The sequence below is a fragment of the Acomys russatus genome, chromosome 21 (genome assembly GCF_903995435.1).
Source record: "Acomys russatus chromosome 21, mAcoRus1.1, whole genome shotgun sequence".
In the NCBI taxonomy this organism is placed as follows: domain Eukaryota; kingdom Metazoa; phylum Chordata; class Mammalia; order Rodentia; family Muridae; genus Acomys; species Acomys russatus.
The window spans coordinates 39,939,963-40,012,051 of NC_067157.1; the positions used below are offsets into that span (position 1 = coordinate 39,939,963).

Genomic DNA, 72,089 nt, shown 5'->3' on the forward strand with positions numbered 1-72,089 from the left:
GTACGCTTTGAGACTTACAGCCTGCCTGCTTCCGGCCTGGGCCCTTTCTGCTTTCTGGCCTACTCAGATATGGGCAAGCAGGAGGCTCACCCCATGATGGAGCATATCCCTTAAAACCACGAGCCAAAGGAAATCTGCCCACTTTCTAGTTGCTTCTGCCAAGGATTTGGTCTCAGAGATGGTAAAAGTAACCAATGCACCTGGCCTACAGCTCAGACTTTCTGCACATCTTGTCACTGCTGAAGTCAGATCGTGTCTCTCCACTGCCAGCAGAGTCCAGGCGTCAATCTGGATTGACATTTAATGTTTTCAGAGAATGTACTTTTGAAAAAAGTGTGTGTGTGTGTGTTGCTGTTGTTGTTGTTGTGTGAATGGGGGGGTGTGCGTTCCTGTGGTATGGTGCATGTGTTTAGAGGTCAGTAGATAGTTCTGCTGAGATGGTTCATGCCTTCCACCTTAATGTGAGCTCTCTCTTAATGTGAGCAACCAGGATCCAACTTGGGTTGCCATGCTTTTGAGAAAAGGGCTATTCTTTACCCACTGTGCCATCTCATTAGTCTCAGAGGGTGTGGTATGTTAGCCAGAAATTTCATTTCTGGGACAAACAACTTAAGGTAAACAACTTAAAGAAGGAAGTGCTTATTTTCCCATGATTTCAGGCAATCCAGTCTGTAGTTCCTTGGTCCTGTTGCTTTGAGTCTAGGGTGGCATCAAGTTCATGGTGGTGGGAGCATGTGACAGAGGAGACCATTCACTTAGTGGCAGTCATAAAGTACAGACAGAGACAGGAAGGGAGCAGGGTATGGCAGACGTTTAGCCATGCCCTTCCCCCCCTGCCATGGCCCACTTACAACAAACTAGGCCTTACCTCCACTGTTGGACTGCCTGCCTCCCAATAGTCCATGCAAAGTTCAAATCCATCAATGGATCAAGCCTTTGATTCAATCATAGCCCTTATGATCTAGCCCTCTCTGCATGCATCCGTGGAGACTCACCTGCAAGTGTGCTTCCTAGTTTTTGAGCTGTCTCTAGAGTAAATCAAACTGACAGCCAACATTAACCATCACACAGGGCTTGCATCGAGGCCATATGGTGTTCCCAATGAGGCGATGTCAACAGATGAAAGTAGGCATGCCTAGGAGCAGATCTGAGAAAGAAATTCTCCTCAAAATCCATCCCTCTCTCCAGCTGATAAGCATTTTGATCCACTATGGCAGTAGCAACAGCCAAATGTGTGATGGCAAGCAGAGATGTCTTGTAACACTTCTTTCCAACCCACAACACAGGTTTGCTTGTCATATGCACATATGTTCTTCTCTCTCTGTTGACTACAAGCCCAAAATAAAGTTCGCTTTCCTGTCGGATGGTAGCATGATACCGAGCTACCATCTCCTGCGGACACTCCATATGCGCTCAAAGCCTGTCCTATAGCCAGATGTATGCACAATTATGAGGGCAGTCACAGCCAGAACACTGAAAATCAGGCTAGAAGGAGCATAGGCGGTCCTTTAACGAGACAAACTCAGGACCTATCAGCAAGCACCAGGGATGGCAGTGTCATAGCATCTTCAGAAACAGAGCCCTCCAAAGACACAATCTGAGATCCTGGGAATCAAAGAGAAATATTATCTTTTGCCTTGTTAGTATTTAAAAAATGAAAAGTGGTATATTCATTAGTATTTTGTATAGTATTATAATAGTAATGCACCATATTTTTAAGCTTAAAAAATGACTAAGACAGACAAGGTTCCTTCTTCTTTTCTGTATGCTGGGTTTATATATATATATATATATATATATATATATATATATATATATATATATATATATATATATATTTTTTTTTTTTTTTTCCCTCTACCCTTCTGTCCTCTTTGTATGAAAATCCTGTCAGAGCCCTTCCATATAGATTTGTTTCTTAATGTTATATGATTTAGAGGAACATCTTATAATAAAAGATGCATATAGTTAAATGAAATATATTAATCTTCCCATTTTACAGATTAGAGACTTGAGACGCATGCACTCGGCCAAGTGCCCCAGAGCAACAGGTTGCGGTATGGTTGGTACTAAAGACCAGATCCCCCACAAGCATGTGCTGAGAGAGTCTGAAATGGCAGCTGCTCATTGGGTATCGTCACCCAGGATTAGAAATGTCAGAAGCAGGGTTGGTCAGAGGAAAAAGCTAAGCTGCAGCACAGCCCTGATAGAACCTCCATCAACCCGGCAAAGAGGAGTGAGACGAACAGTGCTCACCAGAGCCCCCTTAAAAGACGCTGGAGTGGCACAGAACACTGGCTGCCTGGGGAAGCTCTCTGTGGCTGACTCACACCTGGAGTAGGTGGACAGCTGGCAGCTGCCAGCTGCCTGTGTTTCTAGCAGGCAGACACCACTTCTCTCCTAGCGGAGGAGACTCAAGCTGAGTAATACAGTGCCTGTTTTTAAAAGAATAAAGTAGAACAGATTATTCAATGCAAGCAGTCTGGTTCCAGAGCTCACACTTTGTGTATATGTGGTTTTTAACATACTTCAAAGTGTATGTTAATTATACAAAGCAACAGGTTTCGTTATGACACTGTGGAACATGTATATAATGCATTTTGATTCCATTCACCCCATCACCCTCTCTTGTCCCCTTTCCCCTCCTGTTGATCCCCTCTATCTTCTCAACCTCGACGGGCGTGGTAGCACACACCTTTAATCCAAGTACTCAGGGAGGCAGAGGCAGGCAGATCTCTGTGAGTTCGAGGCCAGCCTGGTCTGCAAAGTGAGTCCAGGACAGCCAAGGTTACACACAGAGAAGCTCTGTCTTAAAAAAAATAATAATAATAAGTGGCTACATCTTTAAGGAAAACATCTCTCCCTTCACCAATAGCCACTAACTGTTTCTAAACCTCCAGCTGGGGTACAGGCTTTTGAGTCCCTCTGCCCTCCCCGCCCCCACGATGGGCTCAATATTGGTAACCACAGCTGCTGGGAGCTTAAGAGGACAACAGCCATGCAAGGCCCAGACTCATACTCACACATGTCCTTTCTTCTCAAAAGAAGCATTAGGATCGACTCCGGTGAGCCTTCGATGCCAGGCTGGAATTTAGACAGAGGACCGAGCTCTCTTCCCCTTGGCCACACTTTTCCATGTAGCACAGGCCAGCGTTTCTCACTAGAGTTGATATTTGCAGGAGTCTAAATGACCTACAGAACTGAATTTTCACGTTGACATGACACTTTGCTCATAGGCCAGGGTTTGACAGCATCATAGTCTCATCATTTCGCTCTGGTCAACAAGTGTGTAACAACAAACCAAAGCCTGACTCTAAGCAAAGCCCTAATGATATCAGAGTGATGGCAGCATTAAGACAAAAAGACAACAAAAACAAAGCAAACAAACAAAAGACACAGGAGGAGAGATGAGCTTCTACCCAGCCCATGACAGCATAAGCGAGTCCAAGGCAGAAAACCTGCACCTCTATTCTGAGATGTATGGTACTCGGGATCCTGGGTCAGTGGCACTTATGTGGTCATAACTACTCAGTAAAATCATTTTATTAGACTAAACTCTTTTTAAAATTTCATTTTCGAGACAATTTTAGACAGACCCATCAGGAAATTGTGGGTTTGTGATTCAAGATGAATATTGCTTAAAAGAGCCTCTCATAAGAATGATAACACAGTCCCTAGAGGAGATGCCACTCATGTGCGTGTCAGCTGTATTCAGAGTAAAGAGGCTCCCAAAGATAACAGATGAAAGACCAGACTGCCAGCATAGCAATAATTAATTTTCAGGGGGGGGTTCGCTTATAAATAACTATTTAGGTTTCTACCCTACTTCAGGCCATTTAGTTCCCAAATAAAAGACACAGAGCCCTTTTAGATTTATAATAAGCCTTAAAGCACCAGAGCTGGGCAGATATCAGCCCTCTAAGCTATTTTACGGTTTCCCGGCCTTGGATTCCAATATTGCTTGCCATAATTGTTCCTGCCTGGGCTGCTTCTACTTCGTCAGGCCAGTCCTCATGGAGCATGTTCACGGTCCATCCTGACCCTTGGCGACTTCCTTCTTCTCCTCTGCATCTCCTGCTTTCACTCTCTCTGCTCCCAGCCTCATGGTCCCTCTGAGATCCCCAAGCCTGGGAACCAAAGCTCTGCCTACCTCTCTTCTGCCCAGCTATAGACTGTCTCAACTTTAACCACTCAGAGAATATTGGTGAGCGAAGTTTGCACAACATCATTTGGTGTCCCTGAGAATGTGCTTGTCTGGGCTGTAACTAGATCTTGGGGGCCAGTTATTAGCATTTGAACACATAGCACCAACCCATCCCCCAACACCAGCACATATCTCTATCCTTAGAGTAAAGCTTTGGAGTTTTGTTTTTATCAAAATGACATTAAACCGATGCTTTTTTTTTTTTTTTTTTTTTAATGATACACTTCATAGTTTTAATGTGTGGATTGGTTTGGATATGATAGTTGTTAAACAGTCTGCAGTCATAAGGTACTTATGTTGAGGTGACATCTTTATTCATTTTTAAATAATTTTACAGTACATACAAATTATCCTCACTGGGAGCAGTGTGTTTTCTTTCCTTTGAGAAGGCCTCATTTATTTGCTAAGTTCTAGCTATTTTATACGAGGACTCTGGACGTGATAACACATGTTCAAATAAGGGCCAGCACTCACACCTGCAATGTTGTCAGTTGTGGGCTCTGATTTGCACAGGGGCATTTGTTTTGTAAATGTTTCTTTGTGAGTTCAGATGTAGAGTTGTGTGGCAACGTCCTGTTTCTTAATTCATCTTTGTTCATCGTCCACTTGTAGGACACAAGGTTTGAGGTAATTCCCTGCAGTAGCCTGCTTTCAACACACAACGCTCGTGGTGCAAGGCCACTAGCCTAGTTTGGCCTTGAACTGACCTGTAGATAAGGATGACCTAAGGATGACCTTAAACTACTAATCCTCCTGCCTCTAGCTCCCAAGTATAACACTCTTTCTTTCAAACTCTATTTTATTTGGGGTGTATAAGCCTCAACATCCCTTCCAACTTCCCAACTGTACATAGGAGACAGAAGGCTAGTGGGATGAGGGGGCCCCTTTACTTCTCCTGGCTGATGAGGGTCAATTGGGTTCTTTTGGGCTATACCCCTCTCCACCAACAGCAGACATAAGCCAGCAGTCTCCTCCAAGCCACTGAATCCCAAGGTGTTTCCCTCTGTCTGTCTACTCCAAACCGAGACACTGTCTGCCTCTGGTCTCCTCAAACTGCTACACGCCACATGCCAACACAGCACGCCATGTGCTCTTATTTATATCCTCCTAGCCCTAGACCACGCCTCTCTCCGTCCTGCATGAGGAAGGCAGTTACTTTTGCTCAGAGGTGGTGGCACACTCTTTCAATCCCAGCATTCAGGAGACAGAGGCAAATGGATCTCTATGAGTCTGAGGCCAGCCTGGTGTACAGAGTGAGTTCCAGGACAGTCAAGGCTATGCAGAAAAGCCCTGTGTCAAAAAAACAAAAACAAACAAACAAACAAAAAAACCCAACAACAATAACAACAGACTTTTGTGTTGACCCTGAGGGCTGAGCCCTGTGTAAAAGAAAAGGCCTGGCTTATTCATTACAGTACATCTATGTTTTTCTGCTCAAGTTGTAAAGTGTATATTGACTGTGCATAGTAATGGGTTTCGTTATGACTTTCCATATATGTGTAAAACATACTTGGACCATATCCCTCCTCACAACCCTGCCCTCCTTTGTTTTGCTTTGATCAGTTTTCAAGAGGATGACAGCGTTGCAAAAAGAAGTTTCCAGAAATGAGCACTGAGCAACTGTCTCATCAAGCATTTCACCATATGGTTAGGCACAATTTCCTAGCTGCAGAACAGTCCATTTCTACTAAGAGCCACCGAGCAGGTAAGCCATGATGTCTCCAGGTCAGAATTAAAACAAAAACGAGGGGACTGGGGAGTTGGCTCAGAGGTTAAGAGCACTGGGTGTTCTTCAAAAGGTCCTGAGTTCAATTCCCAGCAACCACATGGTGGCTCACAACCATCTATAATGAGATCTGGTGCTTCCTTCTGGAGTGCAGGCACACATGCAGGCAAAATATTGTATACACAATAAATAAATCTTTAAAAACAAAACAAACAAACAAAAAACCCACATTTTATTTTACAGAGAACTTTTTTTTTTTCTTAATCCTTCCCTCTCCCCTGAGAAAAGAGCAGGTCTCCCTGGGACAGCAACTGAACTCAACACCACAAAATGGCAGTAAGAAGGAATAGGGTCCCAAGAACAGACAAGAGAGTCAGAGATACCCCTCATTCCCATCACCAAGAGTCCCCCCAAAGTACCAAGTTAACAAACATATGTGCAAAGGGCTTAGCACAGAGCTATGTAGGCTCTGCGTTTGTCACTTCAGTCTTTGAGAGCCCCCTATAAGTCCTGCTTAGTTAATTCTACTCTCTTGGTGTGCAGACCCCTCGGGCTCCTACAATTTCTCCTCCTCCTCCTCCTCCTCGTCCTTCTCCTCCTCCTCTTCTCCCCTCCTCCTCCTCCTCCCCTCCTCCTCCTCCTCTCTTCCTCCACATTTCCTGAGCTCTGAAGGGACCTGATGGAAACCTCCAACCTGGCCTCTTTTTCCACCAAATGTTTGGCTGTGGGTCCATAGAGAACTTTTGTTCTGTTTGTCTACTGGAGCAGACAAAACACATTTAACTTCAGGTATCTGACAATATGCAAGTATGCCAAGAGAATGTTTTCATTTATTGAAGTTCCTGTTAACAGAAAAATAAAATTTGCAGAACTGTAAACAAGGGTAAAATTTAACCAACACCAAAATAATACAATATCCTCCTTTAAATTTCTAACTTTTATGCTTGGGAAAATTAATGAGCATCCAATGCCTGTTTGTTTGTTTGTTTTTTTCTGATGAATGTTTTTAATGTTTTTGATACCTTTTGTCAGAAATTAAGCATCTGTGGCTGTGTGTGTGTGTATCTGGGTCCCTTATTCTCTTCCATTTCTATACATGTTTCCTTTTGTGCCAATGCTAGGCTCTTTTTATGGCTTGCATGTAATATAACTTGGATCAGGAAATGCCAACTTCCAACATCACTCTTTCAGCTAAGGGCCATTTTTGGCTATTTAGAGTCTTATGTGCTTTTACATGAATTTTAGCATGGGTTCCTTTTTAGTTCTGTGAAGAACATCATTATAATTTTGATGATAATTGCACTGAGTCAGTACAACCATTTTAAAAATAATATATCCATTTTCATGATATTAATGTTAATTCTGCTGATGTATGAAGCCTGGAAAATCCTTCCACTTTTCAGTGTCTCCTACTTTTTTCCTAAGTGCCTCACAGTTTTCATTATATCAATCCTTTCTGCCTTTGGTTAGGTTTTTCTTTGTGTATGTGGGTTTTTTTTTTATAATTTAATTTTGTTTTTTGTGCATTGGTTGAAGACATTAGATCCCTTGGAACTGGAATTTAGACAGTTATGAGATGCCATGTGGGTTCTAGGAAATTGAACCCAGCCCCTTTGGAAGAGCACATAGTGTTTTAACCACTGAGCCATTTCTCCAGGCCTGTGTGTGTGTGTGTGTGTGTATGTGTGTGTTTAAGCAGTTGTGAATGGGATATTTCCCCCTGATTTCTTCTTTGGCAAGTTTGGTAAATTGGAAGACTCTTGAATTTTGCATATTGATTTTAGGCCTCAATGCTCTGCAGAAGGGGTTTATCAGACCTAAAAGTCTTTAAGTTTTTTTAGATATAGGATCAGATCATATGAATATTAGGTATAATTTTATTTCTTCCTAGTCGGATTTTTAAACTTCCTTTTCTTTTCTTATTGTAATAACTAAGACCAAATGCTATCTTAAGTAAAAGTGAAGAGAGCAGGCACTTTGTCTTCAGATTTTACAGAAAATGCTGTTCATTTAATATAATGTTGGATGTAGGTTGATCCTATGCAGTCTTTCTTATGTTGAAATAAATACATTCCTCCCATTCATAGTTTCTTTAGATCTTTTGTAATGATGAGATATTAAGATTTGTCAATGTTCATTTCTGAGCCTACTGGGATGACCATATTATTTCTATCTTTATGTCTATGTATATGTCACATTATATTTTTTATTGGTATATGTTGAACCAATCTTGCATACCTAGGATGAAATCAACATAGGCATGTTCTTTTGTGTGTGTGTGTGTGTGTGTGTGTGTGTGTGTGTGTGTGTGTGTGTGCGCGCGCGCACGTGTGTTATATGAATGCACGCACTGGTGTTCATGCCCATGGGTGCATGTGCAGAGGCCAGAGGACGATGTTGACTGTCATTTTTTGCCTTTTCTTGAAATAGAGTCTCTCATAGCAACTAACGCCTGCTATTTGGTCTGGGTTGGCTGGCTAGAGAGATCTGCCTGTCTCTGCTTCTCAACTAATTGTGTCATTAAAGTCAATTTACAAGTTCTATATTGAGATGTTTGTTTGTTTGTTTGTTTGTCTGAGAAATGGTTTCTTTCTACAGCCCTGGCTGTCCTGGAACTGTTCCTGTAAGCCAGACTGGCCTCAAACTCACAGAGATCCACCTGCTTCTTGAGTGCTAGGATCAAAGTCTTGTTCCACCTTCTCCCAGCTAGGTCACACAAACAAACAAACAAACAAACAAACATCAAGTTATTTGTTCTTTTCAGGAAGCACATCCTCTTGGCAAAGGCTCCTGGGAACTGAGAGTCTAAGGATCAAAGTCAATTTATGAAGCCAATGAAAGAACAAACCAAGGTGCTGCAGCTGCGTTGATATCTGATGAAGTAGCCTTCAAACCAAGACTAACCAGAAGGTGCTAAAAGGCCACTAAATATTAGTCAAGGGAAAAATCCATCCAAAAAATAGGATAATCTAAGTATATGTATCAAATTCTTGAGTTCTTCATTTCATAAAATACTTTAAAGCAGAAAGGCCAGGTTGGTCCTGATACAGTGATACAGAGTGAATTATACAATGATAGAGAGTGAATTATACAATGATACAGAGTGAATTATACAATGATACAGAGTGAATTATACAATGATACAGAGTGAATTATACAATGATACAGAGTGAATTATACAATGATACAGAGTGAATTATACAATGATACAGAGTGAATTATACAATGATACAGAGTGAATTATACAATGATAGAGAGTGAATTATACAATGATACAGAGTGAATTATACAATGATACAGAGTGAATTATACAATGATACAGAGTGAATTATACAATGATACAGAGTGAATTCAATACCTCATTCCCATCTTTTGCTACGTGGTTCTGAACTAAAAATCAGCAAGGAAACTTCAGAGCTAAAGCACAGCATCATCCAATTAGATTTAACAAGCAGCTTCTAAATGTTATAACATAGAACTTTCTCTAAAACTAACTTCTTTATTGTCCACAAAGTAAGCCTTAACTTCTTGAGTCTTATAAGACTATACTGAAGCAAAACTAGAGATTAAGCACAAGAGAAACCAGAGAACACACACAAAAAGCCAGAGACTGAACAACCTGCTTTTGAGTGAACAATGATGTCAGCAAAGAAATGTTTAAGGTCTCTGGAGTCAAATAACAGTGATAATAGAGCCTATCAGGAGCTCTGAGATACAGCGAAGAGGGATGTTTTAACAGTCAGTGCTTACATTGAAAAACCAGAGCTCACGGGCTGAAGAGGTAGCTTAGCAGTTAAAAACATTTGCTGCTCTCATAAAGGATTGGGGCTCTGTTTCCAGCACCCACATGGGAGCTCACAACCATCTGTAACTACAGTTCCTGGGATCCAACAGTCTTTTCTGGTTTCCTGTGTGCACATGATGCACTTTTTTTTAAGACACGGTTTCTCTGTGTATCCTTGTCTGTCCTGGATTCACTTTGTAGATCAGGCTGGCTTCAAACTCAGAGAGATCCAACTGCCTCTGCCTCCCCAGTGCTGGAATTAAAGGCGTGCACTACCACGCCCGACAAAATAAATAAGTCTTAAAAGAAATAGAGAGCTAGCCATGGTGGTAGCTTTAATTTTAGCACTTGAGAAGCAGAGGCAGGCAGATCTCTGTGGATTCAAGGCCAACCTAGTCTACATAAGAAGTTCAGTTTCTGTGTGTGTGTGGGGGGGGGGCCACAAATAACAAATTATGTCTTAGAAAACCAAAAGCAAGCCAAACCTCAAACTAGTGGGTGTCTATAACTAATAAAGATCAGGGCCTGTGAATGTCTCAGATGGAAAATGTGCTTGCTGTCAAGTCTGACTTCTAGATTTAAATCCCTGAAACCTACGCACATGCCTTAGCCACATGGACACACACATATACACAGACAAAGTAAATAAATATGAGACTTAAAGATTAATAAAAGTCAGGGTAAGCTGAGCATGTGAGTTCTCTGTGAGGTTAAGGCCAGCCTGGTCTACAAATCAATTCTAGGACAGCAAGACTACACAGAAAAACCCTGTCTTGAAAAACCAAATAAAATAAAATAGAATTTTTTAAATGTCAGGGTAAAAGTTAATGAAATGGAGCCTATGTAAACAGAGCATAGAATTGCTCAAGCAAAAAGTTGATTGTCTGGAAAAAGAAACTGAGAATGACAAACCCCTTGCAAGACTAACTGAGACTGAGCGGCGGGGGGGTGGGGGGGATGGGGTGGGGTGGGGGTGGAGAGCGCACTTGAACGAAAAAAATTAGAGATGAAAAGCAGATACTACAAGAGACTCCAGTGAAATCCATAGACTTTAAACATAACCCCCCCAAAACCTGGAGAACCTACTAGAGAAATGATTAAATGCCTAAACACATAATCTACCAAAATTAAACCAATGTCTAATTGTTATTTTGTTATTTTGTTTGAGACAGGGTTTCTACGTGTAGCTTTGGCTGTTCTGGACTCACTTTGGAGACCAGGACGGTATTGAACTCATATCAACCTGCTTGCCTCTGCCCCCTGCATGCTGTGATTAAAGGCAGGTGCCACCACACCAGGCCCTGACGTCTAATTAAACAGATCCATAACAAATAGTGAGGTGAAAACTGTTCTTTGATAAAAGGTCTAGCCACAAATAATACGAAGGAAGGAAAGAAGGAAGGAAGGAAAGAATGAAAGAAAGAAAAGAAGAGTCTTAGGACCAGATAGATTCCTGTTCTAATTCTAGCAAACGTCTAAGTGGGAGCAACACCTGTCCTTTTAGAACTGTTCTACAAACTAGAACCGGAAGGAACGTGACCAAGTTCACTCTATGAAATAATTGTTATACAGATGTGGGCAGGATAAAGAAAATCTCGATGGAACTGTGGACTAAAATAGTAACCTTCTCTGGAGGGTACAGACAGATTTAGTTTAGTTTAGTTTAGTTGTTTATTTGGTTGCAATAAATCCTCTGGCCTCATGCCCAGTTTTCACTGTCCTGTTAGCCTTTCCCTCACCAAGTCCCAGACGACTAAGCTGTTAGGGAGCCTGGTAGAAGAAATCTTCGGACCAGCCTCCCACTGCAGAGTGTTGGGGAGGGGCAGTGCACACGGAGAGCTGGGGCCAGCAGAAGATGTGACACCTAAGCTGACAATGTGAAAATCTAGGGTTATTTTCCTCCTCATATGCTCTGTTGGCAAGTGTTAATATAAGAGATGTGGCTTAGATCCAGATAGGAGCTAATTTTTCAGTATTTGTTTTTCGAGACAGGGTTTCTCTGTGTAGCCTTAGCTGTCCTGGACTCCCTTTGTAGCCCAGACTGCCCTCGAACTCACAGAGATCTGCTTGCCTCTGCCTCCCTGAGTGCTGAAATTACAGGTGTGCACCACCGTGCCCAGCGAATTTTTCACTGTTTTTTTTTTTTTTTTAGCTTTGATGAAAAGAATAATTGCAGGAGATATGATATTTTTTTAAATCTATGTTCTGTAAATGAAAATTAAAAAAAAAAAATCACACCAAGTATAGTGATGCAACTGGGAGGCTGAGGTCGGAACATCATGAGTCTGAGGCCAGCCTCAGTGAGACGATCTAAAAACCAAAAATAAAACAAAAATCTTTCCTTTGAAGAGCTGTATGAAGGTTCTTTAGAAACCTTCTGAGCCCCTCCCTCTAAAAGGCTACATCAGAGCCCAAGGGCATTCCACTGCAGTCACGCATTCACCCAGCTCTCAACATTAGTTTTGGAGTCTCCAATGCGCAGGGCACCAAAAGCACTGTGCTTTGGGTGAAGGCAGAACGTACGATAAACACAAGCTCCATTGAAACTCACCACCTAGGGAGTAAGCAAATCAAGTGATGCTGGAAAAAAAGTAGTTCCACAGTTCTTTGGGTCTTCATTCGCGAAGGCAGTCATGAAGGAGTCACTGGACCACATGGCTGCTGAGTGTCCAGATAGAAGATTTAAAGGTGAAAATGAGCAATTCACAGAGCAGCTGTGCAAAGAACCACATTGCTTAGGCACCACAATATCCTCTGGCCAAAGAAGTCTTTCATGTAAAAATTAAGGTGCCTAATTCTAGAAAATGTGTCCAAATATTATCAGGAGACAAGGACACAGGCAGCTACTAGGATCTAGGGAACTATTCTATCTAGTAGCCGAAGACTTTGTGCAGTAAAAGAAAGCAGCACAGTGGGCACCCATGATGGTGACTGCTGATTTTTTGAATGCTGCTAACTACAGTGGCGGCATATGGCTACGGTAAGACCACCAGACTTTGAACAAGATATATTGAGGATTCTCTGAATACAGGCTGCTTCCATTAGCCTTATTTCTCTTTCCAACAGTTATTCAGGTCTTTGTTTTTCATATAGCGTCATGTACCCTGCAGTGAATCAAATAGGGAGTAATCAAATATAGGCTGCTTAAAGAATTATTGTTGGACCCATTGACTCTACTTCTGAGTGTAGTTTCAAAAAGAAGTTAAATCAGGAAATGAAAGACATGCTTATTCATCTATATTCTTAACTTCATCATTGTCATCATCATCATCATCACATCATCATCACCATCATCATCACTTTCCAATGCTTAGATCCACGGCCTCCAACTCCAGGCAAGTGCTCTTCCACTGGTCTTAGCAATGTAATTCATAACAGAAAAAGGCCAAAAGCAACCCAAAGTATGAAACCATAAGGAAATTCAAGTGTAGGTATACATGGTCTGTGGTTCAGACTTAAAAGGAATGGGATTTGGGTGTATTCTACAAGACAGATGAACTCTAAAGGCATTATGCTAAGTGAAGTGAGCCAGCCACAAAATGACATGTGCATAACGATAAACTACAATAGTAGTCGCTGAAGGCTGGGGAAGAGGAGAATAGGGTGTTGCAGGACATTTGGCCACACTGTGAACACCACCACCCCTACCCGCAGAGTGTGTTGTTTACTGGAGAAACCTGTTTATAGCTGTGGTGTTACTCAGCCCTACAACACACCTTTAATCCAAGACAGGATTAAATAAAGTCAACCATAGGTCAAGAGGTGGAGCAAACAACCAGTTGACAGGGAGTGAACATAGAAACAACCATAGAGAGTAAAAAGAATTAGGAAGATGAATAGAGAGACACACAGGAAGTAGAGGGAGGGACGTTCAGTTTGAGGGTTTTTGAAACAGCATGGAGGGGAACTTGCTTTTCCTCTTGGGACGTTGACTGAGTATGAAGGCCAGCTGGGTGCTTTCTCTGCCTCTCTGAGCTAGCAGGCTTTCACCCCCAGGATCTGGCTCTTGAGCCTTTATTGGTAAAATCAAACATTTGAGGTTTTGTTATAAAAAACAACAACAACAACAACAACAGTAGGGTGCTAGTGTTTAATAAGTACAGAGTTTCAGTCTGGAAGACGAAAAACAACAGTGTGAAAGTACTTGATGCCACTCAACTGTGTATCATAAAATGGTTGCAGTATAAAGTTTATGTTGTACACATTTTAATCACAGGTGCTTTTTTTTTTTTTTTAAACAGATTGTCTTCAAGGAGTTCTAAAACCAACAGGGAGGAGAAATGGAAGTTCATGATGACTACATGGTGCAGAGATATAGAATTCCTTCTTAGTTAAAAAGTGTGGAGGTGCTGTGTGCAGTTTAAGTGCCTGGACTTTCCATCCTGGAGCATAAATGGTCTACAAGCCCATTAGACACACCAGCAGAGCCTCAGACTCATCTGATCAACAGCCTTCTTGACAACTAGACAAATGGAAAGTGTCAAAACTAAAATTCTTAGGCTGAGGGTGTAGCCCAGTTGGTATGACGCTTTCGTTGCATGAGTTGCTATGGGGTCTTCACCAGCAAAGACTGCTCAGACATAAGTGTAAGCCAATAGAAAGTCTTTGTTAGCCAGCTGGGGACCACACTGGGTGTTTGGGATCCTTAGTGTAGCACGGAGTCTTTCTTAGGATGTGCTTTTAAGCACAAAAACCATGATCTGGGTTGACATACTTAAGTTGACAAGAATAGAAGCAGACCTACAGAAGCCAAAAAGCAAGTATATCCATTTAGGGACTTGGATTAGGCTTTCGTTTTGGTTTTAACAGTTTAGTACTGTCTATATGCTGAGTTTCAGAGCCTGAATGCCACTTCCATCTTGGAGTCAGTCATGCTAAAGTCTCCTTGAAAGGTAGTGTACTAAGATCTCGGGCCCTGTTACCTGCAGGAAGCTCTGGGTTTGAGTCTCCACACAGGACCAGGCATGATGCTATGTGCCTGTAATCCCAACACTCCAGGAAGTTGCTCCAGAAAGATGAGAAGTTCAAGGTCATTCTTGCTTCACAGTAAGTTTAAGGCCAGCTTGTGACGGGTGAGTCTGTTTCTCTAAAAGGGGGAAATGGGTGACTGCCTGTTGGGGATGAACATGGAATGGCTTTGTATAGGTATGTGAAAGTGGGTGGACGTGCACATACATGCACCTGCACGCACACAATGGGTGTTTTCCTCCATTACTTTTTACCTTATTGTTTTAGTGTCTTGCTGAACACAAAGCTCATCAACTGGCTAAGCTGGCTGGCTGGTAAACTCCAGGGTTCTACCTGTCTCTACCTCCTCCCACACACATGCCGCCTACTCCTCCATCCTATGATGGGTTTACAGAAGCAAGCTATGGTGCCGAGCTTCTTACGTATGCTATGGATGCAAACACAGGTCCTCGCTCTTTTGTGGCAGATGTTGTGTTGACTAAGAAATCTCCAGAGAGTCTGCCCCTGCCACAAACACACCGAAATGGGCTTTTTACACTCCAGCATCCGCCTAGCATTCTCACGTTCTTACAACTTTTAAGGTGCTCTTCCCAAATCTGCATAGGGGCCCCTTTTCTACCAGTTGCTCTGAGCAAAAATTTTGACTCATTTTTTAAACTTCCCTTTCTGGTGCCCTACATCCTTTTACGGTGAGGCCTCATCTTATGAACATGGCCAGCACCTGATGGCTTCTCACTTGTTCCACTACCCTGGTTTCCTATGAATCAGGATTTTCCAGAAAAGCAGAGCCAATATAAGATACAGAGAGCTGTCCTATACATAGGCCTTGTGTTTTGTGAGGAATTGGTTCGTGCATTTATGGAAGCTGAAAGCTCTTGTAGACCCAGAAGACGGGATCATGCAGTTCCACGCTGATTCTGAAAGCTGGAGGAACAGAAGAGCCAGTAGGGGCACGTTCCAGTCTTCACCTAAGTCCAAAGATAAGAGAATTCCAAAGACTCATTTCAGGGAACAGGCAGACAAAGGAATTAACCCTTAACCCTTACTGTTTGACTCGGGCCTTCAGGAGTTGGAATAAGGTTCAGCTGCATCAAAGGAAGGCAATTTGCTTTACTGAAGCTACTCATTCAAATGGAATCCTATCTGCAAATCTCCCGCATGGTCACACCTAGAATAGCATTCCCTGGCATATCCATCCGCTTCTCAACAGAACCCTGGAGGGTGGGAAAAGCCACGTCATGTCACCCTTCTGCTAGGAATTCTTCTTTGTACTACGTCTCAGTGGAAGCCAAACTGAGACCACAAAGGCCTACTCGCCGTCTTCTCCATCCTCACTCCACTCCCTCTTATCTACCCTTTGCATCCCACCTGCATTGATGGTTCTCCAGGAAGGCAAGCTTCAGGGTCTTTACATCTGTACCCTCCAGGTCCCAGGTGCCCTCGTGGGAAGTACCACGGATACTGCCTTCTCCCTCAGAACACACAGCATTCGTTATTCTTGTTTTAGTTCTTTTTCTAATAATCAGTGCTAGAGGCTGGGCGGGGGTGGGGGGGGGCGTCTACCATGCTTAAGGTCCTGCTTTTACAAGCCAGCACAAGTTTAAATATTATTTTTAGGAGCCGCGGGGGTGGAGGTTGGGGGGGGCGCACGCCTTTAATCCCAGCACTCAGGAGGCAGCCTAGTCTACAGCGTGCGATCTAGGTTAGCCAAGGCTACACAGAGAAACCCTGTCTTGAAAAAACCAAAAATCAAAAGTAGTTTTAGATTCACACACACACAAATTGCAGAACTGATGCAGTTTGCCCTTCTGTCACGATCTCACATTAACCCGACAGATTCATGCTACTTGATGCTGTGAACCGAACTCAGGTCCTCTGTGAGAGCATCAAGAGCTGGGCCATCTCCCAGCCCTTTTAACTGTTTCTCACAGGCAAAACTCCTATGGGTGCCCCACTGACAGCAGGTGAGAAGGGGTTGGTGGCAGGCGGGTGCTCACTATCTTCTTGATCTACAGCCTCTGGTTCAGCCCTCGCGCAGGTCCCCCCTGGAGCAGCCACACCCACGCTCAGAAACGGTTTCAAGAGTCCTAGACTCAGAAACGCTCTGGACTGCAAAAGTCACCCGCGTGGAGGGGTTTCCCCGCGGAAAGTCCGGCGGATCCCGCCCCGCCCACCTCTCATCTCGGAGCACGCAGGAAGAGGGAGGAAGTTCCCGGGTGGTCCACGCTGTAGCTCGCAGCATCTGGGGGCGCACGTGAGGGGAAGGAGGCTGGTGTCTAGATTTCCAGCATCCTGCTGCGTGGTGACTCCTGTCCGGGCGGGAAGCTGAGCGCCCCGCGGAGGACGTCCCCCCGGGCGGGGCCTGGTCCCCAGCTGTGCTGCCTCAGAGCGGCGGGGGCGGTGCCCAGATGCGGCCCGGGTGGCGCAGGGCTCGGACCCCGGCTGAAAGGCGCAGCCTGGGTTACCGAGAAGCGCGGGGAGCAGAGCGGAGGGGTCACGCGCACTCAGTTACCTCCGGACTTCCCGGATCAGCGACCCGCTGGATCACGGTTCGTTTTGTCCCGCGAGTCCGCTTGGCTCTCTTAACTTTTTCGGCCTCGGGGACGCGGGCGCGGGGCTGGCTAGGGTCGGGGACCGGGCTGGCCCGGGGCTGAGAGATACTGTGCAGCAGCAGGTGGGTTTGGGGTGTGGTTCTCTCTGAGCCTCTAGGGACCGTCAGGACTCGGGGGTCTCTCACCTAGCGCAGAAACCTTTTTAAATGTTTGAGAATATACTGCTTCATCAAAAGTGCTTCACAGATGCCTAATGTAGTCTGACTTAAGAAAACTACCGGAGGCTACTTCGGTTTAAGTCGAGAGGTTGAGTTTTGTTTTGTTTTATTTTATTTTATGGAGGCTTTTTTTTTTTTTTTTTTTCCCAGTTTGGCCTACACTTTTTCAAACACATTAGAATGGGCACTTCTCCACTCGAACTTGACAGTATGACTCAGGAGCCAGGAAATACAGCAACATTGATACCGCCTTGAAACAGCTCACACAGAAGATTTTTGGGGAGTTTGTTTTAGGAGAGCTGTCAGGTGGCTTTACTTGGAGAACCACACCACAGAATTCTGTTGGCTTCTTGACTCCACGAACACCAGCTGAGCCCTGCGTTTTACTTCCTGTGGCCCCCTCACACTTGTTCGAGCCATTTCTCAGCAGAGGGAGGAGCTGTAGTTTCTACACGGGTATCCAAAAATGAGTCACGAGGCTGCTCTAATTGCAAGACTTTGTTAATAAGCTTTTGAAAAGCAAGGCAGTGCCGGAGATGGGGCTGGTGCTGTCAAACCAGGGCAGGCGGCCTAGGAAGCAACTATTCAAGTTTTCAGTTTCCTAGAGCGCCTGATGGGACAACATGCCAACTGGGGTCACTAGGCTGATCTGAGATAACCCTTAAAATCATGTGCTTTCCCACAGAAGCTCAAGAGAAAATTAATTTCATCATTCAATAACCATTTTTGCTGTCACTTTTCACTGATTGGCAGAAGTAGGGCATTTAGTGGAGTGATTGTTAATCTAAATTTAAAAACATTTCAGTTCTTTTATTTATTTATTTTGCCAAATTGGTTCTTTTAAAGATACACTCCTGAAGAAGGTTGCTGGAAGCAGACATTAAGACATTAAATCTTTCTGTGGCTGGATAGTGATTCTTAGGATGAACTTCCCTGTCTAGAAGCCCAGCGGAGGCAGGCTTAACTGTGTACCCTGGCCAAGCTGAGGTCAGCCCTAGACATGGTCACAAGGCTGTGGTTCCACCTCTGCATCAAGTTCCATGTCTACAACCACGGACCCAGTGCTGTCCTGGCAGCCAGGGCCACAGCTGAGCAGATTCTTCGGGATATCCAACATTATGAGATGGGTGCTATGAGCAATCTGTACTCAGAGGAGGTACTCCAGTGTGGAATACCAGAATGTCCTAGGTTTCTGCTGGAGCGGGAAGGGAAAGTCTGAGTTCCGGTACCCTGTTTGTCTTTGTAGGCAGACCATTTTTCATCCGATACATGATTTGAAAGTCTGTTAGTAAGGTATGGCTTTTTAAAGTGTTTGAATAAGCCATTTTTCCTATTACTTAGTAGCCATGTAAGGCCAAACCCAGTCGGTTGCCACCTATGGCCAGTTGTGGGCACTCTTAGTCATGTACCTTTAAAAAAACAAAAAACAAAGTGACTAATGAGTGGTTCATAACCTTAGACCACTAGATCGAAGTGACTTTCTGCTTATGAGTTTATATGATAGTTGCTTTTCATCTAAGGACTGGCTTAGCTTCCATGACTTTCATTAGCTGAATTATCAAATAGTAAGTAGAAAGTCCCAGTAATACACTTTGATTTATTTTATTTGAGACATGGTCTCACTGCGTAGCCTTGGCTCCCCCCGAAATTCACTATGTAGATCAGGCTGACCTAGAACTCACAGATATCTGTTTGTCTGCTTCTACCTCCTGAGTGCTCATAGTTAAGGTGTCTGCCGCCACCCCTGGCAGTATGACTTTGAGAGAAGGGATGCATCCACACCAAATTGATTAGACTATATTGTTATAATTATAACCATATTGTTAAAACTACTAATTCGTGTTAATCTCTTACTGTGAATAATTTGTGAGTTTAAACTTTATCTTAAACACGTGTGTACAGCAAGCAACATGACTAGGGGTCAGGCCTTCACTGGAGTCTCTTGAGTAGGATCCCTCAGGACTGAGGAAGACCAAATTTCCCAGTCCTGTGATGGAGCCAGCTTTAAAGGACAAAAACTGCTCAACCTAAAACGACTTTAATCTCTTCATTTCACCTCTCCCTCTGCAGCCGCAGAGTCGTGCTTTCTATAAGAAGGAAGAGATAACGTGTACTGCGCTCCTGGGCTTTGGCACAGGTTTGACTTGTGATGAGCGTAAAGGAGCATTTCTTAAATCATGAACCTGACTGTATGTAGATGGGAGTGGTCCAGGAGCTGGAGGGGTGGGTGACCCAGCAGAAGGAACAGCAGTACCGAGGAAGACTGAAACAGCACTCTGCGGTCAGGAAACTCCAGCGTGTTTCCTGGCACGTGGAGGAGGGCAGAAAGGTGAAGGTGGAAAGATAGAAATATGGGATTACAAAGGCCCATGCACCACATGGGCTCCGGGACCTCATTCTGTGGAGGCCTATGAGAAAACAAACAGCATCAGATACGTGTTTAAAACTGAGCAGGAGCTAAGTCAAAAGGGCTTGCCACACAAGCATAAAAACTTGAGTTTGATCCCCAGCACCCATCTAGACCCAAAAGCTTTCACTTGCAGTGTAAGCTCTGAGTCAGTGGAAACAGAAGGATCCTAGACCCTGTGGTCTAGCTGCATCAATAAGTTCCAGAGTGAGTGAGAGAGCTTAGGCACCAGTGTCAACCTCAGACATGCCAACACATGAGTACCTGCATGCACATGAAGACACCACACATGAATAAACACACACACACACACACACACACACACACACACACGCACACACACACACACACAGAACAGATCAGCTGAGAGCTACGTGGTCTTAGGAAGACTACTATAATACTGAGATGAGAGCATGAAGAAGGTGCTGGTGAGGACGCATGGAAATGAAGGACGGAGCTAATAGAACTGACACAGTGGAATAAATGAATAAATGAACGGATGAATGACATTTAAGACTTTGTCTTAAACTAAAATTGTAATCATTTTTTTGAAACCACAACAATTCTTCCTCGAGCAGGAATAGCTCCAGGCGTAATATGGACCCTTCATGGCCCCTATTTTGCTGTGTAGCATCTTTCTCCCGATTTTCCTCCAAGAAATATAGGACTACAGCTAGGGTTATCATTGAAGTGTACTGATTTGAATGAGAGTGGCTTCCATAGGTCCATATATTTGAACAATTGGTCTCCAGTTGGTGGAACCGTTTGGAAAAGATCAGAAGGTGTGGCTTTATTGGAAGAAGAGTGTCACTGGGGTTAGCTTTGAGGTTTCAAAAGCCACGACATTCCCAATTAGTGCTCTCTGTCTCGTCTGTCTGTCTGTCTGTCTGTCTGCCTGCCTGCCTGCCTGCCTGCCTGCCTGCCTGCCTGTCTCATGGTTGTGGACCAAATGTAAGCTCTCAGATACTGTTCCAGCACTGTGGTTGCCTGCCTGGATCCATGTTCCTCACCATGATGATAATGGACTAAATATCTTCATGGAGATTTGGGGCATCTGAAGATTCTCAGAGCTTTTGACCCACAGAGCTATTCCCTAAGTTCTGAATGTTCAGCTTTCCCTCTTTCTTTGATGTGTTTTGTTAGTTGAAAGGCCAGGGACCCAGGTACTAATCAACAGGTTGAGGGTAAATGGTGAAATAATCAATAGCAAACGAAAGTCAGGGACATTAAAACTTTTATTCTTACATTCTTGGCTTCTGATCTGTCTTCTGGTGCCCATTTCATCTTAGTTCGACTATAAACAGCTGCTCTCCTGCCTCCAACTTCCAGAATCCTAGGCAGTGAACAAGACTCTGCTGTATCCTTATCCTCTTGACAGTAGGTTGGCAAATGGTTTAGATATTTTCTGCTGAGATCTTGCTTTGCACTGAGCACATTTGAGTAGATTCCGTTGGTCCTAACAACAGTAATCTAACCAACGAACCATGCCCCCCCCCAAGTCCAGCCTCAACTCTATTCTAATTGTTTGATGATTTGACCTACTCTGACTTGAGCTAATATTTTGGTTTTTTGTTCAACATAGTGTTGACCATCTTGACTTTGGATCCTTTAAAGGTAGATGCATCGGATTAATACTGTTCTCAAACTTAACCAAACTCACCAAGTTTAAAGCTCTGAAATGTCCAGATCTGTAAAGCTTGGTGCCTTTCCATGGTTTCTTCCTGTATGAATTAAAAGTTTTGATGCTTCTTCAGATTCATCAGGAAATTGATAGTTCCCTGTTGTATGAAGACAACATGGAAACTTCTTGGGCAATACAACCCACACTGTCCCTTGGCTTGAATTCCTATAACTGTCTGTGATTCCTGTCAATAGAAAGTGAAAGGTAGGTCACTGTTGTGCATGAGTTTATTTTGTTTCCTCAATTCTTCTAGAACTTCCATGAGAGTAGGCAACCCCTATGGTTGGCTTTGCTGGTTCTTTCAGAGCTTCCTCCTCATTCTAGCTATTCTGTGACTTTTGCTGATAACTAAGCCATCTGTCAAAGTAGGCGTTTGTGGTCCACTCCCTGAGCCTATGGGTCTCGGACACTGGTATAGGTTGTCCAAGTTCTTTGTAAGGCTTACTAACTGGTAACTTTTAGTGTGAATTGGTTTGGGATTGGAACTCTCTGGTTGAGACAATGTGTTTCTTTAGCTTTAACTGGGAGTGTTTTCCTTTTCAGTGGCTTCTGAGATTGTCTGGACACAAGTCTTCTGATATAGTGTTTCTTTTTTTTTTTTTTTTTTTTTTTTTGTACTGGACCATTCTACTCCTCTCTTCCTCCCCCTTCATGCCCACCCCTTTGGTTTTATTTTGAAATTTCCTAGGTAATTCTCACATTTAAAATCTATGGCTGGGTGGTGGTAGAACATGCCTTTAATCCCAGCACTTGAGAGGCAGAGGCTGGTTCAAAGATGCAAAGCAACATTCTTTGCAGAATTTAGTCGTCCAATAATGTGAGTTCCAGTTTTTTGGAATAGTGGAGGGAAGAGGGCATGTTCTGGCTTCAAGTTAAGCATATGAATCGCAGCAAGTCTGCCTCTTTACTCCTAGCTTTCCTCCTTACTTCCTACTCACGCCCACTGGCCTAGTGGTCCACGATCTGATTTTGGATAAAGTAGACGAGTTCGTGAGATGAATCCCATAATATCACTATTACACTGTCCACCTTGTATCCTCTTCATTTGCTATACCATAAGCCATGTGAAACAATGTCTTGGTGTCAGTAACTCATGGCTCTTTATTACTTCAGAGCCCTTTCCTATGACAGAACAGCCTGGCAGAAGAGAAATAGAGCAGTATTGCTGCTGCTTTCACTCCCTCTTTCTCTCCAATACCTATGCAAACTTTGAAAAGCCTCAGACAGTACAGTGAACCTCCATGTATAGCCTTTAGATTTATTTTATTTTATTTGGTTTTTTAAGACAGGGTTTCTCTGTTTAGCCTTGGCTGTCGCTTTGTAGACCAGGGTGACCTCGAACTCACAGTAATCCACCAGCCTCTGCCTCCCAAGTTCTGGGATTAAAGGCGTGTTCCATCACTGCCTGGCCATAGATTTTAATTGTGAGAATTACCTAGGAAATTTCAAAAATAAAACCAAAGGGGTGGGCATGAAGGGGGAGGAAGAAGAGGTGTGACCCAGGGTGTTTCTTCTTATACCCAGCTCCCAAAATAACTATTCTGAGTCCTCATATGTCTGAATAAATGCCTAGGCCATAAGCCTTGGCTCGTTCCCCAACTAGCTCATAATTTAATTACCCATTTGTCTATCTTACATGTGCCATGTGGCTGGTTACCTCTCCTTCAGTTTCATGCATCCATCTTTCTCAGAGTCCAGGGCGAATCTCCAGCCTCTGACTATATCTCAGATTTCCTCTCTCTCCCTGCCTGAAGTTCCACCTGTTTCTGGCCTCAGCTAATAGGCCATCAGCTTTTATTGACAGGTAATGTTTCCATAAAGACACAAGAGAATCTCTGTACAAGGAGGATGGGGAGCGGAAGGAGGGAGGCAGGAAGGAAGAGGGGAAGGCCGGGAGGGAGAGAAAGAGGAAAGGAAGTTCTGCCCTGGCTTTCTCCCATCTCAGATGGAGAGATGTCAGATTCCTGAAAAGCTGTGCTTGAAGGAAGGTCAGCTCATATAGGAATCAGTAACTCTTCCAGAATAGGAAGAAGTTCCAGGAAGTCTTATGCAGAGAAAATGTTGGGGTGCTGCCTTTAATCCTTAATGAACATCCAATAGCATGATAGCATGAGAATGCTAGCCTGGGAAGGAAGATTAAACATTCATAGATGCAGGAAAAGCGCATCGTTTGGCTCACAGAGATGGGCAATACTTCTTGGAAGGGAAAGGCACTTGAGAGCATATTGATTTTGAATCAGCTCTTTGCAGGAAACGTTAGTCATCTGCAGAGTGACCTGGTAAAGGAGAGAGGGAGCTTTGCTGTATGCTCATTCCTGAGGAGCCTGGCAGTCGTCAGTCCTGTGCCCTCCTTGCTGTGCCTCAGGCCTCTCTGCCTCAGTTTCCTCTCCTTTTCCCCTAACCAAATACCTCCTAGTAAGCCACCTGGAGTTCCTGAAGACCCTGCCTTCTGTACAAAGACTTCTCTTTCTCAGTCTCCCACTGTTCCTCTGAGCACAGCATGCTTCTCACCCCTCTATCGTGTTTATACCCCTGTGAGGACAAGGACCTCTTTCACTTGTGTCCAGGACACGTGGCTCACGATAGTGACTGAAGAGAACCATTCTAGTGAGCATATTTAGTTGAGAAATATTTACCAAGGTTTCCAGGTTAGATATTTTAAAGTGCACTACAAACGCATCAGGCATAGTCTCAGACACAGCCCCAGACCCCGTGGAGGTTATGGGCAGGCAGAACCCAAACAGCAAGAGACTGTGTCGTAAGCCAGTCAGCAGAGCAACACTGGTGTTAAGCAAGAGGAAGAAAGGGGAGTGCCAGTTCCTAGACCCAGCCCTGGGTCAGGGGAAATGCCACCTTCTCAAGGAACCCGATTCACACCAAAATCAAAGCTGGGAGGGTGGATTTCATTACAAGGGGCCCCTTTTCAACAAAGAAAGCTCTTTGGCTGTATCTAGATCAAAACTGAGATCCTTCACGTGGGTATACAAGTGCACACACATTTGTACCTGTGTGTGTGCATGCATATACGTGTGTGTGTGTGTACACACACGTGTGCACACAGAGCATGTTGGGAAGATGATGATGCTAAAGAGAGAAGAAAGTGACTCCTTCATTTAAAGAGTAAAATTGATAGGAAGGAACAGAGCAGGACATTTCTGCATGTTTCATGCAAACTGCTGTTGCTAGGAGTTGGTTTTAATATCCTGAATGTGTAATATACAGTGGCAAAACACACAAACAAACACAAAACCCAAACATTTAAAGCTCTGAACTGTGTGAATTTGTATGGCAAGATGGCTCAATAAGGGCATTTGTCACCAAGCCTAATGACCTGAGTTTGAAACCCAGGACCCACATGGTGATGAAAACTGATATCCATAATATGCATACATACACACAAAATGAATATATAAATGTGGGACCTGGAGAAACAGTGCCACAGTTAAAAGCACTTCCTGCTCCTACTGAGGATGCAGAGTTGGTCCCCAGCATCCACATGGCCACTCACAGCACAACCATCTGTAATCCCGGCTCCGATACCCTCTTCTGTATTCCTCAGGCACTAGGCATGCACATGGCATACACACACGCATGCAGGCAAGCACTCACGCACATAAAATACACAAATAAACAAATCTTTAAGTAAATAAACGTAATAGAAACCGCTTTTAAATAAGTTTTTTAGAGTCACTGTTATCAGCTAAAGGCCTAGGCAAGTCACCCTTGAGTGGTGGGCAAAACACAGGCACTGAGAGCTGCGTGTGTTCTGAGTTCTCATTTGTGAACTTGGCTTCCAGCAGTGCAGAGAGGTTGCAATCGCTGTGTTGCAACTGGTAGCTTCCACCTAGCTTAGCTGCTCATGCTAGGTGTTCCTTTTTCTTGTTTTCTGGCCAATTCTTTTTTTTTTTTTTTTTTAATTTATTCTTGTTACATCTCAATGGTTATCCCATCCCTTGTATCCTCCCATTCTTCCCTCCCTCCCATTTTCCCCTTATTCCCCTCCCCTATGACTGTTCCTGAGGGGGATTACCTCCCCCTGTATATGCTCATAGGGTATCAAGTCTCTTCTTGGTCATTCTGGCCAATTCTTCATCGTTTATTATTATCCTGCTGGCTTACTTTTTCCCTCCTAGACTACAAGCTTATCCGAGGACAGGATGATGTGTTCATGATATTTTTTCTTAGCTTTTAAGATTTAATATTTAATTTGTGAGCCATTATGTATTAGTTTTTTCTGTGGCTGTAAGAAAACTTCAAGATCAAAGGCAACTTAAGGAAGGGAGAAGCAATTTTAGCTGAGCGTTCCCGAGGGTTATCGCCCGTGATGGTAAGGGGGCTTGGCAAAGAGCAGTAGGTGTGGTGGCTGCGATAGGAAGCTAGGAAAGCGTTCACATGTGCGAACTTTGAGCACACAACAGAGAGTAAATTAGTATTAGGAAGGGCTCTTTACTGTCAAAGCTCACCCCCAGTGACACACTTCCTCCAGCAAGGATTTACCACTTAAGCCTCCCAACAAGGCCACCAGTTGGCAACCAAGTGCTCAAATGCCCAAGACTATAGGGGACAGATCTCATTCAACCCGCCACACATTATTAGTATTATTTTGACTGATAAATACTATTAATGTTTTTGTGTGGCACCCTGTGACATTTGATGTACATATGAAAAATGTGCATCATTAAATTGAGCTAACTGATGTGTTCAGCATTTTGCTTGCTTACCTTTATGTTGAGGCATAAATTTTATTTTATATTTTTATTTTTTGGTTTTTTGAGGCAAGGTCTTTCTGTGTTAGCCTTGCCTGTCCTGTACTCACTTTGCAGACCAGGCTGGCCTCGAACTCACAGCAATCCACCTGTCTCTCCCTCCCAAGAGCTGGCATTAAAGGCACGTGCTATCATGCCTGGCTGAGACATTAAATTTAAATTTAATACCTTCATTTTTAGTTACTTTATTCATTTATTTGCATGTGGTATGTGTGCCCATATGTGCATCCACACATACAAAAATGAGTATTATGGAGGCCAGAGACAGACATAATATGTCTTCTATTTATTCTCTACCTTATTTTTAAATTTATTTTTATTGTTGGGTGGTTTCATACATAAGTATAACAAATTTAATTATTTCCAAAAAAGACACAGGTGAGAAAATGTGCTCCTTAAGGAATCAAGTTATAGGCATGTCAACTTGTCTTTAAAGGTTAACAGATGTCAGTGGGAATGTCCTATTTAGTCAACATGTCTTTTTTGATATTTAGTTGGAATTAGGAATTACTCTTAACTGACTTTTGAGTGCTCTGGGCATTTTTGTATCTCGCTCCCTGATGAATAGCTGTCTATGTTCTCAGTATTTTATTCATATCCATTTGCCTAGTTTTTTATATTACAAAGTGTCATTCTCTTCATTATCATTTTATGATAGATGCTATGTTGGCCAGGAGTTCCTCTACTTTCTATTACTGTATTTTCAATTTATTAAAAAAAAATAAGAGTTCATTAGTTGAGAATTATTTGTGTGTGTGTGTGTGTGTGTGTGTGTGTGTGTGTGTGTGTTTCACATTTGTGTGCACATGCATGTGGAAAACAGAGAACAAACTCAGGTGTCACACCTCAGGTGCGCTCCACTTGTTTGTTTCTTTAAATTTTTAAAGACAGGGTTTCTCTGTGGAACCCTGGCTATCCTGGACTCACTTTGTAGACCAAGCTGGTTTCGACCTCACCGAGATCCACCTGCCTCTGCCTCCCAAGTGCTGGGATTGTTTGTTTGTTTGGAGACAGGGTTTTTGTTTTTGTTTTGTTTTGTTTTGTTTTTGAGATTTGCCCAGGAAATCACTGATTAGGCTAGTTTGGGTGGCCAGCCAGCCCTCGGGTCTCTGCCTCGGCAGAGCTTGTGCCACCAGGCCTGGTTTATGTGGGTTTGGGGAATGCAACTCAAGTCCTCAGTACACAGAGGCACTTTCCTGGTTGGCCAAGCTGAAACCCAGTGCCTTGAGAGTTGCTTTAGGGCCATTCTCTCTTCTTTTTCCTTTGTCCACATCAGTATTAATCCTGTTTCACTGTGTAGGAAGAACTCAAATTTAGTGTATCCTGGGCTCAGCCTGCCCACTGCAGAGATCACATGTGTGTATGCTACAGCTGGCTCAGGGTAATTTTCCTTTTTTGATTTTCAGTGTAAAGCCTTGGAAGAAGTTTGGGTTTTGCCAGGCAGTGGTGGTGCATGCCTATAATCCCAGCACTTGGGAGGTACAGGCAGGAGGATCTCTGTAAGTTCGAGGCCAGCCTGATCTTCAGAGCGAGTTCCAGGACGACAGTCATGGTTACACAGAGGAACCATGTCTTGAAAAAACAAAAACAAAACAGAGTAAACGTTTGGGTTTATTTCAATCAAAAACTTAATATATGCAGAGTTTATGACTCCACTGTAAGTGTATTTAGAGGTTTATTCTGAAGTGGAATTTATATGAAGCCATTAATATCAGAAATGGGGACACACAAAACAGTTTCTGAATGCTTTTTTTCTTTTCTTTTCTTTTCTTTCTTTCTTTTTTTTTTTTTTTTTTTTTTTTTTTTTTTTTTTCTTTTTGGTCTTTTTGAGACAGGGTCTCTATTATGCAGCTCTGGCTGTCCTGAACCTCTCTATGTATAGCAGACCAAGCCAGCCTTGAGTCCAGAGATCTTCTTTCCTCAGCCTCCTGAGTGCTGGGGTTAAAGGCATGTGCCACTAGGCCCAGCTTTTCTTAGTAACTCTACATTAGCCCAGATTCACAGCATTAATTGGTTAATAATTTGGACCTCAGGGGTGGGTCTTTTCTACCTCCCTCCCCCTCCCTCCTTCCCTTTCTTCTCCTTCTCCTTCACTCTCCCTTCTGTTCTTTCCTTCAGGAAGTTAGTTGAGTACATTGTAAGGGGATAGTGAGCTGGGCGTAGCTACAATCCCACCTACAACCTCTATGGGTTTTGTTTGTTTGTTTGTTTGTTTAGGACTGGAATGAATGTCAGGACCCTGCCCACTCCAAACAAGCACTCTACCACTGAACTAGACCCCCGCAGCCTTTTTCTGTTCTGTTTTGAGATGAGGTCCTTCTCACTCGCCAGTCTGGCCTTGAGCTCAGTCTTTAGCTTGGGCCGCCCTTGAATTAGTGATTCTCTCACCTTAGACATCCTTTCCAGCAATGGATGAGATTGTAAGCATATCTCTTTGGGCTAGGTCATGCTTCCTTCCTTCCCTCTTTCTTCCTTTCCTTCCTTCTTTCTTCCTTTCCCTCCCTCTTTCTTTTTACTATTTTTTTTTTTTTCAAACTCATCTATTCTAGAAATGCCAACTAATCCCATGCAATACATAATGAAAAATGAAGAACGTCAGTCTTCTTTCCTGTTTCCACAAAGACAGCCAGGTCCAAGCTCTTGAGATGTGTGTGTTCAGTCTCTAAATAGCACGCTTCTGTCACAGTTTGGGTTTTTTTGTTTGTTTGTTTGTTTTGTTTTTGATTTTGGGGTTTTCTTTGTTTGTTTTGATTCTCAGTTTTATGCATTGGTGATGCTTTAGCTCACTTCTACCCCTTTCTAGCTAGACATGCACCCCCGTCCTCAGGACAACGCCAGATCAATACGCAGTGGTCAATATTGTGACTACAGTAACTGAGGCAGAACCACACACTGCATCATGAGTGTGCTCTGGAATGCTCTGGAAGTCACTGTGTGGTCTGCTTTCCGGATTGTCAGTTACTTCTTACTCCGTTCTGTCTTGTTAGCTTGGCCTTCTTTCCAGTTACAAAACTCTAGATTGTCTAAATCTACTCTCAAATTATGATCCACCCAAATTCTGTTTTCTTCATCTTCCTGAACAAGCCCGCATCCTCCTTCCTCACCTAGAAGACAGATTTTTTTTTTTTTCAGTCAAGGGCCCAGCTGCCACATTAGGCCTTCCATTTGTCATAGCAAGCATAAGGACCTGATTCAGATCCCTAGCACCTACATGGAGAGCCAGGCGTGGCACTATGGTTCTGTAATCCATACGCTGGACAGGCAAAGACAGGAAAACCCAAGGGGCTGGCCAGGCAATCCAGATAATCACCCCAGGTTCGCTGAGAAACTCTGTCTCAAAAAAAAAAAAGATGAAAAGTGATCAAAAGTACCCAGTGTTAGCCATTGGCTCCCACACATGCACACATGGGCACACGCATTCTTATAGAAACCTGCACACAGATGTGCACCCCTCCCCCCACAATAAATAATGATACTACTTTATTAATTAGTTATAAATACATTAGTTTTCATTTTATAAAAAAAAAATGAAAGCTAAGACAGAGACTTTATAAGCACTACGTCATGAGGTTGTCAGGCCTCAGACTAGTTTATACACCCCATAAATCTTTCATAGTCTCTGAAATGTATGGAGCTGGAGTAACCAACCACCTTGAGATTCTTGAGCATAAAAGCACATGCAAACATTTTCTCCCTTTCTAGAATGTTCCTGACCTTTCCAGCTTGCCCTCATCATTCTTCATTTTACTGAGTTTCACCTAGGCAACGTTTTTTGTTTGAGGGGAATGTATCACATGGCTTTCTTGGTGACCCTGTGGGATGTCCTTGTTAAGAAGAGACCTCATAGACTCCTCTGTCTCATCAGAGAAATGTTCTCGCCTTTACAGCACAGGGTCAGGGCTTCTGGATGTGTTTGCTAAATATGAGTTACTTCCTGGGACAAAAGGAACGGTTTAGATTTTTGTTGTGGGTTATTTTATGGTTCTGACCCGTATCTAATAGATGATGAATTTATTTAGATGGTGGAAAATGTTTTTTAAATATTAAATAATTCTGAGTTTTTGTATTCTTACATAGAGTTAAACAGGAAAAAAGATTTTAGAATATTAAGAAATGAAGTGATTTAAAACCTGAAATAGGGCTGGCAGAAAGGTAGTTAGTAAAGTATTTGCTGTGAAAGTCTGGTGACCCGAGTTCAAATCTTGGAACCCATTCCAAGGTGGAAGGAAAGAACTGATGCCACAAGATTGTCCTCTGACCTCTGGAAAGGTGCCATAGCACACATGCCCCCTCCTTCCATCTGCCTGACTGACTGACTGACTGCCTATCTATCTATCTATCTATCTATCTATCTATCTATCTATCATCTCTATCTCCATTAAAATGTTTAAATTTGGATAATATAGTAACCCATAGGTTTTAAGGTCCCTTATAGCCATAGGTGAAATGGAAAGTAAGCTGTTAACAGCACACTGGCAAATGCACTGTTGGCACCTGTGGTTATGGTTCTGCATTAGTTATTTGGGTGGATTAAGGTTGGGTGAATCTCAGGAACTGAAGAAAGCAGGTGGCAAAGACAGGATTGTGCACTCTTGGTTGTGTAAAAGCACTTCATGGACCACCCCCACCGAGTCCTCTCTCAATCATTGAGGTCGGCATTCATACATGGGAGAGGGTAGCTTGCAAAGAAAGGTGACATAAGCAGGCTTAGAAAGCACCAGCCTCTTAGGAGTAGCATCCCTTTTCTTGAGTCACCATTTCTACCTGCTGGGACTGTGGGAGTCTGAGGAATCTCAGGCGAGGGCCGACAATGGCCGAGGTGGACTCAGAACATAACTTCACTAACTGCCAGGGCTGAACCCTTGGCCACTCATACTTTGAAATGTAGATGTGGGGTTCTAAGTAGACTCCCATCCTGATGCCTTTAACATCCTAAAGGATGAACCCGGCCACATCAACTCCTGATAGTTTTCAGAGACTACGTTGAACTCCCACCAATCTTGCTTCTTTTTGGTGCGATGGCAAGGGACTCCCCTGCCGCTGTCTTTGCTGACTGATACTGCATGGTAGAGTCAAGCTAGTTGGAGAGTTGCACTGCTCCTGGTGGCTGCTCCTTAGTTCAGGTGAGCTACACAATAGACTTGAGGTACATTCAAAACTATCCACTTCCATTCCAAAACTGGTTCTTCACGTTCTCTAGACCTCTTATCAGACTGAACCCTGGCCAAAGTTAAAGATGCCAGGTATCTGTGTGCTGTCATGACCTCACAGTTCCCCGACTCCAGTGCAGCACGGGCACCGTGAGGCAGCTCTTCAGGGCCATATTAGCTCCTCACTGTGACTCACTATGGCTTTCAACAGGAAAGACAGAACTAACCTCTGACTTGTTACGATAAATGTGCTTTTTGAAAAATAAATGGTTATATGAAATTTTAGATAAAATATAAATAGGATATCATATGTGTAATGTATAATTAAAATATATACCTCAGGCCATCATCATCAGGATAGCTATTTAGAATATTGCTTATATTTTCATTTCAAATCATAACAAACTTCGATTTTAAATGCATGACCATTTGCCTTCCACAACTTATGATCTCTCTGTGCTTCCTGTCAGCTTCCTAATCTGGGATTAAAGGAGAGTACATTGGGGGCACAGAGCAACCCAAAGAGAGTTTTATCAGTGAGCGGCATTACAGTAAAGCACCCCCAGATAGGTCTTAGTCGTTTCTTGTGTTTTTGAGAGTAAGTAACATGAGTTGCTCTGTATACGCCCTCCGCAGTAAGCAAGCTCTGGTAGATCTCCCCTGGCCGTGCCCAGGCTCACCCATTCAGCCCCTCTCTTTGTGTGGCCCCATTCTCCAAAAGGCTACCTCCAACTTCCTCACAATGTCCCCAATAGTAAGAGGGACAAACCTCAGTGACCTGTGCTACCCAGGCATCTCCTTCTGCAACATGTTCTACTGTCCTCTCATCAGAGCAAGATCCATTGCCAAGTCCTTATTCAAAGGACAGAGAAACCAACAGTTTCCTGATGAGGCGGAGTAACCGCTTAACCACAGTTATGCTTTCTGTGCCTTTAGTGGCTTGTAGTCAACTGTGGCTGCTAAAAATGAAGTAGAATATTCCAAAAATTTAACACACACACGCACAAATTTTAGGTAGCCTTTACTGCACCATTATGTTTTCTATTTTATTTATTTTTCTTTCTTATTTTATGTGTATAACTGCTTTGCCTACATGTATGTCTGTGCACCACTCACATGACCGATGCATGTGGAAACCAGAAAAGGGCCTTAGATTGCCTAGAACTGCAGTTACAAGTGTGTGCGTCAGCTAGCCATGTCTTATTCCTATCGCAGTGTGGTCAATGGAATTGAAGAGAAAGCCCAGCTTTCACATTCACTGACGAAAGAGTAAAACGCAGTGGAGAAACTTCTCAGATCAAACACTGCATCACCACACAGTACAAAGGTATGGATAATGACAGCAGAGTGGCCAGCAAACTGTGTCCCACACAAGGAATCCATGAAGTATAGCAATGCATCTCCAAAGAGAAACGCCAACAAAAATGAATGAATACCTTTGGCGGTTGGAGGTAGAGACTCCGGAGATTATGAAAGTCACTTGTCTGGCAAACCTCACATATTGATGTCATTGGATAACTCAGATGTTGCTTCTTCTCATGTTAAAAAAAAAAAAAAAAAAAAAAAAAAGGTCAATCGAGGCCAGGAGACAGTGGTGCGTGCCTTTAATCCCAGCACCAGAGAGACAGAGGCAGGTGGATCCCTGTGAGTGCAAGGCCAGCCTGATCTACAGAGCAAGTTCCAGGGCAGCTAGGGCTACACAGAGAAGCCCTGTCTTGGAGCCAGGTGGGGACAGACTCTCTCCTTTTTTTGGTGTGCACAGAGCAGAGCACCTCGGATTACTCAGCTGAGTGAACTGATTATTCATGGGTTTGAGTCAACCTTTTGGGGAAAGGGCCTTTGTTGTTTTTTAAGGGTGTGTTCTTATGGGTGAGCTAGAAGCCAATTGTGAGGAAGCTGCTGTGGCGTAGTGGAATGTCCTGTTCCCAACCAGATGACTGTGGTGTGGGGGTGGCCGGACAGGAGGGGCTGGAGCAAGTGGTTGAGCAAGGTCTGTACAGGGTGATGGCAGCTGAGCAGCCTGTGACCTCATCATGCGTGGGCAGGGCTGCGAGCTCAGCTTACCAGGCAGTGTATCCTGATGCTGGCTGCATCCACCAGAGAGGGGATAGGAGCTTTTCCCGGGGTCTCATGTGGACCAGCAGAGGACCTTCAATCTGTAGCCATCATCTTCTTTTGTTACTTAAAATATGCTAGAAAACCCAGGCCCCAACAGCTGTATATTAGAAAATCTGAAATAAGAGCTTGGCTACTATAGAAAAGTGACCGTTTATGTTCTCTGGGGGGACAAGGTACTTTTTGCTTCATCAATATCTGGATACTGCATATAATACAAAGCTCCTGCATCTAAATGTGTACTTAAGTTCACGTTGAAAAAAAAAAAAAACCCGCTAAACTTTCTGAAGATGCATGAAAGAAGTGTCAAGTCCTAAACAGTTGCTTATCATAGGTTTAAGGAAGACCCTTACAGGTTTTACGACCTGTTTCACCTCTGTAGCAAACTCCCCATGCTGCGACGTGGACCTCCCTCTGCACTGTGTTCTGCGCATCTGTGTCTGATTCCTCTTGCTACAAGTCAAAAAGCTTGTACCGTGCTGTGAAAGCAGGAGGGATTCGATTTACTGGTGTTAGGCAACATTTCCTTGACGTATAAATTGGCTTACTAGGGATGTCATATAGACATATGACAGTCTGCGTGGCTTCTAGGTCTGTCCAGCTTGCTGACCACATTCGGCCAAGAGCAGCTATGAATGGAACCCAAGACAAAAATCCATAAACTCACTTAGAACATTGCGAGTTGCTTTTGTTGTTGTCACTTTTTCAGTCTTGTATTCAGCTCTCTGGCAATATCATATCACAGTGTCCAAAGCCTGGATACTCCCTGGCACCAGAAACTTATACCTCAGGGATGCTGTGAACATAATGTCAGGGTTTTGGCAGTCTTGGTGGTTTGAAGGAAATGGCCCCCAATGTCTCAGGCACTTGAACACTTGTTCCCAAGTTGATAATGCTGTTTGGGAGGTTTAGGAAGTGTGGGCTTTCTGGAGGAAGTATGTCATTAGAGATGGGCTTTGAGGATTTAAAGACTTGCACTATTTTGAGTTTGTTTTCTCTGCTTTTTACTTGAAGATGTGAGCCTCCTGCTTTCTCCTCCTGTCGCCAGGCCTTCTGCTTCCCTGCCATGACAGACTCTTAACCCTCTGGAACCATATAAACTCATTCTTCTATAAGTTGGCTTCATCGGGGTGTGTTATCATGGCAATAGAAAAATGACTCCCAGCACTTGGGGAGACAGAAGCAAGCAGATCTCTGTGAGTTCGAGGCCAGCCTGGACAGCCAAGGCTACACAGAGAAACTCTGTCTAGAAAAAAACAAAAAGAAAGAAAGAAAGAGAAAGGAAGAAAGAAAGAAAAAGAGGACTGATTTAGCAAGATTTGTTCTTTCTGAATTCTGTTTCTTTGGCTTACAGATTAACTCAGTCTCCTCTCAGCCCTCCTCTGTGGATACAAATTGTCTCCTATTGGATTCCTTATCAGCCGTATTGAATTAGGATCCACTCCCCAAAGACTTCATTTTAACTTAATTACTCCATTGCCAGCTCCAAGTACAGATGCATTCTAACATGCTGAGTCAGGACTTTCACATATGAATCTGGAATGTGGCACCGTAAAGGTGAAAGGATCCACGTGAGATAGTTATAGACAACCACGGGGATTAAGCCAATTAAATGTTTTAAGTCTTTTTTATTGGTGGCCAGACCAGGAGTGGGCTTGTGACTCTGAAATGTCTCCTGGTTCCCAAGCTCAGGCACACGGAGGTTTTAGAGGCAAAACCCACAAAGACCATAATAATTTACATCAAGGTCAGATGATGGTCCAAGTAGCCCTGAAACATTCATTTTTGCCAGAGCATAGTAATTAGTTTAGACCCAACATGCCAATTATTTTCTACTTATATCTTTTCTAGTTATTTTAGTTTACTTTAATTATTTTGGTTAATAACATGTGGACCCGAGTCAAGACCGTGAAAATGTCAAATGTGTTGCCAAGGCAGGCGTGACAGTTACAGGGAAAGGGGAGAGCGCTGAGAACTGTCTAAGCCAGCAGTTCTCAGCCTGCGGGTTGTAACTGTTTCACGGGGACCACCTAAGACCATGCTCTTATCAGATATTCACATTACAATTCATAACAGTAAAAAAATACAGTTATTAAGCAACAAAAATAATTTTATGGTCCGGTCACCGCAACACGAGGAACAGTATTAAAGGGTTTGCAGCACTGGAAACGTTGGGAATGACTGGTCTAAGCAGACACAAAATGGAGTCAGGACAAGATGCCATTAATCTTCGTCATTTCAAAGGGACATGATTTAGACTATAACAATCAACAATTGTCTTTTTTATGGATACAGAGTAAATGTGCATACAGCCTTTATGAGCAGCTATTGCTATACGTTGTGTTTGTGAAGTTTCCTTAGGACAAGCAGAGACAGCAGATCTCTCGTGGCTGTTCTCTGTAGCATCCAGTGTGTTACGTATGAGTCATCCTTCCTGATATGACAGAAAATGTGCCTGTGCAAGCATGTGTGCAGTGGTTTGTGTGCTCATTCTCATGTACTCACGTGTGTGAACCTGTGTGTTTAGATGTTGGTACACATGAATATGTGTGCACATGCAGGCCCGAAGTGAACATTAGGTATCCTCCAAATTTTCTCTCTGCCTTATTTTTTGAGTGAAGGTCTGTAACCTCATGCTGTTGCACCCGAGCCCCGGCTCCCAAAATAACGACTCTGAGACTTTATTGTTTGTGAATAAATGCCTAGGACATAAGCTTTGGCTCATTCCCCAGCTAGCTTATAACTTATATTACCCATTTTTCTATTCTATGTGTCCTACATGGCTTGTTCCCTCCCCTCAGTTTCATGTGTCTGTCTTCCTTATAGTCCAGGGCGAATCTTTCCTCTCACCCTAGCCAAGAGTTCATCTTTCTTTCTCTGCTGGAACTCCCACATCCTACTTCCTGCCTCAGTGAATAATAGGCTATCAGCTTTTTATTGACAGGCAATGTTCCCATACAGTACTTAAAGGACTCTCTCTACAGAGGTCTCCCTGAACTCGGGGCTAAATAAGTGATTCAGCTGGCCAGTCAACTCCAGAGACCCACCTGTCTCTGCCGCCCCAGGGCACTGGGTGTAGATTTGCATCACTGCACCCAGATTTTTACATGGGTGCTGCAGAGTGTCAACTCAGGTCCTCATGCTTGCATGGCAAACTCTTTACTAACTGAGGCATAGCTAGAAAATAGCAAGACTTTATGGGCCAAATCTAACAGAAGGACTCAGTTCCTCGTGGCCTGTATCTTTAGCTAATAGAGCTGCGCCATACTTCATTTTGAATTCTGCTAGATAACTCTGTGTGTGTGTGTGTGTGCGCGCGCGCGCGCGCATCTGTCTGTCTGTCTGTTTGTCTGTCTGTGGTTTTTCAACGCAGGGCTTCGCTGTATAGCTTTGGCTGCCTTAGACTCCCTTTGTAAACCAGGCTGACCTCAAACTTACAGAGATCCCTCTGCCTCTGCCTCCCTGAGTGCTGGGATCACAGGTGTGAGCCACCACACCCAGCTTAGATGACTTATTAATGTACTTCAAGGTGCCACGTAATAGTGAACGAAGCTCAATGTCCATTTTTTAATGCCCCTTTCTTTCTTAGTGTCTGCCTGAACTGTTCGTATAAAAGTAAAAAGAGTCTAATAAACTCCTATCATTCTTGCTTAAGCTACCTTGACGGCTTCCCGGATTATCTTCATGACCTACTAGATTGATGGTGTGCCTAGTGATTGCAAAAGCCACCGTCTTTCCAGTAGGGGAAGAGGCAGAGTGCTAACCTTTTCCTTCACCGTTGGTCCTTGGCGCTTTCAGTCTCTCTTCAACCTGGAGACCATTACGGTTCTCCAGAACTGCTTGACTTTCATGATCACAAAGCTTCCACAAGAGGAATCTGTGGAACGGGCTACAAATTTGATGACATGCTAGAATCACAAGGAGCTCATTCTAGAAGCCCCGGTGCAGGCGGCTGCAATGCTGGAGACCCTCCAGGTGACAGCACTGTCCCCCTAAGGCTGAGGTCCACTGAGGCATCATCATCTCTTTATTTCTCTGTGTGCTCTCACATGAAATTTGATTGCTCAACAAAAGAAGGGTTAAGCAGTCATCCTCCCGCCCCTCCCTCCTTCTCTTCCCTTCATCTCATATTGAGTTCACAGGCCACACTACATGCATGCATAAAAGGACAGATTAGAAGACATAAGCAGATTTCTGATAGTTATAAACCATCTCTGGAATTTTCCACCTGAGTGGTGAATTAAAATAGAAGCTAATTCAGCAACTCTATGAACAGTTTCCACATGTTTACTATGCTGCTATTTGCCACCATGAAACTCGGGCTCAGTCTGTTGAACTGTCTGATCTGCTTTTATCGGATACTATAGTTTTCGCTTTTAGGAGTTCATGGTACATACATGTCAACCTGCTGAGTATGAGGCTTATTTTGATGCTCTTCTCTGCCCTCCTCTATGTTTGATATACCTTCAGCAAAGTTGTATATTTCTAATAGTTTGGAAGAGAATCTCAGAGTGGAAACCTCTTAGTACACACACACACACACGTACACACACACACACACACACACACAGTTTTCCTGTTGCTTGCTTACCAGCAGCTTGGAGAACTTCTGAGTGGGTAGCACTTAGCCATCTAGGCCTGTGCTGTTCAGGAAGGGTAGACAGGAATTTCCTAGGAAAGCTCCCATGTAATACTCAGCAAAGGAACGTCCTCTCTGCCCTTCACGTTCCCATACAGGTTGGAGACTTGTGCCTTCAAATGGTGTTAGGTCTTTACTGACTGGGGACCTGTGGGGTCAGGCTGTTAGGTCCTAGTCACAAATGACCCCTTGAACATTTTCTGATACCATCTTCTAGGTGCTTTGCTCTTCATGCTTGAGAATGAGGTGGTCTCTGTGCATAGCTCGTTCCCAGCTTTGGGGCAGCAGTAGAAAGCATAGAACCCATCTCCAGACAGAGTCCTAGAAACTTGGTATGTGTGACTCTTTCCGTTTGTCAACAGTTACTTCCATCATAGTGCTTTGTGAGGCTTGGCCAAGATGCAAGGAAAACATCTATTCTCTGATCTTGCTGTGTTCATCCAAATATATCCATGTCACTCATCCACTTCTTGGAGAGTGGAATGCACTGAACACCAACTTAAACAGCTGGGTGTGGCTCCCACTCTGTGCTAGCTAGCTAGTGTACTTTCTCGGGAAGCACAGCATACCAACCTAATGGCCATGCACAGATGATAAAATTAATGATAAAATCTGTATAGATCTCATAAAATTATGGAAAAATATAGAATACCGGAAAGGAAGTAGTAGCAATGATGACAGTATCCCACAACTCAAGGAAAATCACTATTGACACTTTGATGCATCTTGCTCATGTCTAATTGAGACAATAGTGTGTGGCTGCTGGACTTCTTTCCTCTCTAGCTGCCTTTCCTACCCGAGCGAGCACTCGTGCCTTTCATCTTATTAGACGGCCTTCTAAACACTTTGAGTTATCGCGCATCTTGTGCACTGAAGTCATTTTTTAAAAAATATCTGCAAAGATACTATGGTGGTGAAAAGTGTGCCTGCCTCACGAGATCTACACACCTTCTCATGGATCCTTAGAATAAATACGCCTTGAAAAGCTTTCAATGCATTGCTGGGCTGCCCTCCCAGAAGCTTCTATCAGTGTTTTTCCTTCCCAGGATTCTCTTTAGAAGTCCCAGAATCCTGCCCACTTGAAAAAAGTATTACCTTTAAATATTCCCTGCTAACTTGATGGGGAAGAAAAAGGAAAAGAGGTTGGAGAGATGGCTCAGTGCTTAAGACCACGTAAAGCTCTTGCAGAGGACTGGTTTTCAGTGCCCGGCACCCACACTGCATGGCTCATGACAGCCTGTAACTCTCGCTCCAGGAGATTTCACACCTCTGGATTCCTCAGATACACATAAATACACAGAATTAAAAATAATAAAGAATTTAAGAAGAAAAAGGAGCCAGGCTTGATAGTACACACCTTTAATTCCAGCACTCAGGAAGCAGAGGCAGATGGATCTCTGTCAGTTCAAGGCCAGCCTGGTCTACAAAGTAAGTCTAGGACAGCCAGGGATACACAGAGAAACCCTATCCTGAAAAACCTAAAAGAAGAAATAGAAGGAGGAGGGGAAGGAGGAAAATACTCATAATATATTTTGTATTCTTTTCTTTAATGGTGAATTTTTTTTATTATAATACACTTAGTGGAGATAGTTTTGTATATAATGCTTGAGTAGCACTGTTCCACATGATTCAGAAATGATTAATATTTAAGGAGCTATCTCCATATATATACATATATATATATATATGAAGTTAGACGTATATAACTTGATTTAAACTTAATGCAGTGTGTACATGTATTGAAACATTACATAGCACCACATTAATATAAACAAATTTATGTTTACATGTCAGTTAATTAAAAATAACCAAAACTATGAGCACCTTAACCTGCTGTGTACATCATCTCCTCTGGCCTGTCCCCAGGCTGGGTCTTCTTACTGCCTACTCTATTATTCTGCTAAGAAAATAACATTTACTGTCACTGAGAAAGTCTGGTATTGATTTTGTTCGTCAAAGAGCAGAAATGGCATTTTAAGCAGGAAATTTTGTTGTATTAAAAATGATCATAACAGAATAATAAAATTTCTCCTAAGATTATGCAAATGACCATGGCTGCTAGAGGCCATGGTCAGTGCCCACCATTTTCCGTTATCACCAGTACACACTTCCGCCCTCCACTGGCATGGCTGAATGCCATTAGGTATCTGAATCCATAAGAAACTTTTGAGATCAAGTTGCCTGGGTGACTGTGGAACCCTTGGGAGTTATGCTTTGCCAGACTATGTAGTAGGAACAGGCTGTTTCTAGCCAGAAAGCGCCATGTATGAGGGCAGACTAGTCCCACCTCCACATTTTCACTTCACTAAAAACGGGTGCATGTAGGCAACATTATTCTGTCTTAGTCATTATCTGTACCAACCTGACAAAGTGGGCCTCAGACTTGCTGAGATCCACCTGCCTCTGCCTCCTGCGTGCTGGGATTAAAGGAATGGCCATCACCCAGGCTACATAAACCAAGTTAACTTTTACTGGTTGTTCTAAGTAAAACAGGGCATGTCTACCAGTGACAAATAGCCGCAGAATAGAAAACATGTAGTGTCTTTCTCAAAGCCTTGTACATTGTCTTTATTCAAAAGTTTGCAAAACTTTCTGGGTTCCCACACACACACACACACACACACACGTGTGTCTGTCTGCCTAATTCATGATGGCGAAACAAAAAGGTGGCGCATGCCTTTAATCCCAGCACTCGGGAGGCAGAGGCAGGCGGATTGCTGTGAGTTCAAGGCCAGCCTGGTCTACAAAGCAAATCCAGGACAGCCAAGGCTAACACAAAGAAACCCTGTCTCGAAAAAAACCAATAAATAAATAAAATTTTTTACCAAAGCAATCTAAAATTTTAAGTCACTGATTGACTTGAGGGTGCCTGTAATAGTGAGCTGCAAAATCTAATCGAGTGTCTGAATCATAGTATTTCTTTACTCGTAAGTGAAATATTATGGAGCATTCAGCCTGTTTAATGCACCCATGGAAAAAGACTTAGGAGCGCAGAGCAGAGCAGTTTCTTTGAGCTTCGGCTCCTCTGAATGCAGAGATCCTAACCGCTGTCTCTCTACTTGTAGGCAAAATGAAGGACCGGCTTGCAGAGCTTCTGGAGCTATCTAGGAGCTATGACCAGCAGTTCCCAGACGAGGATGATGACTTTGACGCTCCCCACGAGGACATCGTGTTCGAGACCGACCACATCCTGGAGTCCTTGTACCGGGTCATCCAGGACATCCAGGAGGAAAACCAGCTGCTGATGGTCGACGTGAGGCGCCTAGGGAGGCAGAACGTACGCTTCCTCACATCCATGCGGCGACTCAGCAGCATCAAGCGCGACACCAACTCCATCGCCAAGGCCATCAAGACCCGGGGTGAGGGCATCCATCAGAAGCTGCGCTCCATGAAGGAACTGAGCGAGCAGGCTGAGGCCCGGCATGGCGCGCACTCGGCGGTGGCTCGCATCTCGCATGCGCAGTACAGCGCGCTGGCCCGCGCCTTCCAGCAAGCCATGTACGAGTACAACCAGGCCGAGATGAAACAGCGCGACAACTGCAAGATCCGCATCCAGCGGCAGCTGGAGATCATGGGCAAGGACGTGTCGGGCGAGCAGATCGAGGACATGTTCGAGCAGGGCAAGTGGGACGTTTTCTCCGAGAACCTGCTGGCCGACGTGAAGGGCGCGCGGGCGGCGCTCAACGAGATTGAGAGTCGCCACCGCGAGCTGCTGCGCCTGGAGGGTCGCATCCGCGACGTGCATGAGCTCTTCCTGCAGATGGCTGTGCTGGTGGAAAAGCAGGCGGACACGCTGAACGTCATCGAGCTCAATGTGCAGAAAACCCTCGACTACACAGGCGAGGCCAAGGCGCAGGTGCGCAAGGCGGTGCAGTACAAGAAGAAGAACCCCTGCAGGACCATCTGCTGCTTCTGCTGCCCCTGCATCAACTAGCAGCTGACTTGGACCGCCACTGCCCGCTGCCATGTGGGAAACATGTCCAGGATGCCAGCCAAAGGCATCCTGCACTGGGGCTAAGGAGAGGGTCCCAACACCTTGCAGAGTTCAGAGCATAGAGAAAGGAATCTGGGGTTGGGATGCAAGATTTTGAACCTGGTACTGTCCTACAAGGATAGCTTAATAGCATCCGATGGTCCGTTAATCTAGGCAGATTACCACTGAGTTGTGTGACACCATTGTAAGACACATAGCACTCAGCATCACGGGGAGGAACTAATCTTGCTAAGATCAGTGTCTTGAAGACTAACGTGAACGTATGCTAATATTTACAATGAGCACATGACCAAAACTTGCCTTCGCTTATCCTCTCCGGAAAGTTCCTTGGTGCTACTCGAGTCTAAGTGACGTTCACTTGGATATTCCTTAGTTCTGTTCAATTTGAGTAACACTGACCTTGGGTAAATGATTTCATTGACTTCTAGTTACCTATTTATGTTGTGTGAGTCTTATGTGAAAACCTTCCTTGGCTCACTTTTCCTACTTATTAAACTGCACTGAGCACGGTTTCCTTATCTCTCTCACCTTTTATAACTTTTATATATATATATGGATAATTTTTCCAAACATTTTTAAGCACCAAGTTTTGAATAAGCACTCAAGTCGAACCTTGTATCAGTCACACTTTATATATTTTTCACAGATAACAGTTGTTTAAAACGTATCTTTGTTCCTCATTTCATATGAGTGTGTGTGTAAATGTAAAACTAGTATTCACTCACGTGTGCACATAATGGTCACTTGGGTTAGCTTTGCTTTTGTAAATTCTGTCTATAAATAACAAGACTGTTTTCTGTGAGTTTTTCTGTTCTGGGTGTTTTGTTTTTTGTTTTTTTGTTTTTTTTTTTTTTTTTTTTTTTTTTTTTTTTTTTTTTTTTTTGAGGCAGGCTTTCTCTGTGTAGCAGCCCTGGCTGTCCTGGGCTTGTTTTGTAGAGCAGGCTGTCCTGGAACTCATAGAGATCTGCCTGCCTCTTCCTCACAAGTTCATGGGATGAAAGGTATGTGCCTCCACCGCCTGGCCTGAGTGTATTTCATTCCTGGCTACGTAGCCCAGTTTGGGTCAAACTTTATATTAAACAACTGTGTGCTGTCATTGGTGGAGATAAGTGAAGACTGTTGAAGACACGTGAAATAATAGTAATTTATCTTACTGTGGACCACTCCATTCTTGCATTAAAGCAGAGAGATTTAACATGAAACAATCAGGTTTTCCAAATAAGTTTAATAAACATGATGTTATAACTAACTTTTTCTGTATTTATATCTTGACCCATTGAAGCTAAATTGCCTATTTCATTATAGTTAAACTTTTCCGGAGTTGCAGTAGGACTGTAAAGTCCTTTAGAAGAATCAGCTCTCAGCTCCTGCCCGTGCTTTACTACATGACTGGATTCAGTCAAGAGTCCTATACCCTGAATTCTTAAGAAGGTAGGGTTTTAAAGGAGAAGAAAGAGGAATAGAAAGTCCTTGGGGCTTGTTGATCTGCTTATGAGAGACAAAAGCCAGCCCTGGGGCTTGGAGAGATAGCTCAGCAGTTAAGAGCACTGGCTGCTCTTCCAGAGGTCCTGAGTTCAATTCCCAGCAACCACATGGTGGCTCGCAACCATCTGTAATAGGATCTGATGCTGTCTTCTGGTGTGCATGAAAACAGTGTACTCATAGACATAAAATAAATAAATCTTTTTTTTAAAAAGCCAGCCCTGTGCATAGTTTTGGGTTTCATAGTTCTATAGAAAAACTGTACAAACTGAGCCCGGCCGGACTCCACTCAAACTCTGCCCAATTTGTTTGTTTGGTTGTTGGTTTGGTTTTTCCAGACAAGGTCTCTCTGTGTACCCTTGGCTGTCCTGGACTTGCTTTGTAGACCAGGCTGGCCTTGAAATCACAGCAATCCACCTGCCTCTGCCTCCCGAGTGCTGGGATCAAAGGTGTGCGTCACTACACCCGGCTTTTTTATTTTTATTTTCTGTTTTGGTTTTTCAATACAGGGTTTCTCTGTGTAGCCCTGGCTGTCCTGGAACTCACTCTGTAGAGACCAGGCTGGCCTTGAACTCACAGAGATCCCACCTGCCTCTGCCTCCCAATTGGTGGAATTAAAGGCGTGAGCTACCTCCACTGCACTGCTCAGTTTCCTTGTCAGCTAGATACTGGGCCAGGCTGGTTTTAAACTCACAGACATATCCCCCTGCCTTCACCTCCTGAGGGCTGAGATTAAAGTCATGTGCCACCACACCAGGGCAGAACACTTTTTTCCTAAGTAATTCTGATGATGACGCTGTCTTCACAGCGGTAACTGTATTCTATCCTATTCGACTCTGCTGTTCTGTCCTGTTCCATTCTGTTCTATTCTATTCTGCCCGTTTTATTCTGATGAGTTCTGTTCCCATTCTATTCTGCTCCACTCCTGTTCCATTCCATTCTATTCTATCGTATCCACAAAAACATCAGTTAAGCACAGTTTGACAAGGGTTTGCTCCTTGCCAAAAGCTCGTGAGGAGCTCTGGAAAGTCTTCACAGCTGGAGCACAGACTTCAGGGGAGGGCTGCCCCTCCCATATCCCACCATAGTACCCCGAAGCCCTTCCAGGAGGTAATAGTGAAATGCCAGCCTTGGCTTTTGTTCAGAGTCCCTGGGAAAGAAAACAGAGTTAGTTCCTCCCCCTTGATATTCACTTGACAGATTCTGAAAGGTGACACTGGTCAGGACTTTGTGGTGATGCTACAAACTTTTAAACACTAATGCCATTTTGTGTGTGGCATGAAGAAAATGGTCACATAAAAAAGAAGACGGGCCCAGCAGGTAAAAGCATTTACCTGGTGAAAGGAGAGAACTGACTAGCACAAGTTGTCTACAAACAAAAGTAAATAAATAGGTATAAATAGATGAATAAATAATGGGTCGCTGTGAGTTCGAGGCCAGTCTGGTCTACAAAGCAAGTCCAGGACTGCCAACACTACACAGAGAAACTCTATCTTGAAAAACCAAAAATAAATAAATAAGCATAAAAATGTGTAGTTAACATGAGAGTTTGAAACTATTGTAATCAGAATAACATACAGCCTTTTTCTTGATAGCAGCATTGAAAGGTCACTGCAATTAGTGCAGCTTGGCTGCTAGAAACAGTACGAAGAAGCCAGGAGGCAGCCATTCCCACACCATATTGTCTTTATTCCCAACATACGTTATGGAATGGACAATTGTCCTTATATAGAAGAAACTTCTGGAGGCTTGAGAGATGGCTCAGAGATTAAGAGCACTGGCTGGTCTTCCAAAGGTCCTGAGTTCCATTCCTAGCAACCACATGGTGTCTCATAACCATCTCTAATGAGATGCCCTCTTCTGGCCTGCTGGCTCACATGTGGGCAGAATACTATATACATAATGAATAAATAAAATCAAGAAGGAGGAGGAGGAGAAAAAACTTCTGCTTTGAGAGTGTATGTTTTTAAATTTGTAACAATAGTTTAAGTATTCATTTGTTTGTAGGTGTGCAAAGAAAGAAACCTCTGTTGTAGAAGGTTTGGGCTATATGTAAACATGTTTTTGTTTTAATCCCAGGTGTGGGATATGGTGGCTGCTCCAGTTTGTCCACAGCTGATAGATGCCTCCTGAGAGGGCCCAGGATGTTGATCAGCTGTGAACTTGAAAGAGCAATGAGTGCTCTTAACCACTGAGCCATCTCTCCAGCCCTTATTTTGTTCTTACTCATCCCTTTCTTTCCACCTCTACCCATGCTTTCTACCTCTTACTGACCTCTTCTCTCCCCTCAAATAGTAACAGCCCCCTACACTTACTTTTTCTTTTGGTTGCATGCATTTTGTTAATCTGTTTTGCTTTCTTTTTCTTCTCTCCTTTAAGATCTCTTCCTCCTGTTTTATTTATTTATGAAACACACACACACACAGGGGAAATTTAAATCTAGACTCTGAATATGTGAGAAAGCATGTGATATTTGTCTTTCTGAGTCTGGTTTATGGGGGGGGTTGTTTATTTGTTTTTGAGACAGGGTCTCTCTATGTAGCTCTGAATGTCCTTAAACTTAAACTTAGTACGTCCACCAGGCGGACCTCAAATTCACAAAGATTTGCCTACCTCTGCTTTCTAAATTCTAGGATTAAAGATGTGCATCAACCAGGCCAGGTGCGGTGGTGTACGTCTTTAATCCCAGGGCTCCAGAGGTAGAGGCAGGCAGGGCTCTGTGAGTCTAAGGCCAGTGTGGTCTACAATGAGAGTCCAGGACAGCCAGGGCCTCTGTGTAACAGAGAAACTCTGTCTCAAAACACCACCCCCCCCCACACACACACACCCCACACACATGATGTGCGTCACTGTGCCTGGCCGGAGTCTGGCTTACTTTAGTTATTGATCTCTGTTCTCACCCATTTTTCTTCATGACTGAGTAAAATCCCATTGTATGTAGTGTCACATTGTCTTCATCTATTTATCTATTGGTGGACATCTTGGCTCCATTTTCTGGCTATTATGAACAGTGCAGCAACAAACACAGGCATTCAAGTATCTCTGCTGCATGTTTACTTAGAGGCCTTCAAGTATGCCCTCCACAGTGGCTTAGGTGGGAGTGACAGGTGATCTTGTTGTCAACTTCACTGGATCCAGAATCACTGAAAAGACATGCAACTGTGAGGTGTTTTCTTCATCAGGTTAGCTGAAGTAGAAAGACAACTGTGAATGTAGACAGTACCTTCTGGTGAGGCACGGACAAAAGAAGACTTAAACTTTTGCCTGCTTGCCTTCACTCTTGCTTGCAAGCCTATCTACTCCATTGTGGCTGCTGCTATAACCGTTTGCTATATCATAAGCCGGCTCCTTCAGGCTTCCTATGTGGACTGAGGACCAGTGGCTCTCCAGGAATCCTGCAGGCCTTCAGCATCTGCTGGTTTTTCTTTTCTTAATGATAGCCATTCTGACAGTGGTGAGATAGACTATCAAAGTAGTTTTGCTTTGCATTTCCCTGATGACTAAGAATGTTGAATATTTCTCCAAATATTTACAGGCCACTTGTATTTAATCTTTGAGAAATGCCTATTCAATTTACTAGTCTGTTTCTTTACTGTATAATTTGGTATTCTGAGATTTAATTTCTGCATCTCTGCTAATTCCCTGTCTGATGTACAGTTGGCAAATATTATTTTCTCGTTTTATAGGGCGAAGCATAGGGAGTCCAGTGGAAAAGTGGGAGGAAGGATAAAAGGACCTAGAGGTGACAGGAGCTCCACAAGAAGATGAACAGAGCCAACTAATCAGGGCCCAGAGGGTCCTGTAGAGTCTGAAGCATGAACCAAGGACCAGACATGGACTGAACCTGGGTCCTCTACTTAGATGTAGCCGATGGGCAGCTCAGGTTTCAACTGAGTCCACTAGTAAGTGGAGTAGGGGCTCTGTCTGACATGGGCTCTGTTGCCTGCTTTTTAATCACTTTCCCCTGATAGGACTGCCTTACCAGGCCACAGGAGAAGAGGATGAACTCAGTCCTGATGCAACTTGATGAGCTGAGGTTGGTGGATAGGGGGCTCCCCTTTTCTGGGGAATAGGGGCAGGGAAGGAAGGGAGAGTGGGACTGGGAGGAGAGCCCTGCTAGGCTGCCTCCTGACACCAACTGCTTCATGGATACCAAGGCTGAAGATGGATCTTGGTGAGATGTGGCAAACTAAAATCGTAGTCTGAATGACCTGGGAAGCATGCGATCTGAAAAAGCTGAGCAAAGAAAGTGGAGGTGTAGGGTGGATAATGCCAGTCTCAGAAGTCACACATTATGGAACATTAATCTCAGTGTCCGATGTGGGATGACTCTTGAGAAGTTGTTATCTAGAAAGGCCCAAAAGGCCCCCAAACAATATAGGCTATGGCCATTGTTTTTGGAAGGCAACCAGAACCACCCAGTAAGAAACTATTGCTGAATATTTTATATACACTTGGTTGCAGAATGCAAAGAAACCGCACTAAAATTGTGTTTCCACTCTGCTGTTCAGTTTTATCACACCAAAGTTCTATGCAGGCATTTGGAAGAGAAAAGTCAACAGTGTTCTTTCCCAGGCTTTGGACTTTACATCCTACACTGCCACTTGCCAGGCAAGATGTTCCCACTGCTGTAATAGATGCACAGCCGATTTCTGATTTCCAAATGATTTGTGATTGACTGAGAGGTCCACTCACAAAAGAAGTTTATGCCTGATACTGTGAATTTAATCAAAGGCTCATGACCAGGGAAGTCATGGTCACTAGGCATGAACTTATTGCTTTTGTTTCACTAAGTTGATGTGTCAGGCTACCTCCCACATGCCTATGTTTATAACCATAGACTAGTTCTGTTCTCAGCATTGATCAAAGAAGCTTTTATTTGCACTGAATAGTGGTCAATGCAGACTCAGGGCTGGCCAAGGTTCTGAGAAGAAGTGACTCTTGGGTGCTCAAGTCTTAAATGGGACATCTATACCATCCCCTGCGAGGCTCAGGGACACACAACATCACAGAAGAAGGTAGGGAAATAAGAGCCAGACAGTGAGTGGGAGGATGGCTATGAAATGCCATGGCATGCACACGGCTGCTGAGATTGTTTGCACAGCACCTGCTGGAAGCTGAGTACTTAAATGTTCGATCACAGATGGGGGAGCCCTGCCCAGGGGTCATAATGGCAGGAGTCATCGTTTTCAGTGAGGTAGCCACAGGTGAGGTACTGAGCTCCATGCCTGTGCGTGTGACCAGTTTAAACTCAGTGTGTCATAAAGAAAAAACAAAAACAAAAGGACCTGAAAGTGGGATGGAGAGTTGGGGTGGAGATTAAGTGTGTGGGGTAGATGAGAATATGATTTGAGTGTGTGTGTGTGTGTGTGTGTGTGTGTGTGTGTGTGTGTGTGTGTGTGTGTGTGTGTGTGTGTGAGTGTGTGTGTGTGTGTGAGTGTGTGTGTGTGTGTGAAATTTTCCAAAAATTTTTTTAATTTAAAAAGACAGTGAATATGAAAATCTAAGGCCAGCAATCACTGTCCAGCACACGTGGCACAGAGCCCAGGAAGGTCTACTGTGTGAGGCAAGAGCTTGGGAGAGATACTTTAGGGAAAGCACAACTCAGGTGATACGCATAGAAAGAAAGTTGCAAAACTGTTTCATCTGGAAGTGGATTTTTGTTATTATTTGATTTTATTCCAAACATACAAAAAGCTTTTCAAAAAACTGAGTGGGGCTGGAGTACAGACTGGTAGCAGAGTGTGCTTTACATTCTCAAGATCTTGGATTCGTGTTAGCTTGGGTTTAAGGTGTTCTATTCCTCTCTAATGCGAAATCTATGTAGATAATTTATGCAAAAATAATTATGCCTGCTCCCAGGTGTGAAAGGCTGTATTTCAGGTCATCAGCTGTGGACTTCTGTCCTAATATAATGTCCGTCACTGAAGCTGTGGATGAGAACCGCCTGAGACAACAGTCCATTCCTGTGTGTAGTTTGGCCCCAAGCATCCCACATGGATTGCTTAGACCCATAACCCTATTTAATGCCAACATGCCTATCAGGAGCCTGAGAGATGCCCCCCCTGCCTACCCCTACCCCAGGTAAAGGCATTTACTCCAAGCCTAAGTTCAATTCCCAGAACTCAAATAGTGGAATGAAAAAACCAGCACTCACGAACTGTCCTCTGACCTCCACATGCTCCCTTAAGTATACGCATCACACACACACACACACACACACACACACACACACACACACAGGAATGTTTTCATTTACAACTCATATTGTCTGTGAATTAAATAGCTGAAAGGCTGTTCCTAGTCTGCAGGAGTTAACGAGTAAGGGGGTGGTGGCTGCAGGAGGATCCCCGAGCTGTATTTACTAAGCTGGGAACTCAGCTGAATTTTTGAGGCACAGACAGATGTTTCATCTCGGTGGCAGGTGTCTCTCAAGCAACCATCAGTGAATCCCCAGAGGGGAGAGGGCAAAACAAAGAATGTCACCCCCAGATAAAAAGAAGTTATTAAGCCTCCACGTGATAAACCCAGGAATTTTTCTTGCTCTCTCTTGCACATAGGAATGTTTGACTAGTTCATTCCTTGCCTTGCCCTGTGGTTTGCCCCGGTGCAATGCAGCCTTAAATGGGCATGGTGGCATGGTCTCTTCATAATCTTCAGTCGCACTTTGCATTCTGTTGATGGGGGTGGGGGCGGGGAGGGCAGGGAGCCTGCCAAACAAGAAATGTCACTCAGTGGTAAGGTGTTAGGACATGAATTTCTACATGTCCCCTTTTCTACACCTAATGAAAAAGACTCCCTGCATCAGCCATTAGCAATGTTTGAAGTAATTATTCAATAATTCTCCTTTCCATTGAGAAACGACAGTCTCCGAACTCACAGGCGCCTCTCTTGGTGAGGCATTAGAAGTGGACCCGAGGTGTGCAGTGCAGGACTTGCAACCCATGAAGATCCCTTCTTTTCTTGTGGCTATGAGAAAAAACACATGCAATACATACTCTAAGGACAATCCAGTGGTATTAATGAATTAGTGTTTAAAATAAAAATAAAGGATGAGTATCATGGCCAGTGCCTGTAAACCCAGCACTTGAGAGACTGAGGCAGGAGGATTGCTGTGAGTTTAAAGTCAACCTGGGATTTAAGGATGACAGAAAGCAGAAATTTTTGAAAAAAGATAGCTGGGAAACGCAGCTCAGTGGCAGAGTGGCTGGCTATCATGCATGAAGTCCTGGGTTCAACTCCTGGTAGAAAAGAAGGGAAGGAAGAGAGAAAGAAAATAGATTTAAAAGAAAGAAGAAAAAAAAAAAAAAAGAAGCGAGAGAACCCTAAATCCTCCCAGGCTCACTACAGGAAGATGAGACAAAACCTAAAAGAGGGGAGCTGGAAATAAAACAGAGTGACAATCTAGTGTCCTGTGGGGGTGTTATTTTTGCAAATAAAGTCATTCAACCAATAGAAAGGGTAAATGCCCATCCAGTTTTTCAAGCCGCTACAAAGTCAAAACTGTTCTGCCCATCACCTCCTCACTGCACTCTTCTCTATGGATGAAAGGAAGAGAGAACAAGGGTGTTAATTCTACTTAGTCTATTGTTTCCTTGTTTACCCTACTTTTTTATTTGGAAGAAAAACGTTTAAAACACACTTTGTTCTCAAAGCTTCAAGTCACAAAGCCTTAAGTACAATGTAAATACTGCGGTTTATACCTGAAAGGAAAACTTGTGGATCAAGAGTCTGCCATGTAGTGAGAGTAACAAAACTCCTATAAATTTTCAAAGAAAAATAGTAACAGTAAATATTCATACATTTGAAATTATATTAGCAAATCCTGACCTTAACTGCCAAGGGAAAAAGGCCTCAAAGTGCACAGTGTGTGGGCTTGGCTGACAGGATTCTCCATGGACTAAGACACACACACACACACACACACACACACACACACACACACACACACACACTTATTTTTGCAATAAAACATCAGATGGATAAGGCAACTGAGGAAAAGAGGAAGAGACACTTACTGCTTTCCAGTTCTTGGTAAAACAGTTACCTCACTGGTCTTTCACAGCACTGGAATGAATGTGCCTCCTTACAATGAGTTTGCCTCCTTGTGGACATGGTGGCCCTGGCCTTGTGGACAAACTGTCCTTTGTTCATTCCTCTTTTTAGGTAATTTTGTTTGTTCCATGGCTGTGTTGCTTTTTCACGACAGTTTCTACACCCTGATAGAGACTGACTGTGGATGACCCCTACTCCTCCTTAATCTGCAGAACAAGGAACCAACACAGAGCACCAGCATTATACAACATGCCTTCCCTGGTGTCGGCCCAAGTTGGCAGCTGGTGCCCAAGCCACATGTATTTTCCTCCGCTTGCAAACTGCTCTCCTTTTAATCTTTGAAAAATAAATTGCTTTGGAGCTGGGGTGTGGCTTTCTCAGTAGAGTGCATGCCTAGTTAGAATAACAGAGGCTTGCCCTGATCCCCACCATAAAACTGGACACGGTGGTACAGGCCCATCATCTCAGCACATCCTTGCCTATATTCTAGAATTTAAGATCAGCTTGGGCTACAGGAGAACAGCTTTCCCAAAAACAACAGCAGCAGCAAACAAACAAAGAACAGAGAGTGGAAAGATGTCTCAATAGTTACAGTCACTTGCTACTCTTATAGAGGACCAGAGTTTGGTTCCTGGTCCCCACATGGGGTGGCTTGCAAGCAGTTGTGACTCTAAATTCAGAGGATCCAAGCCCTCTGACCTCTGGTGTTATCATCACTTAATGTGTATGTACCCACATGCCTATACATAACATAAAATAATAGAAATTAAGCAGTACCAACAAATCCCACAAACCCAAGGCTGAGGAGTTCACAGGACCTAGCTGTGAACCCACTACTGTTATTTTGCTCAGTGGACAGAGTAGCAAGTTGTCCTCTGTGCTCCTAACCACACTTTTTTTTTTTAAAGATATATTTATTTATTATTATGTATACAGTGTTCTTCCTGTATGTACACCTGCAGTCCAGAAGAGGGCATCGAATCTCATTATAGATGGTTGGGAGCCACCATGTGGTTGCTGGGAATTGAACTCAGGCCCTCTAGAAGAGCAGTCAGTCGTCTTTACCTCTGAGCTATCACAGAGAAGTTTCTTTGTGCCTGGTGGCTAACACAGAATCTCAGAACTGAGTTTTTGAGTTTAAAAGTACAGAGAGTAAGTGACTAGGAAGTGCCCAGCCATAAACGAGACAGCTATCTCATACCTCCTCTCCCCAAGGCTCAGGGACCATCAAGGAGAAGATACAAATACATATAAAGGTTAGAGATGGGGCAGACCAGAGTGAAACAGGGCAGGACCAGTACATCAGTGCATTCACTGTAGCTGGGTTGTCTGCACAAGAGTCAGGCCAGCCAATATCCAAACACAGAGTGAGAATGGGCTCATAGGCCCCTACTCTTTTGGGGAAGTAGGGGGGGTTGAAACAGGGTTTCTCTATGCAGCCCTGGCTGTTCTAGACTTAATTTGTAGATCAGACTGGCCTCGAACTCCTAGAGATCCATCTGCCTCTGCCTCCTGAGTACTGGGATTAAAGGTGAGCACCACCATGTTCTGCTTAGCTCCCTACTCTTAATTGAAGACATATGGATGGTTGACTAGGAAGGGATATTTCATTTTCTTTAAGGGTGTGGCCCCTGATAGGTCAACCATGCTCTAGCAGAACAGACCCACACCCAGGAATATATGGGAAACATACATCAGAGACGATGGGTTGTTTAAAAAAACAACAACAACAAAACTCAAGAGTGAAAAAAATATTTTTAAAAATTCATGGAGAGAGAAATGAAGTCAACATTATCAGAAGCATGGACAGAACTAGATGTCCTAATTCGATTTCGTGTAGCAAAACCACCCAACCAGACTAGTCCATGAGAAGAAGGAAAGGTTTATTTAGGGGATTCAACTTGCCAGGTTGTCTCTTGGGAGCCCAAAAGAACAACAAAAATTGGGGCCAGGGGTAAGCCTTGCCAGTTTGGGGGGTTTGTTTTTGTTGTCTTTCGAGACAGGGTTTCTCTGTGTAGCTTTGGCTGTCCTGGGCTCACTTGATAGACCAGGGTGGCCTGGAACTCACAGCAATCCTTCTGCCTCTGCCTCCCGAGTGCTGGGATTAAAGGAGTGTGCCACCATGCTCGGCTAAGCCTTGCCCATTTTAAGGGGGCAGGTAGTTGAGGGCCAGTCTGTGAACCAGAGCAGCCTGGGAGCTGATGTGGGGACTTAGATCAGTTACAGGCTTCAAAATCAGGAAACTAGATGGCCTTGCTGGAGGTAGCTGACTACAGAAGGTGGATACAGGAGGTGATGGCTTTTCCTGACAAACAGGAAACTGAATTGAGATTTCTAAGGAATAACTGAGTTTTGGTTTTTGTTATCAGCCATCAATTTGTTTATCCGGTTACCTGCCAGAGTCCATCCTGAGCTGAGCCCAGTCTGTCGTTCAAGGCCATTTGGGGGACCTGCTTTGGACCTTGCGTATTGCTATGATAAAACACTGGCCAGAAGCAACTTCATGAAGAAATGATTTCTGTGGTTTATGGTTACAATTCATCACTGGGGGAAGTCAAATCAGGAACCCAAGACAGGAACCTGGAGGCAGGAATGGAAGCAGAAATCATGGCGGAGCCCTGCTTACTAGCTGGGTCTCATAGCTCAGTCAGCTTGCTTTTTTATACAAGCAAGTACTTAGTCAAGTCCAGGATCACTTGAACAAAGATGTTAACAGGCTATGCCCTCCCACATCAATCATTAATCAAAAACAAAAAACAAAACTTCACATCCTTATTTTCAGGCCAATCTGATGAAGGAATCTTCTCAAATGATGCTCTGTCTCCCCAGATGACTCCAGATAGTGTCCAAGCTGACAAAAAACTAACCAGCATTCTGAAGAATGTGATAAGTGAAATAAGCCAGACTTAGAAAGACAAACACACATTCTTTCTCTCATGTGCAGATCCTAGATTTCAATCTCTTTCTCTCTCTCTCTGTCTGTCTCTCTCTGTGTCTTTCTGTCTCTCTCTGTCTCTGTCTCTGTCTCTCTCTCTCCTCTCTCTCTATCTCTCTCTCACACACACACACACACACACACAGAGAGAAAGAGAGAGAGAGAGAGAGAGAGAGAGAGAGAGAACCATGAGAGAAGAAGAAGAGGTTTTAGAGGAGGGAGATGAAAGAAGGAAGGACAATAAAATACATCTAACATGACACAGAAAGGGGAAGTATTTGGAGGAAGGATAAGAGCCAGAAGTGGAGGGTTATGGGTCAAAATGGAAGGTCCATGGGAAGAGAGATGAGCTCCCACAAAGTCCCACGTATGTCTACAAATGCCATAATGAAATTAATTTCTTTGTATGCTAATTTTAACATCAATTTTAAAAACAAGAAACTTAGACTCTGAGTGCATATGTATATGTATGTAATATATATATATATATATATATCACTTATATAAAGTATATAAATATGGTATATAGTAGCCACTTATCATTTTTATTACTGCTGATGTACTGCAAGTAAGTATTGGACCACTGGACAAACCAGAGATGGTGTGTTCACACCAACATCACCACAAATGCAGGAATTGCATGTTACTCTGTAGCAGCCATCCTGCACTTGGCCATCACAAACTTTCAGCTTCATTCGACATCATGAAATCATTGTTTCCTGTGCTACCCTGGTAGAAATACTGCTGTATGGAACATTACTACACTGAGATCATAGGCACACATCACAAAGCCTCTAGTTTTCCTACCTCTTGTCCCTAAGTGTGTGTCTGTGCGCGCGCTAAAACACAGCCCTCGCTTCGAAGGAAATAAGAGTTTATTCTGGAGCCAAGTCTGAATACCCATAGCCCGGGAGCGCAGATTTGCATTACTTTAAATAGCATGTTACAATGTGGTAAGAGTTTGCGAAGTTTTTTGTTTTGTTTTGTTTTGTTTTTCTTTAGAACAAAAGAAGATCATAAATCAGACCCTTTTATTTATTTATTTACTTTAGGTTTTTTGAGACAGGGTTTCTCTGTGAAGCCTTGGCTGTCCAAGAATCACTTTGTAGGCCAGGCTGGCCTAGAACTCACAGAAACCCACCTTCCTCTGTCTCCAGAGTGCTGGAATTAAAGTCATGAGCCACCACAGCCAGCTTAATCACTTTTCAAAAACACAGTTGGGAATAGCACGTAGGTTGTTGCCACAAAACATGGAATCTTTATTTGCCTCAGATGATATCTGATGATATTTTTTAAACTATTTACCTACTTATTTAATGTGTGTTGCTGTTTTGCCTGCATATATGTCTATGTGAGGATGTTGGGTTCCCTGGAACTGGAGTTGCAGACAGTTGTTAACTGCCATGTGGGTACTGGGAATTGAAGCTTGGTCCTCTGGAAGAGCAGCCAGTGCTGTTAAATACTGAGCCAACTCTCCAGCCCCTTGATGATATTCTTACCTTTGGGGCTGGTAGAGGTTAGCTGTCTCAGTACATTTCAAAAGAATTTAGCTGTGCTTATAAGGGTGTTACCCCGAACACAGCTGAGGCAATAAGCAGCTAGTTAAGGGGGCTAAAAACAACCTAGGATAATCAGCCAATTAGCCTTGAAGAATCCTTAACAGAGGTATAGCTTTTCCGTTTGTCTCTGGGAACTTCAGTCTGCATATCTCTTTATGGCAGCTATGGACCCAGAGCTGTCCACATACAGGATTGGTTGACTTCACATATGCTCCACTATAGGCAGCAGAGGGATCCCTTCATGAAGTCCAGAGAGAATGTGCATGTTGACATTCCACAGCCACGAGCAAGGGCTTCAAGGCCTCTAACCCAGGGGACAATTTGCCAAGTCATTACCTATATGGCCCAGGCTTGAGAGAAAGGCAGAATTTTTCTCAGAGTCTGATTGTGTTTGTGGGCAGTTGATCAGTGTGTGCAAAGACCAGCAACAGCGGCTTCCTCCTCTCAGATTTGTACAGCTTGGAGCTGCTCACCCACAGAGACTGTCTACTGGGACTAGCTTACCTACCCCATCTCCTGTGCTGTACTTAATAAACACATTGAGGCTTGGAGTTTTGGCAGTTAGAGAAGCCTGCCCAATGCCACCTTCATTGTATGATGTGTGTCTGTGTGTCTGTCCTTTCTTTGTTCCATCACCTCTCCTAGTCAAGGTTCCAGGACGTAAGCTTCGATGGATGTAGAGTGTTTAGTAGAAGCCATATTTGCGAGGTTCAGGAGGCAGAAGCAGTCAGATCTCTGTAAATCTAAGGCCAGCCTGCTCTACATAAAGAGTTACAGGCTAGCAGGGACAACAGACTTTTAAAAAAATTAAAAGGACATGTGCAGAGGGAGATTCTAGAGAAAGATAAGGGTAAGGAGGTGGGAAGGCTTAGAAAGTACAAGTGATTAATTCACCCATGAGTTTGAAAACAAATGAAAAGGAAAGTTGAATCTTGGGGGTTCAGCAGGATTAATCTTGCTAAATCTGTCTGTGAACAAAGAACACATGCCTGTGAGCACGTCATCAATGCTAGAGAAACGCATTAGTGATCCACAGCCATATAAGAAATAATACAAAAATTAGAAGCATACAATTGCACATGCTTATTTTCTCCACAGTTCTTGGGAGTCATGGAACAGGGCCTTAGCTGGGTGGTTTCAGCTCAGGGTCACTCACCAGTTGCATCCAGTTTTGACTAAAGCCATACTCATCTGAAGGCTGGATTGAGCCAGAGAGTTCTAGCCAAGCTTACTCATGGAAACCTTGAGTTCTTGGGGGGTGGGGGAGGGGGTCACTGACTTGAGGCTTCTGGTCCTCATCATGGAATAACAGAGAGTTATTCATGACAAAATGGCTGGCTTCCTTTACAGGGAATGATCTGAGAACAAGCCACCAAGATGGTGCTGAAGTGCCTTTGATGATTAGCTGGTCTCCAAGGGTGTGTGCTCTATCCATTTAATTCCATTATTTAGAAATGAGTCCGTGCAGCCAGTCCGGGATCAAGAGGAGAGGAAATAAGATCCATATATTGTAGGGAGGAGTGCCAACACATCCATAAACTGCACCTGACTGGGCATAGCAGTGTACACCTGTCATTCTAACAACAGGGAGGCTGAGGCAAGACGATCAAGGGTGGGAGGCCAACCTGGGCTATGTAATAAGACTGTCAAAAAAAAGCACTCATGGGCATTTTTTTTTTTTTTCTGATCTAGGATTTCTCTGTGTAGTCTTGGATCTCCTGGAACTAGCTCTGTAAACCAGGCTGGCCTCAAACACACAGAGATCCACCTGCCTTTGTCTCCCAAGTGCTGGGATTAAAGGAGTGCGCCATCACTGCCCAGCTAGGGGCAATTTTTAAAAAACAATCTATATAACAAATCATATCTTAAACAAATATGTAAACATAGTGAAAATAATTTTTCATGAAACTTCTCCGTAAGAATCATGCCCGAACAGTTACTTTAAAAGGCAGTCATTACAATGTCTCAAAATCTAGTTTACTATTGCCATCTGCTTTCCAGCTAGCGTTGTTTGTTATAGCAAGTATCCTTACAAAAGGCTTTCCATGTTTTATTCAAACACTAACGTGAATATTCCTCATGCCTTAAGGTTGTCAGCCTCACCTGAACACCCTTTCCCTGTGTGGGGGGAAATTTCTCACACTTGAGGACAGCATCCTAAGGTAGATACTATAACTTCCTGGACTCCCTTGCAGCTAGTTCTTAGGGATGGGACTTTTGTTCTCACATAAGATGTAGATTTGGGGAACAACATCTTCCCCTTCCCCCTGCCTCCCCCCAGAACCTGGTTCCCAGTGAAGATGGAGGAAATGTTCCCCCATGATAGACTCTTGCCTTTGGCTCTCTCCTCCTCAAAGTGTTGTTGTCCCCTGGGTTAGCTGTATTCTTAAATTACCCATCTCCAAATACTATGCTCAGTGCTTTATCACACTGCTCCCAGATGATCAATCCCAGAGCTGCTTCACTGCAACACAAAGACTTAGTGCTGCAAAACAACAGTGGTTTTATTATGTCCACAGATACTGAAAATCAAGAATTGAAAAAGGACGTAGTGTAGAGTAAACTTCGAACCCCTACCCAGATCTAGCCAATGGACAGGACATTCTCCACCGTTGAGTGGAGAGTGGGGTCTGACTTTCACACGAACTCTAGTGCCCCATATTTGACCACGTCCCCTGGATGGGGAGGCCTGGTGGCACTCAGAGGAAAGATAGCAGGCTACCAAGAAGAGACTTGATACCCTATGAGCATATACAAGGGGAGGAAGTCCCCCTCAGTCACAGTCATAGGGGAAGGGAGTAAGGGGAAAATGGGAGGGAGGGAGGAATGGGAGGATACAAGGGATGGGATAACCATTGAGATGTAATATGAATAAATTAATAAAATATTTTTTAAAAAGAAAAAGGACATAGTAAGGATGGGATATATTAAAGGATATGGTCTCTGGGCACTTTGAGGACTCCGTGGCTGAGGATGGGCTGTCACTTGAAGATCTGGGACAGGAATCTGAAGATTTAATCACAGTAATTAGTAGCAGCTGAGGGCTGAGGGCTGTTGGCTAAATAACTGTAGGTAGCTACATGGGCTTCCTCACAGCACAGAAGAAAAGTGTGTGGGGTGGGCATATGCTGCAGCACTCCTTAGGAAAATATGCTATGCTCCATAGATGATTGACATCCCTCCTGAGCAGCTCACAATTACTTGCAATGCTGATAAAAACAAAGTTGTGTCCCAGACTCATCCCTGAACTGTGGCCAGAAAAAAGAAAAAGAAAAAAACAAAAACAAAACCTAAATGTAACCTAGAGCACCAGAAGGTATATTTGCAGGAAGAGTCCTAGGGTGTGGTTGCTCAGAACTGCCTTGTACTAGGGTTTGAGGTTAAACACAAATAACATTTTGTGCTGTATCTGACACCAAGAAAACTGAGGAGGGCGCGAAGGCTGGGTTGGCAGTGAAGCACTGGGCAGGGCATACAGGGGGCTTCCTCTAATTGAACAAGCCTACAACTGAACTCCATGATCTGATTCAAAATGGGGATCTGAACACCTGCTTTACAATTGTTAAGAAAACTAAGCTAACTGGAGGTAGTTGCACACTTTCGTAGGCATAATGTTATTGTGTGATTCAAATGCTGATTTATGTACCCCCCCCCCCCATATCAGCTCACAGCCAATTGCTGAGCAAGGATGAGAATAGGGCTGGACTTCCTGCCAGCAAGAGGAGGAGGGGGAGGGAGAGGAGGAGGAGGAGTTAGAGGAGAAAAAGGGTTTCAGCCACAGGAAAGGTCCAAGAGACAACAGGAGAAGGAGCTGGAGGAAGAAAGCTACAACGTGCAGGTATCTGGGCAGGTGTGGGGCGGGGGCGGGATCTATGCTGGAAGGGAGCCAGATTAGTTTAGAGGGTTAGGAACAGAGTAATAACTGCTCAGTTAATGTGTTGTGAAGCTTATTCTTGAACAAATATAAAAGAGTCTCAGTTATTTCATTGAGAGCTGGGTTAATAGAGGTGAGGAAACAAACACAGTTTTGTAAGAAAAATAACATTAACACTCTTTAATTCTCTAATCCCGGCACTTGGGAGGCAGAAGCAGGCTGAGTTCTGTGAATTTAACAACAGCCTGGAATATAGTGAGTTCCAGGCCAGCCAGAGAGCTACATAGTGAGACCCTATTTCAAAAAGCAAAACCAAAAACAAGCGTGTAGTGAGTTTAGAGCAATGCTTGGGATAGAGACGCGCACAAAATGTGATCTTGCCATCATGCAAGAGCTAAGATGCTCATTGCCTGACGCTGAAGGCCTCTGATCATCTGATGATGAACATGGGTGTTGACCTCATGTTATACTCTTCCAGACTCTAGGAGAGTCTCAGCACACAGGACAAGGCCTGAGGACCTAGGCTCCCTGGTACCCTCTGAGGGCTGTCCTTTATGCCCAGGGGCTACTATTGAGGACCATATTCAGGCAAAGGCCTTTGGAGTTCCCACCACTGGGTGGTAGACGGGAGCTACCACAGTTGCGGTAGTAGATGCTCCACTTGGGCAGACCTCTCAGACTTGAGGAGGACTCAGAGAATCAAGGGCTAGCTGACCCCCAGAGGCCACAGAGCTGTGAGAGGTGGCAGAGCAGCAGGTTCTTTACTGTGATACCCAATGGAAGTTTGTTGGGATGGGGTCGCACCAGGGGACGTCTGGCACAGTGAGGGTCTCATGCCTGCATACTGACCTAAGCTCACAGTCAAAGCCTGAGGACGGGGTGGGGGGGGCAGCAAAGGGGGGGGGGATGACAACGTGGGTCTGCAGTGCAAGACTCAGACTGCAGCCCCGGGATAGAGCCAAGGTAGTCAGGTAAAGAAGCCCGTGTCCCCTCAATTGCTTTTTGTTGTGGCTGTTTTGTCATAGCAACAAAAACCGAAAGTAAAACACGGAACAAGTTAAAAACAAGGGGAGCAGGGCCCTCTAGGTGAGTGATAGGGATGACAGGAACCCGGGAGGATTTGACCCTGCATTTGAGGCACAGCAAAGAGGATAGCGCCACCAGGGACCAGGGAGGGAAATTGGGGACTTGGCCACACTGTCCTGCCCACACAGCTTTCTCCAGAAGCTCTTTCCGGTGTGTCTTGCCACATGGGCTAGGAAGGAAAACAGCGCACAGGTTGGGCCTCAGCAACTCGTTGATTTAGAATAAACACACCGAAGGTCGCCCTTCGGACCGGTCCCCACACCACCTCAGGGATTCCTTTACAAGTCCGCTTGCTCAGGAGCCTAGAAGTTACAAGTGGAGTTTGTTTGCTGCGCCCGCGCACCTCCAAAGTGCAAGCAGAGCCGCCCGCCCGCCGGCCGGCTCAGATCGCCGCCTTGCTCGCTGCCCCTGCAGTTCCTTGCCGCCGCCGCCGAGCTCAGAGCAACAGCGAGAGGCGGCGGCGGTGCGAAACCGGGGTGGTAGCCACGGAGACTCGGGAGCAGCGCCGAGAAAGTCGGGAGCGCTCAGGCGACCTCATCCCAGAGTAACAGGGAAAAGGAGGATGCCGTTGTAAGGTTTATAGGGAGAGCAGAAGGAAGAGTGCACGCCTGAACCAGGATGGCCGAGTGGTTAAGGCGTTGGACTTAAGATCCAATGGACGTATGTCTGCGTGGGTTCGAACCCCACTCCTGGTATAAGTGTTACTTTTGGTTTTTTTCCGCGGGATATTAATTTTTTTCGGTCCAGATTGCTTGAAAAATCAAAGTTCTTATTTCCAATTAAAATAAATGTAGTTTAACCCTTACTAGAGCAAGTCTCCCTCAGTGAAGCGACTGCGTCTCCAGGAACCTGTGCACCGCAGGGGACTTACTGCCCACTTCCGCTAGCTGTCTATACTAGGCGGTACGAGGCCTGGCGGGAAGGCCTGGGATCTGCCTACCTTTTGCAAAAGTACTTCTGCCTAGAAGGAAAACGCAAGTCCGCCTCTGCTTTTCTCTGCCTCTGTCGGTGCTTCCCAGTCCCTTCTTTTCTTTTCCTCTAAAGTTTAACTTGTTCACATGCAACCCTTCAGTTAATTCCAAGAAGGTACCATTTGGTCTGAAGACCCAAATTTTACATATTTTGGCCTTTTCTTTTTCTTCTATTTTCTTCGAAAGTATTTATTTATTCATTCATTCATTCATTCATTCATTCACTTTACATCCCAATCGTAGTCCCCTCCCTTCTACTCCCGGTCCCACCTCCCTCCCTCTCCCCGCCCCCTCTCAGAAAAGGGACTCTACCTTTCCCCCCGGCCCCCCCACCCGAACACATCTCAGTACGTCAAGCCACATCAGGATTGAGCTCATCCTCTTCCTCAATGGCTTAGCGAGGCAGCCTCGCCAAGGCTTGGAAGTGATCGAAAATCAGACCACAGAGTCCATATCAGAGACAGTCCCCGCTCCCCTTACTTGGTTGGGGACCTGCATTAAGCCTGGGCTGCCCATCAGCTACATCGGTGTAGAGGGTCTAGGTCCAGTCTGTGCATGGTCCTTGGTTGGTGCTACAGTCTCCACAAGCCCCTCTGCGTCCTGGTTAATTGGCGCCGTTGATCTTTTTGTGGGGTCCCTGTTTTTAATAAAAGCAGTCTAAGATCTTAATTTGTAGGTATGGCTCAAGGAACTCCCCAGACTTTTGAATAAGTTGAAGGACACTCATTAAATTCCTCAATACAATCATAAAACCTAGAAAACATTCATCATTTCTTTCCAACCTCAGGCCCATTCATTTATCTGGAGACGGGGAATTAAGTCTTTATTTCGAAAGGCTCAGAACTCTGCGGGGAAATATTATCAGTATATTTAAACAGTGACACCTACTGGTAATCTTGAGGTAAATTTTATTGTTTAGACAACCCTGATTTTGTAAAATAACTGTCTTTAGGCAATTAAGGTAATGTCAATACAGACAGAAAGTTGGCTTTTTCCCTTCCTTTAAATCTTTAATAACAAACATTCCATTAAGCAGAACCACTCATCACTGAGATAACTTTCATGAGCATTGTTTTAATTCTATGATAAAACCCCTCTCTGGCATCAATGATCTTCGTCTCAATTAAGCACTTTCTTTTCAAACACTAAAGATGGCCATGAATTTAAGGATATATAGATATATAGATATATCCTTAAATATATATGGATATATATGTGTGGATATATATACATACATATAAAAGGATATATAAGGATATATATATAAATATATATATATTTAAAACATAGACGTCATGGTCAGTTGGGCACACACAGGAAGCTTTCTTATTCCTCCTCAGAAGTAAATTGGAGTTTGGGGACTTTGATTAGCTTCTTTTGTTTTTACTTTTATTCATTATTTTATGTGTACTTGCCTAAATGTATATAAGTACAGTGCATGAGTGCCTAGTGTCAAGCCAAGAGGAAGCTGTGGATCCCCTGGAGATGGAGGTACAGTTTATAAACTGCCATGTGGGCCCTAGGAACCAAACCCCGGGCCCTCTGTGAGAGCAGTGAGTGTTCTTAGCTGCTGAGCCATCTCTTCAGCTCCATCCAGACTGGTTTTCTTTTTTAGGTGCAGTTTCCATTAGTCAATGAGCAAATCGAGTGCATGCTATGCACTTCAGGCATGTACTAATTATTCAAATAAAGCAAATTTTAATGTCCTGAGTTCTAAAATTCTTATTAGCATATTCATAGCACAAAATGGTGTATTCCATAATGACATTTTCAAACATGTGTATTATGTGGTTTGCTTGTATACACTCCTGTTACCTGCTCCTCCCCACCTGTGATTCTCTTTCTCTTCCGGTATACTGCGCCTTCTGTTTCCAATGTAGATTACATGCGAGCGAGGCAAGAGAGAATCTGCAACATATGTCTTTCTGAACTGTCTTATTTTAGTTAACATGATCTCCAGTTTTATCTTTTTTTCTGAAAATAACATAATTTATGGCTGTTCTTAGATATATACATGTGTACTGGATTTTCTATATCCACCCATCCACTGTTAAATTCCTAGGCTGGCCTCTTTCCTTCCTTTAGTTTGGGGAAACACAGCAGTAAACTTGTCTGCACATGTATCTTTGTAGTTTCTGACTTAGATTTCTTTGGTAAATACCTAAGTAGTATATTTTATGGTACTTCTATTTTTAGCACGTGGAAGGGAACAATTGCTGTTCGTGCCATTTAAGATTATGATACAAATGAATGATTTTAATTAAATGTACTTGCCTTTCATCACAACACTTGGGAGGCAGAGACAGGTGTATCTCTGTGAGATTGAGACCATCTTGGTCTATATAGCAAGTTTTGGGCCAGCCAGGACTACATAGTGAGACCTGGTTAACCGGTTAAAAAGAGAAAGAGAAAGCGAGAGAGGCTGGGTGTGGTGGTGTTGGTGCACGCCTTTAATCCCAGCACTCAGGACGCAGAGGCAGGTGGATCTCTGTGAGTTTGAGGCCAACCTGGTCTACAGAGTTCTAGGATAGCCAGGGCTACACAGAGAAACCCTGTCTCAAAAAAACAAAAACAAACAAACAAACAAAACCCGAAACAAACAAAAAACAAAAACAAAGAAAGAGGGAAGTAGGGAGTGAAAAATACATAATTGCGATGGAATCCTAGGCGATAGATAACCGTGTTGCACACAGACTAAAGCCAGCATAGAGGTGTGTGATGTGGACTACTGTCAGTGTGAGCAGAATGCCCTGGGCACTGATGCTCTGGGTCACAGAAAATGAGTCAGTCAGGGTCGGCACCATCTTATCAGCCAGATCAGGCCTGGTCAATACCGGGTGCTCACCAGTGTGAAATGGGAAGTAGGCATAACAGAGCATCTGTGGGATTTTATGTGCACTCAGTAGCCACACACTGAATAAAGGAATGACCTCAAAATCCACTGAGAATATTTCACACCTAATTCTGTACACTGTATCCTTGACCATCCTCATTTAGGGAAAGAGGTAGAAAGGTGACACAGATGCATTTTAATCAGGTTTGGTAGTAGACACACAGGCGCAAAAATGACTACTGTATTAAGAAAAATTGTAAGGGCTGGGCATGGTAGCACACACACCGGTAATCCCAGCAGTTGGGAGGCAGAAGCAGGTGGATCTCTGTGATCTGCCAGGTCTACAGAGTGAGTCCAGGACAGCCGGGGCTGCAAGAGAAACCCTTCCCCCCCCCCCCCCCCCCCCAAAAAAAAAGAAAAGAAAAATGATGAGGTTCTGGAGAGATGGCTGAGTGGTTAGGAGCACTGGCTGCTGCTCTCCCTTAGGGCTGGGGTTCGATTCCCAGCACCCACAGGACAGCTCATAACTGTCTCTAATTCTAGTACCAGGGGATCTGGCACCCTCACATATATGTACATGTGAGCAAAATACCAATGCACATAAAAATTTTAAAACAATTTAAAACTTTTTTAAGAAGAAAGAAAAATGGTGATCTTGATTTGGTGGAAATCTGTAATCTCAGCACAAAGGAGCGGGAGTTACCTAGTGAATTCTAGGCCTGCCAGAGGGTAACGCCTGTCTCAGACAAAGGAAAAATGCTAACTACTACAACAACAAAATTAATATTTGCCTCTTGGGGCTGGAGAGATGGCTCAGCGGCTAAGAATACTAACTGTTCTTCTAGAAGGCATAGGTTCAATTCCCAGCACTTACACGGTGCCTCACAACCATTCATAACTTTAATTCCAGGAGAGAGATCTGACACCCTGACTTCCATAGCTCCCTGCATTCATGGGCATACACTCATATGCAGATACACACACACACACACACACACCATTAAAAATAGTAAAAACAAAGTTTTAAAAGAAGATTGTTTGTCTCAGCTCTCCAATCTCCTTCCCGTCTAAGTAAGCATCTTTGTAAAGTCCACACTTAGTCACAATCCCACGAGGGAACAGAGGCCTGATTAAGCAATCAGGGTACAAGAGATTTTTGGGGAATCAGGGGGTTTTGTTTTGTTTCTTGTTTTGGTTGCTTGGTTGGTTTTAGATAGAGGGACTCACTATTTATCCCAGGATAGCCTCAAATGCACTACGTAACCCATGCTGGTCTTGAACTCTGGGCATTCCTGTGTCCCCTCTCCAGTACTGAGTGAGAGGCCTGGAGTCTCCACAGTCACACAGACCAAGTTCTCAGCACAAAGGAGATTTACTTGCTGCAGAGTGACAAAAGGCAGGGAATAAGAGGCAAAGACAGAGGGTAGAGGATGAGAGGGGAGGAGAAAAAAACAAGGAGGAGGGGAGAAAGGAGACAAGGTGGCACACCTTTGCCCAGAGGCACACGGCTGTTTATAAGGGGAACAGGGACAACCTTGCATTAAGATGAATTGGTGTGTTTTGATTGGGCACGTGAATTAACTGAACCAAAAGGTTTCTTTTGATGGATGGACTTCAATTCTTTGTTAGCAGAGCTTGGTGGTCCGCCTCAGGAGGAGGAAGTGGCCAAGTAAGACCTTGGTGGCTGGCTTTATGGATGTAATCTAACAGTTTTTAGCAAGGAGAAGATGGGTAGGAAGATGGGTAGGAAGGCCCTGTTTGCTGTGCTCAGCCCTGTTTAGCCATCACTGAGACTCCTGTGCTGCTGCTTCACTCAAGTTTTAACCCCTCGTTAGCCGGGACTCAGGCCTGTTGTTAGCCAGGCTCTTTAGCGTCTCCAACTCTCACCTATAAGATCTTTATAAGAAGGGGGTCAACACGCCGCTGCTGTTATGTGTAACAAGTGCTTGGCATACAGAAGTGGCTGGCAGATTAAGGCATCATTGCAAGGAATGACAGATCAGTTTTTGTATAATGGCAGGGTTGTTCATGAAACCCATTCCTTGTATCTTGTATCCCCATAACAATCGCAAATAAAGAAAATAAGGTTTCTTTTTTTTTTTTTTTAAGGGAATTTTGGAGGAAAGCATAGAGTGCATTTTTCTGGTTTGTTTATTGAATTTCTTGTTTCACTTAGAAGCCTTTAAATGACTAGTTTTTTCAGCAGAAGCCGCTTCTTCAAAGGCGGAATTTTGGCTAATTCCTTAAAAAGTGTCTTGTTTAAAAAAAGAACAGTAACGTTCTGAAATCTAACTTAAAAAGAAAAGAAAAATAAACTCTAAGTTTTCAAATACACAGTGAGTGAGTTTATTGTTTTCCCGTGGGTGTCACACCCACTGGGTTAGTCACAAATAGCTATATTAAGGATGTTGTCCACATTTTTTAAACACTAGCAATTCTGACCCACCCAGTTCAGTTATTTAAAATGCAACCTAACTTTAATATTTTTATTCTACATTAAAAAATAAAAAATAAAAAAGTATATCCCTGGGAAGATGTAAATGTGTCTGCTTTAAAATGTGGCGAGGTGACTTGATGTGTGGCCACCAGGGAAGAAGCCCTTTTCTCTACAGGCAGCCTCTTTTACTGCAGTCGAGGACAAAAAACAGCAAGCAGAAGTGTCTTCTCTCAGCCTGAAATAAAAGTCCAAATAACCTCTGTACTCCATGGACATGAATCAATCAGTCAGTTTCTCTGATTGGGATTTTCAGTCTCCTGTAAGAAGTCCTGGGGCCAAAGTAAATTAAGGATGGCCTTTCCCTGTCCAGGCCGGAGAAGAAGGAAGGGTGGGTCTGGGTGCAGAGACCGTGCCCGCCGAAGTTTACCTTCTCTCTCTACATCTCTGTCCTCAGGCCAGCCTGTGACTGTCCCTGGAGCACACAGCCACCACAGTCCTTCTGGTTTTGTATGTGAGTTTGTTTCTAATTGTTTGTTTTTGTTTTTGAAACAGGGTCTTGCTATGTAGCCCAGGCTGGCCCTTAAGCGCGCACTCCTGCTTCAGCTTCCGGGGTGGTAGGGTTATGAGTGTGAGCCATTATAGCCAATTTACCAATTTAGTATTAACCCATCTTTTCAAGATGTTTAAGAAAGTTTTTTTTTTTTTTCCTTTTCTTTTCTTTTCGTTTTGTTTTTTTGGTAGCCCTGGCTGTCCTGGAACTTTCTGTAGACCAGGCTGGCCCCAAATTTACAGAAAATGGCTTGTCTCAGCCTCTGCCTCCCAAGTGCTGGGATTAAAGGCGAGCACCACACCCCCACACACTCCCACACAACCCCGCCCCCAGCATTTAGGAAAGTCTCAGGTAGAGAAACCAGCACACTAAAACCCACCAAGCTGTATAGTTCCACCTGAGCAACCCTTCATTCAATATGCATTTTTTTAAAAAGTTTTTTGAGACAGGACTTCTCTGTGTAACAGCTTTGGCTGTCCTAGACTCGCTTTGTAGACCAGGCTGGCCTTGAACTCACAGAGATCCGTCTGCTTCTGCCTCCGGAGTGCTGGGATTAATGGCGTGTGCTTCAACAAGCATTTTTAAAGTACCCAGAACGGGCACTGCTATGTGGAGTGTAACGATACACTAACAAATAAGACATTCACAGTCCCAGGCTGAGGCAATAGCTCAGTTGGCACAGTACTTACTTAGCATGCGTGAAAGCCCTGTGTTGACCCCCAGCACCACACAGAACTTGATGTGTGTGGTGGTGCACACTGGCAGTCCCACCCTTTAATAGGATACAGGAGGAGCAGGAGTTCAAGATCAGCTAGTTAGAGAACTTGACTGAACCCTCAGATATAGGCGACACTGCCCAGGTCAGGGTCGGGTGGAAGACAAGGCCCTGTCTCTAGTGTTAGGCAACTAATAGCCACAAACTCTTTCCTGGTTGCTTCACGTGGCTCTCCTTGAACTGTAGCCAGTAGCCACCAGCCGCTCCCTGGGAGAGAGTCGACAGAGGCATGTCCAGCCAAGAGGGTGCAGTCTACATGTGTTCCTCATGAGTAATTGATTTAACCCTTCAACCCCAGGCCACTCCCAGATCTCAAGTAGCCACGAACCCCAGTGCACATGCCCAGACTGCATTTGATGCTCTCTTCTTCCCACTGACTTTTAACTGTCTTTTAGGTGACTAAGAGTTTCCTAATTTCCATCATGCCACGGTGGTTCTTCTGGCCTGGAATCTACTGGCTTTTGTAGCTGAGAATGATTTGAACTTCTGATCCATCTACTTCCACCTCCCAAACGCTAGGATTAGACGTTTAGTCACCACTGACAGCCCTGTTGATAGCATCTTAAACATAGCAATGCTTCCATTATGTGTAACAGCCCTGACTGTCTTGGATTTGCTTTGTAGACCAGGCTGGCCTCGAACCCGCAGGGACTCGCCTGCCTCTGCCTCCCACCCAACTAAAGATATTCTTTCCATGTGGAATCAACCCACTGACTTATATTCTATGTGTGTCAATTGTTAACCTGGTCCAAACTGACTTTTGATGACAACTTAATTTGCATTTATTCTCCGAGATCACAAAACTATCTGGAGATAGCAAACTGTCAAAATTAAGATACAGTTTGTCTTCTTTTTTTAAATTTTCTGTTTAATAAGTTATTGCTGATCCTAAATTGGTTCCTTCTTCCTCTTCTCCTTCTCCTCCTCCTTCTCCTCTTCCTCTTCCTCCTCTTCCTCCTCTTCCTTTTCTTTTTTGTTTTTTTCCAGACAGGTTTTCTCTGTGTAGCTCTAGCTCCTGGCTGTCCTACAACTTACTTTGTAGTCTAGGCTTGTCTTGAACTTACAGAGCTCCACCTGTCTTTGCCTCCCGCATGCTGCATTTAAGGTGCACACCACCACCTGGCCCTCCTCTTTTCTCATCAGAAGGGGTTACATAAACTGCTAGAAATATTAGTTGGTAAGTGGTGGCCTGGTAGAATTTTGTGTAGGAGAGTGGGGAGGCCAGAGATCAACTTTGGTGTCCTTCCTTCAGGAGCCATCTGAAGGAGAGATAAACCTGCTTTCGTTACAATCCCAAGTGTGAGATCGGAACTGTCTTGTGAGAGAACAGGTGAGGTTAATCCATTAGAAGACCAACCACCTCATGTGGGAGCTTGGTTGTTGCCAACTGAAAAGATCCTGTGAACAGACTCTGGGAGGAGATCTATAAATGAGCCCAGAACTGGAGGCGGGGCCTTTTGGAGACTTCAGATAGTTTTGGCTGTTCATCGCTCCACTTCAGGACGCTCCTAGAGAGAACCGCTTGAGGGAAGGCTTCAGGGCTCTGGCTCCTGCAGAGGTTCTAGGTTCTGGTTACTCCAGGTTCCAGCAAAAGAAATCCTGCTGATTATGCCAGGAGAATCATTCCTCAGAACTGATATCCTTACGGTTTTGTTATTGTGTTCTTTAATCTTCTTTTCCTATTGTTTCAGTTAGTTGGGTTATAAGTGACGTACACTTGGTTAATAAGTTGTAATAAAATATCTTGGTTCATGGGGGGGGAGGAATGGGAGGATACAAGGGATGGGATAAACATTGAGATGTAACAAGAATAAATTAATTAAAAAAAGAAAAAAGAAAATAGAAAAGGTATACCAGAAAATGTCTCCTTGTATCTAGTCCTGAGATTATGTCTCCCAAATAACCTGAGCTTGGCTGCAAGCTCTTCCAAGCTTACTAAGTAGGTTTCTAAGACCAGAACCCTGTGATTGTGATAGGGAAAAACAATTTAACAGGTTGAGTTTGCAATCACAAGGGGGCTGAGAATGAATTTAGATTCCTTTAAAGTAGAGTAAAGGTGATTCACCAGGGCACATCCATCAAGGATAAAAAGGCAATTGTAAATCCGAATAAAAACTAAAGAAATAAATGCCTCTTTAAATCTTAAAAAAAAAAAATCTTTGTTCAGAAAATTGAGCCTACAGCCATCCACCTTGTTTATTTGAGATGGGTCATTCATTGGGATCTGGAGCTCACCATTTAGGCTAAGCCGGCTGACTAGGGCTTAAAGTGCAAGCATGCGTCTATTAGCTTTTCATCAGGTCCTCATGCTGTGCTGTCTCCACAGTCCAAGACCTGGTGGGATTCAGAAGCCTTGCTCTTTCCACATTATCTCCAGTGGGTGTTTGCTTTTGAGGCAGGCTGTTGCTGTGCACTCAGGATGACCTCAAACTCATGGTTTTCCTGCCCCAGCCTCCGGAGTGCTGGGATTATAAATGTGTGAGCCACACCCAGCTTTAATACCTTTAATCTAGGCTCCCTGAAGTTTGGAGATGTGATGAAAGTCACTTGAGACAAAACCTGCCTGCCTGGTAAAGTATCTTTGCTAGACAAAAGGAGGAAGAGGAGGAGCGGGGCCAGGGGGAGGGGGAAGATGGGGAGCAGGGGGAGGAGGGGGAGCAGCAGGAACAGCAGCAGATAAAACTTCTCCTTAAGCCAGCTCAGGGCCACCCCTCGAAGTAGTCTTGTTGGATTTCACAGTGTTGTGTGCAAAGATCACATTCTTGAGGCTGTGGTTGTGAGGAAAGGGCAAGTGCAGAGGAAGAGGGGAATTTCTTTCTAAACAAAGGGGGATTTGAGTGGACAAGCGGAGGAAAAAAAAAAAAAAAAAAACACTCACCACAGAGGCATCTGGACTTGAGGGGAGGCAGTCTTCCAGGGGGTACTTGGGATTGAACAGCACAAAGTAACAAAGACGTTTCTGTAGGGACAGTGGCAAGTCGGCAGCTCCTCAGAAAAGTCTGTCTACTGCAACATGCCCCTTCTGATTGGGCTCCTGAAGTTGGGGTGCTCTGACTGCCCAGCCACCTCTGGGGAAAGTGGCTGCTGATATGCCTGAGATGAGCATGCTTCCATGAAATTCAGACAAACACATCTGTCCTCCACAAAACCCCCCTTACAAACGTGGCGTCTTTACCCTCTGCCACCAGCAAACAATTCTAGTTCAACCCCCACCCATGCCAATTGTTTAGAAAACAACAGTGGACCAGACTATTGGCCGTCGCTCCCTCTCCTGGCTACTCTTAGATTTCTTTGACAGAAACCTAAGCACCGTGTTTAGACACAAAGC

At 44.0% G+C, this 72,089-nt stretch overlaps 1 protein-coding gene and 1 non-coding gene across 4 annotated transcripts; both read left to right on the top strand.

Annotated features, from left to right (window-relative positions):
* The first annotated feature begins 16,799 nt into the window (after window positions 1-16,799).
* Window positions 16,800-42,162, top strand: Stx11 (syntaxin 11). 3 transcript variants are annotated; one of them, XM_051164388.1, is made up of 2 exons: window positions 16,800-17,231; window positions 41,276-42,162. In XM_051164388.1, the coding sequence occupies exon 2, from the start codon at window positions 41,281-41,283 to the stop codon at window positions 42,142-42,144; it is 864 nt and encodes a 287-aa protein (XP_051020345.1). In that variant the 5' UTR covers window positions 16,800-17,231; window positions 41,276-41,280; the 3' UTR covers window positions 42,145-42,162. The 3 variants fall into 3 exon arrangements, with proteins under 3 accessions (XP_051020345.1, XP_051020347.1, XP_051020346.1); XM_051164390.1 differs by lacking the exon at window positions 16,800-17,231 and adding an exon at window positions 32,763-32,783; XM_051164389.1 differs by lacking the exon at window positions 16,800-17,231 and adding an exon at window positions 33,080-33,181.
* Window positions 42,163-61,807: 19,645 nt separating this feature from the next.
* On the top strand, window positions 61,808-61,890 carry Trnal-uaa (transfer RNA leucine (anticodon UAA)). The gene has a single exon. It is a non-coding gene; the product is annotated as a tRNA-Leu (tRNA).
* Window positions 61,891-72,089: the final 10,199 nt, after the last annotated feature.

Excerpts from the sequence above, each read along its gene's own strand:
- Stx11 (XM_051164388.1), top strand. The coding sequence starts at position 41,281 with ATGAAGGACCGGCTTGCAGAGCTTCTGGAGCTATCTAGGAGCTATGAC.